The sequence below is a fragment of the Gossypium arboreum genome, chromosome 10, assembly GCF_025698485.1.
Source record: "Gossypium arboreum isolate Shixiya-1 chromosome 10, ASM2569848v2, whole genome shotgun sequence".
Classification (NCBI taxonomy): domain Eukaryota; kingdom Viridiplantae; phylum Streptophyta; class Magnoliopsida; order Malvales; family Malvaceae; genus Gossypium; species Gossypium arboreum.
The window spans coordinates 26,456,961-26,529,049 of NC_069079.1; the positions used below are offsets into that span (position 1 = coordinate 26,456,961).

The 72,089-nt window shown below is 33.7% G+C and overlaps 3 protein-coding genes across 6 annotated transcripts; 2 read left to right on the forward strand and 1 right to left on the reverse strand.

Moving 5' to 3' along the window:
• The first annotated feature begins 4,721 nt into the window (after positions 1–4,721).
• On the forward strand, positions 4,722–8,952 carry LOC108469807 (protein SUPPRESSOR OF GENE SILENCING 3). Of its 2 annotated transcripts, XM_017770856.2 has the most exons (7): positions 4,722–4,949; positions 5,112–5,149; positions 5,631–6,658; positions 6,789–7,083; positions 7,250–7,494; positions 8,185–8,342; positions 8,549–8,952. In XM_017770856.2, the coding sequence occupies exons 3-7, from the start codon at positions 5,645–5,647 to the stop codon at positions 8,772–8,774; spliced, it is 1,938 nt and encodes a 645-aa protein (XP_017626345.2). In that variant the 5' UTR covers positions 4,722–4,949; positions 5,112–5,149; positions 5,631–5,644; the 3' UTR covers positions 8,775–8,952. The 2 variants fall into 2 exon arrangements, with proteins under 2 accessions (XP_017626345.2, XP_052876372.1); XM_053020412.1 differs by lacking the exon at positions 5,112–5,149.
• An 8,547-nt stretch (positions 8,953–17,499) lies between these two features.
• On the forward strand, positions 17,500–23,225 carry LOC108452743 (putative pentatricopeptide repeat-containing protein At5g08490). Of its 3 annotated transcripts, XM_053020414.1 has the most exons (4): positions 17,500–20,972; positions 22,728–22,814; positions 22,951–23,089; positions 23,190–23,225. In XM_053020414.1, exon 1 carries the CDS (start codon positions 17,844–17,846, stop codon positions 20,493–20,495), a length of 2,652 nt encoding a protein of 883 aa, XP_052876374.1. In that variant the 5' UTR covers positions 17,500–17,843; the 3' UTR covers positions 20,496–20,972; positions 22,728–22,814; positions 22,951–23,089; positions 23,190–23,225. The 3 variants fall into 3 exon arrangements, with proteins under 3 accessions (XP_052876374.1, XP_017606028.1, XP_052876373.1); XM_017750539.2 differs by having other exon boundaries at positions 22,951–23,225; XM_053020413.1 differs by lacking the exon at positions 22,951–23,089.
• On the reverse strand, positions 22,679–23,620 carry LOC108452747 (VQ motif-containing protein 31). The gene has a single exon (XM_017750543.2). It carries the CDS (start codon positions 23,595–23,597, stop codon positions 23,007–23,009), a length of 591 nt encoding a protein of 196 aa, XP_017606032.1. The 5' UTR covers positions 23,598–23,620; the 3' UTR covers positions 22,679–23,006.
• Positions 23,621–72,089: the final 48,469 nt, after the last annotated feature.

A 72,089-nucleotide genomic window follows, 5' to 3' on the forward strand; every position in this document is an offset into this window, starting at 1 on the left:
TGCACCTCATATCCACCCCTCTCTTACTCAACCTTTTAGTTATTTGTGGTTCATCAGGTTCTTTCCTTCTCACCTTAGTAGGTCTGTCAGGTGGCCTTCTTAGTGTAGGAGGCAATATTGGTAGCATGTTTGACAAATAGACCTATTGTTTATGATCCCTTACTAGCCTTATAAAGTTGGAGTAAATTTGAATTTGGGTTTGCTTGATGTACCAAGTTTGTGCATAGGTCTCTGGGAACTTATCTTTTAGATGAATGACAGCCAATGCATGCATGCAAGGGATGCCAGTGAAATCCCAATTCTTGCAAGAGTAGGAATTCTCAACTAAGTCCACCACATACTGGCTTCCTGGACCACATTCAACATAATTCTTGTCCTCACCAGCATGTGATGGAACACACCTAAAAAACAGTCACCATGCTTAGTTAAAAAATCACTAAAATAACATTGTGAGCAGCCCTACCAACAATGATACACACACACACCCCTAAAAAACAGTGACTACATATATATTATTAAAAAAATACTCATTGCATGCATATTAAAAAATAGTCAACAACATGTATATTAAATAAACAGTTATACACACTAACAATCACTGCATGCATATTATTAAAAAATAGTCAACAACATGTATATTAAAAAAACAGTTATACACACCAACAATCACTGCATGCATATTAAAAAATAGTCAATAGCATGTATATTAAAAAACAGTCATACACACCAACAATCACTGCATGCATATTAAAAAATAGTCAACAACATGTATATTAAAAAACAGTCATACACAAAAATAGTCACTACATGCATATTAAAAAACACTAACTAAAATAGTATGTGACCAGCAACATAAAGTCAAAATAAAGGCATTAGGAAGATTAAAAATGGTAACTTTACCTCAATGAATCTTTTATATTTACATCCAGCTTTTTCTTGATCTTTGGACACAACATTCCTTTCCATTTGTCAGCTTCTTCTTTCTTCTTGACAATAAGTAACATAGTCTTGGTCCTTATTGTTTCCATCATGGTCAGAATAGGTTTCCCTCTTGCTTCCAGTATCATCTACCAGTACAAACATAAAGGATTAGTGAATTGTTAATAATTAGTAAGAAACATAAAACATGGGGGTTTACCTTGTTAAAGGATTTAGAAAGGTTATTCACCAACATGTCAGAATGGCTCCTAATTGAAAAGTGAGACCTTGACTAGTGAGTAGGGTTCTTTTTCTTCAACCAATCATAAGCATGTTGATTGGTTTTCTTCAATTCATCCATGACATCCTCAAAATCCCTTGTAGTGCTTGCTCTAGCAACTTTTTAAAGCAAATCTTTCAATTTTTTTTCGAAAACCAGCCTCTTAAAATTGATACGTAGGTGTCCAACACAATGTCTTATTTTTGCATTAGGAAACAACATACATGTTGCCTCTAAAAGTCCCCGTAATTAGAACAAATATAGTTTAATTCTTTGACAAACCCTAAACCCTAAATAGAAACAACATAAAAAAATAAATAAATGGAGTTTTACCTTTTGTTTGTTAGACATGAAAGATATTTGGTACGAGCTCACAATTTCCAAGTCTATTACAAGCAACTCCAAGAACCAAAGCCATGATGCTTGGTTTTCACTTTCGACAACAGCATATGCAAGAGGATAGATTTCATTATTTGCATCTATCCCAATAGCTACAAGTAAGTAGCCACCATAGTAGCCCTTCAAAAAACGTCCATCTAAACTTGTTATCTTCCTACAACCGGCCTTATAGCCATCTTTGCATGCCTGCAGATAGACATACATCCTTTGAAACAACCTGTTATCCAGATAACAGATTGTTGTTGTCCCCTCATTTTGGTACAAATACTCATAAATCTTCTCATATTGAGCCTTATGAGCTCCTTCAATTAATTTTAATGCCTTAAGTTTACCCTTCCTACATTTGGTTAGTGAGACTATGCAACACAAATCTCTTTTGACATCTTATTGTAATGATTTCAGAGAATAATTAGGATTAACAATGAATTTTCTTTGATAAAGTTCACCTATCCAAGCTGAGGTTACATTTTTATTTTTAGACTTTAGAAAAAGTATGGTTAGGGTTTGAACTCCTAATTTGCCAAGTCTGGTCAGTAGGGTCATTAGGATTTAGTCTAGAGGCCCATATAAACCAAGAACATTTTTCACTGTAGATTACCTTTAACCTTTTTAAGTCATTTTTGGGAAACTTAATAAAATATCTATTCAACCTACCATACTGCTTGGCAACTTCTTTTAGACTGTCTTTAGACTTAAATAAGATTCCAACCTTAAGTCTAGAATTACTCATGTCATTCTCTAGGTTGAATTCAGGCCAATTTTGGCCATCTGAGTCAGATTCATGTGCACTATCTAACCTTCTAAAATCATTACTATCACACACTTCACCTATTTCTATACCATCCATGTTTAAACCATCTAAATTAACTCTTATCCTATTAGACACATCACTTTCAAATGCATCACTACCAGACATTTCTTTTTTATTCTCATTAAAATTGTCATAAATTAAACCTGCCAAGCAAATTAGTCATCAATAAAGGCAGACAATATAGGCAAACACTTTAACCATTTCTGTCAGATAATAACCAATAGAAAATAAATTAATACAAACATAACCATTTTTGTCATGCACATGGCAGACAATAACCAATACAAAAATAATTTAATACAAACACAACCATTTTTTTCATGCACATGGCAGACAATAATAGACAATAACCAGTACAATATAGAAGGTAAATGACAAATTTGATATTGCTACATACAATATAGCAGCTTGGATACAAACAATGACAGATATAAACAACAAACATAATGCACATGGCATACAATACACATTATATGTCATTCACTTTAATAACCAAACCATAATCTATCATGCACATTAATAACAAATAAAACCAAAATCGAAATAACCCTAAATTAAAATCTAAATTAAAATTAAAATCGAAATAACCCAAAATAACCCTAAATCAAAATAACCTTAAATCCAAAAAATAAAAAACTAAATGCAACAACTTACCCGTTAAAGTGGATCTAACAACATTGGCAGCTTCTCTTCTATTGACCATTGTCGCTGAGAATCAAAAACACTGAATGGTTTCTAGTTTCGTCTTCTTTTCTCCCCAAACAAAAAAGTCCAATCGTTTTCTAACCTTATATCCTGTTAATTGTTAATCAATTATTGAATCGATTTCTAACCTTAAACCAACTTTCTTAATCGATTCTCAAATCAATTTCAAACCAAACCAACCCAAATCACAATCAAAATTTTTCCAAATCGATTTTTTTTTTTTCTCTAAATCCCCTTAATCAGAATCTTTTTCTAATTTTTTACCTTAAAACCCATAACCTTTCAATTTTTTCCCTAAACCTGCCCCAAACCAAGACCCATCAGTTGGTTAACTTGCCACATCAACGGTCCCGTTAACACACTAACAAAAACTGTTAATCAGTGACTATTTTGTCTTTTTTTATAACGTTAGTAACTGTTTTGTAACTTTTTAAAAGTTGAGTGACTAAAATGAAACTTAAATAACTGTTTTACCAGCTACCCCAAAGTTAGGTGATTGTTAACGTAATTTACCCTATTTTAAAACTCAATGCTTGTTTTTTAATAGAAAATATTGATTAGATTATTCAAGGTTAACGATATTGACCTCGTGATTCAATGTGGAAAAATTTAAATGATGTGACCAAAATAACTTCATTTTGGAACAATTAAACTATGACGTGGAAATTAAAAACAAAAAAAAATGATCGACATCTTATTTCTTACAAATAACAAGCGATATAAAAGCCAAATCTCTTCTCTTCCATTTATCGAATCGTAGCGTGGTTAGCCATTAATTTGAATCGAAGGTAATCATTTTTGCTTAAAGCATTGTTTTATTTTGGTTTAGACTTTCGAAAATTTGTTTGGGGTTTGATTTTCAAAACCCATATTAGCTTAAATTAATTTGGGGTTTATACCGTGAAAAGTGTATGTTTCCATAACTTATATAAAATTCTTGTTTTTTAATCTTGTAATTACCCAAACCAAGAAAATTGATATAACTCGTAAATTTTAAAAAAGAAATTATATAAAACAATATTGGTTAAGTTAATGTGACATTTATGATGTTTTCCTTACAATTTGAAGGGTTAATCACTCAAAATTTTCAATTATAAATTCAAGTGCGAAAATTCGTGTGAAATTTAAAAGAAAATATAAAATAAAAATGACTGGATTGTTAAAATTGATATTATATAGTTTTTTGTTCGCACTATCAATTGAAAGCTCTCTTCTCTTTTATTATTCAAATTTTAAATTAAACAGTTTTGGATATTACGAATTTACGAACCAATAATCTTTTTCTCCAACTTCCGACACTAATCATTAAATCAATTTCGATTTAAATAATATTCTTCTACTCATTAATAGGTACTAATTCACCATACCAATCGTCGAATTATAATTTAGAACTTGTTGGCAAAACACTTAAAAAAAAGATAATGGACTAAGGACTTAAATAAAAACTTTTAAGTAATTCAGTGACTTAAATAAAAATTTTCAAATAATTCAATGAATAAATTATAACTTTGTAATTAAGTAACCAAAACAAAAATTTAACCATAATTTAGTGACTAATTGCGTAATTTATCCAAACTTATATTTATTATTAATTCAACCTCCGCTACCCGTCGATGTTATTGGTGGTACAAATGAAATGACGCTTAAAATGCTTTCCAGCTATTAGCTAACCTAAAAACTTTCCTGCTCATTTCATTTTCCAAGCCGACGCTCACTCTCCACTCTCATACTGTTGCTACTCTGCTTTACTCCACAACCCTGTCTCGCCTTACCGGCCCCGCAGCTCCACACGCTCTATGCTTACACTGCGCCCCTGCGTCTACCCTATTATTAGAGGTAAATTTTTGGCTTTTCACCGTTTTTGTGAGGTAACCCTAGTTTTTTTTCTTAGATGTGGGGTAAATTATTTTCTGAGTTTCTTAATTATATTGCTTGGTTTTTATTTAACGGTTTCTCTGTCTCATTATGGCATTGTTGTCGTTATCGTTGCCGCTGCAGTTCGTGCCATCATTTTTGCTGCTGCTCTCATTTTACAGGTTAGCCATGTTGTTCGTGTTAATCTTGTCATGCCCTGCCATACCTAAGAATTCTAACTTCAAACATACTAGCGGTGTTAATGATGTATTGTCGCCTGTAGTTTGTCTTGTTTCTGTCTAAAATTTGACATGTTTAAAATTTCGTGCCATGTTCATGTTTTAGACTTTTAGTTATTTCAATCATGTTTGAGTTGAGATATAACACGGATGCACCGATTGCTAGCTCTATTTTGTGGCCAACCCAGTGCAATGCGTAAATGTTTCGATCTTTGCAAGTAATGGTTGACTGAAATATCCTTTGTAATTGAGTTTTGGGCAACAGCTTTGACAATTAGGGTATAGTGATCGTACAACCAATTTATAGCTTGAGATCTTGCTGACAACACCATCTACAGGCATTTTCGTAGTTAATTGTTGTCGATCTTGTTTATTTTTAAGACTATGTACTACTAAATGTCGATTTTATGACATCTAACTATAGGATTGCGTTAGAGGATGAGTTCAAGAAAAGGGAATGGGAATCCTTTTGTTTCTGGTGGTATTAACAACCCATCGTCCAAGGGGAAAGACATATCTGGATCCTCTAGCTCCAAGGTTGAGCAGCTAAGCCAGGGTGTATCGGACATGAACCTGGGTTTGCCTCAAGACGATGGTGAGTGGGAGGTTATTCAAAGGAAGCCTAAGAATAGAACTGGAAGCAGTGCTGCAAGACCTTGGGGTCCTCAAAATTCCAATGGTAAACCGCGGGGAGCGATGCGGACTAATGCTGTATCAGGAAGAGCCTCTGGCAATGATTGGGATACTCATAATACTGATTCCAGGATGGCAACTGGCAGAGGAAATGCAAGACCCCAAACATTCAACAAGACTATTGAGAACAACAATGTGCCACCACATCCTGTCATTCGCCCACCCCTTCAGTATGGATGGAATTGGCAATCTAGAACTGGTTCCAATCCATCCGGGGGGTTACAAGATGATCATGGAAAAAACAATGTCAGCACTGAGGTTGAAGAGGTCAATGATATTGATGATGTTGAGGATGACTCAGATGATAATGCTATTGATGATTCTGATGATGAACTTTTAACCGATGACTTTGATTCAGATTCAAGTCAAAAGAGCCACGAGACAAGAAAGAATAATAGATGGTTTAAGAAATTTTTCTCGAGTTTAGATGCATTGAGAATTGAGGAAATCAACGACCCAGCAAGGCAGTGGCACTGCCCAGCATGCCAGGGTGGTCCTGGTGCCATTGACTGGTATAGAGGCCTTCAGCCTCTGATGACACATGCCAAAACAAAAGGAGCAAAAAGGGTGAAACTCCATCGTGAACTTGCTGAACTCTTGGATGAGGAATTGTGTAGAAGGGGTACTTCAGTTATTCCTTCTGGTGAAGCTTTTGGCAAATGGAAGGGTTTAAAAGATGAAGAAAAAGATCATGAAATAGTCTGGCCACCTATGGTTATGATAATGAACACAAGGCTGGAACAAAATGAGAACGATAAGGTACTGCAATATCTTTTGCAATATTTATATACTAAAATAATGAAGCTAGTTGTTTCTATTTTCAGTGGAAATACTTGTTTCCTGTCTCCTGCTCTAACTTTAACTTTTTATTTATTGTATTATACTTCAGTGGATTGGTATGGGAAACCAAGAGCTTCTTGATTATTTCAGCTCATATGCTGCTGTGAAGGCTCGCCACTCGTATGGTCCACAGGGTCATCGTGGGATGAGTGTTCTGATTTTTGAGAGCACGGCTAGGGGTTATTTAGAAGCTGAACGGCTACATAAGCATTTTGCTGAGCAAGGAACGCATAGGGAGGCTTGGGAACGACGTAGGGTCTTATTTTATCCAGGCGGGAAGCGCCAACTTTATGGTTATATGGCTATGAAGGAAGACCTAGACAGCTTCAACCAGCATTCTCAAGGTTCTCTCTATTTAACTGAAGACAACGATTGTATTACATGCAGGGATAAAATGCAAGATAGCTATAAATGCATGAGATTTTTCTGTATTTTTTTCTTCACAAATAAGTAGCCCTGCAGATACTTAGGCAGTTGACTGACGTGCTGTATAACTGATCTGTTGATTAGGCAAATCTAGGCTGAAATTTGAGATGAGATCCTATCAAGAGATGGTTGTTAAGCAGATCAGGCAAATGAGTGAGGACAACCAGCAGCTTATTTTTTACAAGAACAAGGTTGCAAAAGAACAAAGGCAAAAAGTTGCTCTTGAAGAGTCTTTTGGTATTGTGAGTGAGAGGCTCCGGAAGACAATGGAGGAGAACAGGATTGTAAGACAAAGAACCAAAATGCAGCATGAACAGAACAAAGAAGAGGTAATTACTTCAAATCTTCACATGCCTGTTGCCGGACATTTGGTTCTGGTGTATTAGTTAGTAATTTTATACAGTAGTACATATTAGTAACCTACTGGTTTGTGATATCTTATAGGATTGATTAATAATGCATGTTTCCCATAATCAATATTGCTTGCTGTCTACCTTTCCTGGATCATGGTTTTTCGTTGACATGCTCAGTATCTGGATTTCAAAGTTGTGTACTACATGCCCTTGTAGCACAGCATGTCAGCATCACTGCCTTGGTTCAATCAGTTGTTATTTAGTGCACTATTTATGTATTTTGTCTGTTCGAATTTTATTCGGTACTTATGCCATGTTTCCGCCAATCACTAATTATTAGTACTAAAAGATGGTGGTGGTGATCATAAAAGTTGCCGCGTATCTAAAATGAAAGTTCCAATTGGCATTTGCATTTTATTATTACAACCAATGCTTACGGGGTAAATCTTGCTATTTGCTAGGCTTGCATTTAAGGTATTTAGCCAGACTATGAGCAACTTCAGCATGATGTAGATTCATGTGCTTAACCATCTGTTGCATGTTGGCTGATGTTCAAGTAGACGAAGAAGAGCATGCGATTGTCCTCCTTAGGAATTTTCTACTTGATAGAATAGTAATTCTTTTTCTGCTTCATGTTAACTGTGTTTCTTCTTTTGCCCTTTCCAGATGGATTTCCAAGAGCAATTCTTCAAGGAACGAATCAAATTTATCCATGAAGCCAGGGATGAGAAGGAAGAGAGTTTTGAGAAGCTGCAGCAGCAACAGCGGGAGAAGGTCAAGCAGTCTAACCCCAATCCTTCAAATACAGAGGAATACAGGCGCAGGTACATAATTTTGATACTTCTGTGAATTTCCTTGTGTAATTTGATTGATACTGGTAATCTTATAGTATATGACCCTTTCACATAAAAACAGGTGGATTAATCTCATAAGATGAAATGCTGCTAGATATCTCTTTTCTGTTTACCTGTTGAAGTTATGAGATAATCGTGTATTTTTCTTTTCATATCTTTTGAAAAATTATTTGTAGGGCGGATGAAATTGCAAAATTCATAAAGTTCCAGGATGAAGAGATGCAGGCTTTTGTGGCAGAGAGGGACAAGCTGATCAGAGCACATGAAGAGAAGATGGTTGGCATGAGAGAGAGGCATTGGCAGGAAGAAGTTGAGCTTGAAAAGGAGTTTGATGCTGAATTGAGCCACCTCATGGAGAAGTACACTCCGGATGGCTCAAAAGTCAACACCGGCAATACCTGATTGTGGAATTGTAGGGGAATACGATGGTATGTACACAAGTGGTAAAAAAGACTTTAATCTCTCTGTTCCCTGAGGAAACTTCTGTGATGACACTGAATATTTCTCCACCTTGAGTTACAACTCTTAAAATGTTATGCTAAAAGATTTGAATATATGGGTAAAAAAAGTTAAATCTAAAGTTGCATCTATGGTTGCCTTATTATGCTTGTGTTGTTTGCTTAGACATGGTTCAAATAAGAACTTGGAATGAATCTACGATTTCTTTCCCATTATGTTGCAATGTTTTGGTTAAATGACATTGCTCTTTCTAGATTATGGGCTGCATATTTCATGCAACTTGAAACCGAAGCTAATCACATGTTTTGTAAAGAAGGAAATAGAAATAATGTTATTTTGGCTCGGTACGAAGGTTGAAAATTTTTGAGGGTGTAGCTAACTGTCAAATTAATAGTAGTTTCGAAAAATATTGTTTTTTTCATGAGCACTTTTGAGAACAACTTTGTTGGGAACAATTTGTTTGTGCATTGGCATTGGATCTAGTCTCTGGTTTAGACGAGAAAGAATTCTTGCTTCGAGCTATATTTACTCAAAAGGCAGATTCGGCCTTGACTAACCCTTTCCCAAAATAACGATTGCTTATTTTTTATTTCATATTGGCAGCCTTTTATAGACTTTAATAACAACGATGGAACGAGTCCTAATGGAATTCTTAACTTAGAGTATGCGAAGGAAAGAAAAACCTAATATAATAGAGAAAATAAGTAAAACTAAAACTTTTAATGAAACTTGATACAATAAATAAATAAAACTAAAACTATTATTGCAATAAAAGTGTCCATATCATTAATCCCCTCCTCAGAGTTGAGCTCAAGCTCAAAATCAGAATAAACTTCGAAACTTATTCAAAATCATCTACCTCATCATCATCTTGCTTGCCTTTAATATTTGGTGCTTCTATCCAAAATAACATTTTACATTTGTGTCCCATGGAATAGGACTCGTCACAATTATAACATAGTCTTTTTGTCATTCTTTCTGCCATTTCTTTTCCTGTCAATCTCTTAATAAATGGTCTAGAAGAACCTATTTTGTTGTTGTTCCCTGTTGGTTCTGTTGTTTGTCCCCCTCCCTTTGCAATGCTCTTAGTTATTGAAATGATTGAATTGTTGTCGTTGTTTTGCATATTTGGTTTAATTCAGAATTTTCTTCATTTAGGTCATTTCTTTTATTTTTCCTCCTCCTCCTTTTGTTTGGTAATCAATAATTTCAATTCCTTTAAATTAAATTTATTCCCTTCAGGTTTATCGTCCTTGTTCTATTCTTATTCATTAATTTTACCCTTCCTATCATATTGAACCATTTAAAATCCCATCCTCCATAAATTTAATTTAGATGAAATCAGTCCATTTTATTTAAACTACCCATTTGTTCAAACTGGTTAAAAAAATTTTAGATTTTTTCTTAATTTCTTTTTCTAATTTAAAAGGATCCAAGGACCAAATTACATCTTTTTGTTCCTACAACTTAAACTCATATTTCTTTGAACTCTTTTGATTAATTTTACCAAACCATTCTTTAATTTAAGTTGCACATTATTCTAAATTATACTTTTTTAAAAAGGGAAATAAATGACTTTAACCAATTCATGCAAAAAAGAAAAAAGCAAGACCTTTCTAAAAACCAACCACGAACAGGAAAATAATAAACGAAACCAAAACCAAAAATATAAATCTTAAACAAAAAAGAACAAATCAAAAAAAAACAATTCAAATAAAATTTCTTAACAAAGACATAAACTAAAAAAGTTAACATAAAAATTAAACAAACAAATCCTAAAGAAAAAAAAAACTATAAAAAGTAACAGAAAAGTAAAACAAATTAAATATAAGCATTTAGTTTGCAAAGAACAATGAAAAACATGAAATAAAATATTAAAACAATTTAAATCAAGAAATATACATTACCTATTTAAATAAATCATAATTATTACCAATTTAAAATATAATTTCAACATAAAAACATTAACACCATATTTTTAAAAAGGAAAGCCCTAAAAAAACAAATAGGCAAACAACCTTTCCTTTTAATAAACCTTAAAATTAAAGAAATTAAAAAGGGAATCAATCAGTAGAAACATTTAAACCAAATTTTATTACCAATTAAAATAACCTAATGCAAAATTAAAAAAAGTTTAAAGAATTAGATCCTTAAAAAATGATAATTTTAAATAATCCTAAGAAAAATAAAGATTTAAATAAACCATTAAATGAATTTTAAGGAATATAAGCAACTTTATTAAAATAAATTAAATTATTAAAAATTGGAAATTATGACAATAAATCAGATTTCAAACTAATAAATAAAATTTTATTTGCAAAATAAGAAAATGAAACACAAGAAAGACAACAATACAAATTCAAAACCTAAAAATAATTTGGAAATTTGAAAATATCATAAAAAGGAAATAATTAAATTTAAGTAAAATATAAAAAATACAAATAATTAAAACATGAAAAAAAAGGTAAATAACAATATAATTAAAAATAATAATATTGAAAAATCATTCAAACAAAACAAACAATAAATTTAAATCCAAAAGGTTCTATAAAATAATAAAATTATTAACAATTTTGAAAAATTAAAAAGGAAATAAAAAATCCAAAGGAAAAATTTAAAATATTAACTTAAATAAAAGTTAAATAAAAATTATTTTGAAATTTAAGTTTAGCAATTAAAAAAAAAATTGTAAAAATGTAAAAAAATTTAAAATTTATAAACAATTAAAATAAAAATATGTTAAAAAATACATAATTTGCCATAAAATTTTGAATAAATATTAAAATATAAATTTAATGATAACCTAAATAAAAGAATTAATATCATCAACAATTATAACAAAAATCCCAAAAAAATAAAACTTTTTATCAATAAAATTACATAAAAAATTTTAAAAATATTTATATTATTAAATAGAGATTAATAAAAAAATTAAAATCCAAAAAATTTATAAATTTTAAATAAATTAAATGATATTTTTAAAGATTTAAAAAATAATTAATAATAATTTTAATTTATATAATAAATAATAAATAAGTTTTTAAAAATTTGAAAAATAATTACAATTTTAAAAGATTAAAATAAATAAACTATTAATTAAAAAAAGAATCATAAAGGATTATAATAATTTTTTGATAATTAATTGAAAATAAAATAATAAATTTGAAAAAAAATGAATCAAAATAAATTATAAAAGAAATTTTAAAAGAGTTTCAAAAAACAAAAATATAATGAAATGCATAATAATAAAATTAAAAAATTTATTGGAAATTAAAATTAAATAAAAATTTCCAAGAGAATAAATAAAATAATAAAGGTTTTAAACAAATAAGAAAAAAAAATTCAAAAATTTACATTTAAAATAAGTAACAATTTAAAGGAATTAAAAACGTTTAAAAAAAAAATTAAGTAAACAATTTAAAATTAACAATTATACAAATTTCGAAATTTAAAAAAAGTAAATATAAATTGTGTTCAAAGAGGAAACACAAAAATTTTTTCTAAATAATTAGGAAATTATAATTTGTTAATTAAAGTTGAAACCTTAAGATCTTTTTAAGTTATTAAACCTAGAAAAATAAATTTATTTTTTACTTTAAAAAAGATAATAAAAAATTTATAAACGGAAATTTATTAATATACAAATATTATAAAATAATGTCCTTCCCATTAATTTTATCTTAAAAGACCCAAACCAGTCAATTATATTGGTTTTTCCTTTTTGGGAAATTAAGGTTCTTTTTTTGTAACCAAAAAATTTAATATAATTTGGTTAATATTAATTATGATATTTGTCTTTTTGGGTTAATTTTTGCATTTGTTGATTATCATAATTTAATTAATATATAAATAACTTATTGAAATTTGGTTTATCATTAAGAAACAAATATATTTCTGGTTCAAATTAAACAATATTTTAAAAGTTGTGGTACCTTAAAAAAACCAATTTAAGTAACTAAAAATGGGATTTAAAGCTAAAATAAGGAAACTAATTTTGAATAGTATTGATTTCATATTAATAATTAAGATTATAATTATAAAGTTTAACAATTTTATAAAATCATTGGAATTCTTTAAATTAAAAATTAGGTAAAATGTTTTAATAAAGCTTAATTAAAAATTTCTAAAATGTTTTTTAAGAAATTAAAAAAAACTTTATTTTAAGAAATTATGGAAATGTTTTAATTTTAAACAAAATTGGTTTAAGAATAAAATAACTAAAAAAGGCCTTTAAAAATATTAGAGGAAAAATACAAACTAAAAACTCAATTTTGAACTTAAAACCTTTAGTAATTTTTTTTACAATTATAAATGTATTGTTTATTTTCCATAATGTCGAATTTCCTTAAGTAGGAAAAAAATAAATTCAATGAATAATGTAGATCACTGTTCTTTAAAGAATTTAAAATTTAAGGAAAATTAAAAAAGATATAGGTTATTTATTAACACATTGAGTATTAAAGCTAATTTCCATACATCTCCAATTTGGCCCTTAAACTCAAATCTTTATTAAAACGGGCACCTATTATTGGGTTAACCAATTTTATTTGAGGACACTTAATTTATTAAAACCGATGAATTAAATATTTTAAATTTTAAAACCCAAAATAATAAAAAATCTAAACAATTTAAAAAGTTATTAAAAATTTAAAAAAATGGGAATTATTTAAAACCATCACTTTAAATACCACCATCCAACCATCCTATAAACCTTGTTCATTGCATATAAACTAATTTTTTCTTTTTCCGCAATATAAAGTTATGACAAAACCAAATTATGTAACTTTTAGTTTAAACATAAGGATTTGGTCCTCCTTGGTCCATTTTTGAAAAGTCCAACGTTTATTTTCCATCATGGTCATTTCCCTTTTCCCTATCTCCTTAAAATAGGTTAATTTAATTTAATAAAATGGCTTCCTGAAAATTAGAAATTTCACCAAATTGAATGCCCTTTATAAATACCTTAATAGGTTATTTTTTCAACAAAAAATGTTGAGGTTTCCTATCATAATAACACCCTAAAAGGTCTTATATTATAAATAAAAAATAACTTTTCATTTTATTACCAACCTTTAAAATTATTGTAAAATATTTTCAACTAACAACATTCAATTTTAAAATCGTTTAAAAATTATTAATTAAAACTAAATAAATACACCAAATAAATTGGCCATTTACTTTGTTTTAAATTAAATTACACCCAATTCATATTTCCCAAAAGCCATTGTTTTTACTTACCAAAATTTAAATGTTCATATAACCTATAAATGTATGTAAACCAAAAACTAAATTGTTAATAATTAAAAGAATTTCTCAATGAAAATTTTAAAATAATTACCCATTTTTTGCTTTGGACAAATCCATTTTCTATCTAATTTTAATAATTTTCCTTTTTTTCATTGGTAATGGTTAAAACCCCATTGGGTATTTAGAAATAAAAATATGAATTTTGATAATAAAACAAAGGTACCATGGTTATTTTAATTCAATACTTAATTGGAAACATAATTTTAACATCAAACATTAGATAGCTCTTAAAAAACACCAATTATTCAAATTAGATTTGAATAAAAATAACTAATCCAATTTTTTCAAAAACTCAATTTAAATTAAAAATTACCAAATTGAATTGCAAGGAATACAAAAATTTCCAAAGTTCTAATTACTTATTCCTAAACTTTCAACCTTTTAACCTATACCAATTTAAAATTTAAAATTATTAATGTTAACAAAATTTTTACCATTCATCAATTTCCAAACAATATACAAACTGAAAGATTTTCCTTAAACATTCAATTTTTTTTTTAAAACCCTTTTTTAAAGGGCCCCAAAAAATATTAAACCCCTTTTTACCGGGTTTGCCCTTTAATTGAAAAAACTTTTGAAAACAAAAGGTTTTTTCCTAATTTTAAAAAAACCAAAATTCAAAAACTTAAAATTTAATTTTTTTTTACCCTTTAAAAAACAAAAAAATTTTTTCCCTTTTTAAAAAGAAAAAAATTTAAATAATTTTTTTTATTTAAAAAAACCCGGGTATTTTAAACCTTTTAAGTTGGGTTTGTTTTTTTTCCCCCAAAAAAAGTTTTTCCTTTTCCTTAATTTTAACAATTTTGGGAAATTTTATAAAAAAGTTAAATCTAAAGTTGCATCTATGGTTGCCTTATGGTTCAAATAAGAACTTGGAATGAATCTACGATTTCTTTCCCATTATGTTGCAACGTTTTGGTTAAATGACATTGCTCTTTCTATATTATGGGCTACATCTTTCATGCAACTTGAAACCGAAGCTAATCATATATTTTGTAAAGAAGGAAATAGAAATATTGTTATTTTTGGCTCGGTACGAGGGCTGAAAACTTTTGAGGGTGTAGCTAACTGTCAAATTAATAGTAGTTTCGAAAAATATTGTTTTTTTTGCATGAGCACTTTTGAGAACTTTTGAGAATAACTTTGTTGCGAACACTTCCACATACGATTGTTTGGGATTAACCTTGGAAGGAACACTTCCACATGCGATTGTTTGGGATTAACCTTGGAAGGTTGACGGGATTTCTACATTTGAGATGTCTTGAAGAGCATGACTTGAAGGTTGAAGTACCGAAATTATTAAGAATTTCTTATTTAACCATTATTTTTTGTTAAAATATTTTAACTGGGTGCAACTTTTATTAATAACTATTATACTCGTTATCTATTTAAGTTACCTTCCATTTTTCATGTTCAAGTTATCCCTTTCAATTCTATTACTTTTCATTTTAGCATGTTAATTCTCACTTTCTTTTCATAATTTTCTATTTCAAGGCTTATAAATAAAAGTTTTTTTTTTTGATAAAATTATAAATAGAAGTTGAGTCTCATTTTAGGGGATTTTTATCTTCTGACAAACTTAGCGCTCTAAATTTCTTTCTATGACTTTCTTTTAAAATTATAACAACAATTGTAGTTATGATCTTTCTCATTTCTTTATTGTGTCCGTCACCATCACCTACCACTGTACTTGTTTTTTAGAGTCTATTCCGATATTTCTCTTCGTCATCTCTTCACGACATTTTGTTTTACTAGATTATGATGTATTCTCACCTTACAAAAAGAACCCTCTACATAGGGTTAATATAATTTGACCCTTTTTTTAATTTAAATATAATATGACTCTCCAATTTGATAAATAGGTGTGTGTGTTTTTTTTTCATTTTGATATTTGATTTTGGCAACTTGGTCCATTTTATCTCTAAATTTGAATTTTTGTTAAGATTTAATGATATGATACTAAAGTTGTATCACATTATCAAATTTTATAATTTTCAAATTGATCAAAATAGACCTAATTGTCAAGTTCAAATATTAACGTGAACTAAGAGAAATATGGGTACCAAAATTTATTTATATAAAAATAAAAATCATAAAAATCATAAAATTACACAATCAATTTTTGGCATTATAATTTTTACACTTCTTTTTACAATTTTAAAAAAATTACAAAGTATTTGATTACAAAATTGGGTTTTAAAGAGGAATTTTAGTATTTGTACATGTACACACAATTACAAAATATTTGATTACAAAATTGGGTATACTAAGGTCAACATGTCATGTCACTAGTTCCAAAATCTATTTATATAATATATAACATGATATCTATTTACATAACAATCTTTTTATGACAACTACCAAAATCTATAATATATAGTAACTTATCTAATATCTTCCACTAAAAATTAATAATAATTAGAAATTGTGGAAGTTTATAAGAATAATAGATTAAAAATTGTCTTTTATGAAAAACACTTAAGAGTTTCCATCATTTCAATCTTCTTATCTAGACCTAATCATAGGTCAGGTCACCTACCTAAGCCCGAAGGCTTGTTTATAAAATGAGAGAGTTTGAGCAAAAATATAGATTTAAAAAATAAGTTTGGATAAAAAAATAAGATCTGTTTAGAAAATGGGCTGAGCCTCGGGCAATACTTTTTTGGCCCAGGCTTGACCAAAATTTGACGCAAAAAAAAAAAAACTACTGTTTGTTGTTGTTTATTGTTGTTATGTTGTTGTTTTGTTATCATTCTGTTATTATATTGCTACTATTTTGTTGTTATTGTTCGAATATTGTATAATTATTATTTTATTATTAATTTTGCTACTACTTTAGAGACATTTGCTTATTAAGTTGCAACTATGTTAGTGTTATTTAACTTTAAAGACTTTTTATATGCATTTTCAATTTGTTGAAAAGCATTTATTTTAATGTTTTTAGTCTATTTGATTTATTATATTTTTAATTTATTTTATAAAAATAATTAAAAAATTAATCTGAGCGAGTTGGAACGGGCTTAGATTTAACATTTTTTATTTAGATCAGGCTTAAACAAGACTTTAGGCCCATTATCGAGCCATGCCAGATTAAAAAATGGGCCTCATTTTTTGCACTAACCTGGCCCAAAAATGTTGAAGTTTTTTTCTTTATTATCTTTTTCTTGATCTCATTTCAAATCCTCTTAGTTTTGGACCCAAAAGCTTGTTCATGTTGCTGCATCTTTACATGGCTGCTAATCTCCATCTAGATCTATGTTGTGGCTGATGAAAGATAGATGGTGGACTTGAGTTAAAAAAAAAAAAATACATATATATATATATCAGATTTTGGTGCAAACTAAAAAAGGATTTGGGTTGGGCTAAGAAAAATTTGGCCCAAAAATAGAAAAATCTGTTCAGTTCATCTGACTCATGTTTAAAACCCGACTATAAATTCTATTTCGAAACGAGTTAACTTGGAAAAATCGATTCAAAATATTCTACAACACATTTTTTATTGGACTTTCTTTGACTTCTTTTTCGGTAAAAAGGAATTAATTTTATAGCACTGTATCTGTATGACAGTAAACCCAACGGTTTGCATTATGGTTTCTTTTTACTTATAAAACGTGCCAACTCAAAGTTCACTACTCCTATCTTATTATTATCAGTGCAACCGGGGCGTTTGTTTTTCTGTTCCCTGCGCAAAAGCTGTTTGAGGGAATGCTTCAGCGAGATGCAGAACACAAATGGATTAGTACGCTTAATGACTACACCAAATATGGTAGCCATTCTGAAGCCTTATCCCTTTTCATTCAGAAGCTCAGCTGTTCATCCAGTTTTGGACTTCATCACCAAGTTTTTGCGGCCGTTCTTAAATCTTGCGCTGCCCTTCGGACCACCGGTTTGGGAAGGGCTTTCCACAGTTGTATACTGAAACTGGGGCATATCTATTGCCACTCCGTCTCCAAATCACTGCTTAACATGTATGCTAAGTCTGGAGCTCTCCCTGATTGTCAGAAATTATTCAGACAAATGCCAACGTCCGATCCTGTGGTTTGGAACATTGTCTTATCCGGGTTGTCAGGTTATCGGGAATATGATGATCAAGTGCTCCATTTGTTTAATTCAATGCGCGTTTCCAATGAAGTAAAGCCAAATCCTGTTACATTTGCCATTGCTTTTCCTGTGTATGCTCGGTTAGGAGATATAAATAGTGGGAAGATTCTGCATTCGCACGCGATAAAGTCTGGATTGGTGGCCCATACACTTGTTGGGAATGCATTAATAACGATGTACGCAAAATGTGGACTAGTAAAACAAGATGCTTTTGCCGCTTTCTGTGGCATTTATGACAAAGATGTTGTCTCGTGGAATGCAATCATTGCAGGTTTTTCTGAGAATAATTTCTTCGATGACGCGTTTAGATTGTTCAGGGAGATGCTGAAAGGGCCCATAGCACCTAATGATTCAACAATTGTGAATATTCTACCTGTTTGCTCTTCTTTCACTAAGAATGTTGCCTGCTATTTGGGGAAGGAAATTCATTGTTTTTTACTGAGAAGGACCGAGATTGGAGGAGATGTTTCTGTCTGCAATGCCTTGGCGAGCTTCTATTTGAGAGTTGGGCACGTAGATAAAGCTGAATCCGTGTTCCAAAAGATGGAATCAAGAGATTTGGTTTCCTGGAATGCTATTATTGCCGGTTATGTGGCAAATGGTTATTGGTTGAGAGCTTTGGATTTGTTTCAAGAATTACTCTCTGCAAGGATGTTTGAGCCAAATTCTGCTACCCTTGTCAGTGTTCTTTCTGCCTGTGCACACTTAAAGAATCTCCAGGTTGGAAAAGTGATCCACGGGTATATTCTTCGGCATTCTAGCTTATATGCAAATACACCAGTGTCAAATGCCCTTGTTAGTTTCTATGCAAAATGTAATGACATAGGAGCTGCATATCAGACATTTTTGATGATTCCTTGGAGAGACTTGGTTTCATGGAATTCTATTCTTGATGCCTTTGCAGAGTGTGCATCTGATGCTCAGTTTCAAGGGCATTTAAACTGCATGCTGGGAGAAGGATTTAGGCCAGACTTCATCACTATCTTAGCCATAATACGGTTTTGCATCCATGTTTCAAGTCTAGTAAAAGTTAAAGAAATTCATAGCTATTGCCTCAAGGCTGGTATGTTACTAGGTGATAATGAACCTACTGTTGTAAATGCCATAATTGACGCATATGCCAAATGTGGTAAAATTGGATATGCTTCCAGGATTTTTCAGAATTTATCAAGAAAAAATTTGGTTACATTCAATTCGATGATCTCAGGTTACGTGATTTCTGGATCATATGATGATGCATTTATGATATTCAATGAGATGACTATAAGGGATCTCACCTCATGGAATTTGATGGTACAAGCATTTGCTGAAAATGATTGTCACAGTCAAGCTCTCAGCCTTTTCCATGAGTTACAAGCTCAGAGAATGAGGCCTAATGCAATGACTGTTATGAGTATCCTTCCAGTATGTGCTGAAATGGCCTCTGTTTACTTGTTGAGGCAGTGTCATGGTTATGCTATAAGAGCTTGTTATCAAGATGCTCGATTAACTGGAGCTCTTATAGATGTATATGCAAAATGTGGTAGCATAAGGAGTGCTCATAAGCTTTTCCATTTAGCTCCTGTTAAGGATCTGGTTATGTTCACTTCAATGATTGGTGGGTATGCAATGCATGGTATGGGAAGAGAAGCACTTTGCCTTTTCTCTTGTATGCCTGAGTTGGGGTTGAAGCCTGATCATGTTATCATTACTGCAATTCTGTCATCTTGCAGTCATGCTGGCCTGGTAAATGAAGGGTTGATAATATTTGATTCACTAGAGACTGCTTATGGGATGAAACCAAGCATTGAACAATATTCTTGCATTGTTGATCTTCTAGCTCGAGGAGGACGTATCAATGATGCATATTCTTTGGTTGCTGGAATGTCTGTTGAAGCTAATGCTAATGTGTGGGGTGCATTGTTGGGTGCCTGTAGGACTCATCACGAGGTGGGATTAGGTTGTGTCGTTGCCGACCATCTCTTTCAAGTTGAAGCTCGTAATGTTGGGAACTATGTGGTAATTTCAAACCTATATGCAGCAGATGCTAGATGGGATAGTGTCATGGAGGTGAGAAAATTGATGAGAACAAGAGATTTGAAAAAATCTGCAGGATGCAGCTGGATTGAGGTGGAGAAGAGAAATAGCGTCTTCATAGCTGGAGACTGTTTTCATCCTAAGAGAGAAATAATCTATAGTACTATAAGTACCTTGGATCAACAAATGAAGGAGACATTTCTGTTTGATGAGATTAATATGTTCATGTATAGCATTTAGAGTCTCATAACTGAAGGATAATGTCACTAAAATGTCAATAACCTTCAATGTTATTGGTCAAGATCTTGACCGACTGAGCGCTTTTGTTGTTTTTGTGGTAAGGGCATTCTACTTCAGTGGATGAGATCCATTGGAGCCTCAACTGAATCTTGTCTTAGTGGTTCAAATTGTTATTCCTCCTTCAACAAATGAATTGGACAGAAGCAGCCCAGGGCTGAAGATTTCAGTTGACTATTGGAATTGATATTTTTGCATCTACTGTGATTTAGATAACTTGTAATGAATTAGTTGACTTTCTATATACAGTTGTTGACTTATTGTATTTTTCTTTTTTGAAGGTGATTTTCCAATGAGAAGGACCAAGACAGTTTGGACTACTTATTCATTTTTGTTTCTGAAGTTGAATGAGTCCATAAGCTACTAACATGCTATGCCTTCTTAAGGAGAAGGGATCTTCTTTGTTCAATGTGTGAAATAGTAAGTTGAATGCTTCAAGTTAGATATCTTATTGATGTTCAATATCTGAAAATTGTGTATCGTTTCTGCATAAGCTCAATATATATGAAAGTTAAAATTTCTAACAATGTTCAGTGTGCTAAAGTGGTCTCACTCACTAGTTTGTAACTTCAGAAATATCAGGTTCATCATACACCCAATTTTCTTCTCTCATGTCACTGTATATCTGAAGTATTCTTTTTCCTCTTCATCTGTATCATGACCTTAGAATTTTCTAATTTCCTTGGTCATCACGTCCAGATTAATAATCATAACTGCATCTTATATATGAGTAGTGTCAAATTCAGTCAGTGTTAAGTGACTCAAGTTTTACTTGAAGAAATCTTGAAAGTGTGCGAATCAGAAAAAGATGCTAAATATAAATTCAAGATTAAGTTTAAGAAAACCAGAAAATATGGTATCCCTCAAATGCCGGGCTGATTTATTAAGCTATCATGCTAATATAGTTACCATCAAGTTCTATTTTATGTTTCCTTAAGATAGGAAGCTTTGGTATTATTAGTTTTTTATTTTCTTCTAGTGTCGACTTTTTTAATCTATTTTAGATATTATCAAGTTGTCGTTTAAGGTAAGAAGTTTTTGGCATTATTTTAATGTTATATTCCTGGGGTCAAAATGACTCCTGCTATTCAGGTGATTCTAGATTTGCTAGGAACTATTTGTTTGAGTCTAATGGACTCACTTTAGCCTTTAGTTTTAGTTGAGGAGTAATTTTGCAATTTGAATCTCAGCCTGAACCTGCTTCATCAACTAGGGCTTAAGATTTAGCAATTAGGACTAAACCATTTAAACCCAAATCTTAAATCTTAAATCCTAAACCAGGCCATTTAAGTTGAAAACTCCTATTTGAGAGGGTACTTAAACATGCTTTTTTCTTCATATATTTAATGTTTAAATGATAAATGGGGATTTTTAAAAATGAAAACCAAGAAGATAGGTTAGTAAATTCTTAAGTGGTTCTTTTTCCTCTTTTTTCAGCTCTCAAGTTATGCAATAGTGACTAAAATGCATTATTATACTGAAATGCTCAATATGAAAAGATTTCAATTGCCAAACCTTAAACCCCGAGTCTCATTAGCAGGATACAAAATCTCTACATTTCAATCACCAAAAGTTAGTTAACCTTAAAACCAAGTATTTGTAGCTGACTCCCTAAAATCTAACCTCAATAAGAAATACCAATTATGAATCTAATTATTTCAATAATTCGTGGGTCCATATAAAATTTAAGTAGATTGAAAAATTCATGGTTGTATTGGGACCCGGGATTCAATAATTGTACAATGTTGGAGAAAGAATTGTAGTCGATACGAGAAGCTAAAAAATGACAATTAAATGCGTAAAAATGTTCAAAGTAATTAAACAAATCTATAAATAATTAATTAGTCAAGAACCATGATCTTGTTCCACACCATCAGTAGTCATTTTCTCTATCATAACTAGAATTTGTAGTACGGTTCTCATCCTTTTAAGCTCTAATAGTTACTAATTCTTCAAAAAGAAAAAAAAAAAAAAGAGAGGAAAAAAACTGATTCTTGTTCATCATATAACCAGTCTTTTGTTAAATTTATCATATATGTAGGGTTTTTTTCTTTAGAAGTCTGAACATAATGCAGGATTCTAGAGAAAGAAACAGTTTTTCAAGAAAAAAAAATGGTACATAAAAGTTTATAATGCAAATAATAAGGCATATTGATTACATATTTCTGATGGCAGGCAGAAGAGAAACATGGTGTGAATGAAAACAAATTACAACTTGCTTTGTTGAAGGGAGTATAGCTTTCTTGACCCTTCCATGACTCAGTTAATGCTTCGATTCTGCACTCCAATTTTATTGTTATTGAACATGTAGATCTTATGATCCTTCCATGAATGGATGCATCATTTAGAAGTTTTAGACATGACATGAAGTCAATTGATGAGGCAAATCGATTTACAGGTTTCATTGGTACCAACAGAGAAGGATAATTAGTTATTGAAAAACAAAATGTCGAATCATGCATTATCGTTTGTTCTCGGAGATGTTAGAGGAAACAAAACAAGTAATTCTGGATCTGTTTTCCCTGCTCTTGACCGCGGTGATGGATGCAGATAGAAGCGTCTCTCTTTGATAGCTTTTTCTTCTTCTACTGTGTTCAGTTCGGTTTTTGTTAATTCTTCTATGTATTCGTCTTCTAGAAAGGTTAGCTTGGAGAAAATTGTTGATGGAGTGCCCACTGGACTTGCGAGAAGACTCGAGCTTCCCGATCTTGATGGTGATGTAGCAGGTTTAAAGCTCAATGGGGGTTTAACTATCTCAAGTTTTGGCCTCATGCTTTGCCTTCTTTCGTGGAGTTTTGAAATTGGCCTTTTTAAGCCTGGACCCTTCGTAGCTGCTCCTTGTGCCGGATCACTCTCTGATGGACCTGTTAACCGCTGCACAATCTCTTGGAAAGTGTTTGAGTCCGTCTGCACAAATGTTGTCAAGGGTTTACAAGGGGTCGCAGTCTGGCTTGCAGGTTTTTCCATTGGAACTCTCTTTATACAAGCTTTTATTGTCTCGTCAATGACCTGCAATAAGTTACCATTTGCAAATTTATTCGTCATTTGTAGGGCATGCTATTAGATAGAATCAATTTTACCTCGTTTCTGTGACACATCGTCGAATTACATGGTTGGACACAATATTTCCAAAGGTACGGGTCGTACCAGATATAATATCGTGACTCACGTTTAATCTTATCTTTTTCAGATTGCAATAAGTTAGAAGAGACTATACCGTAGCTAGGTAATTCACTGTCTCGCATACCAAGGAAAAATCGTTTGAGTAGCAAGCGAGCTCATCCGGAAAATCGTCTTTAAGTGGTGTTACATCATTCGAGGGAGGAATTCGCTCAGATGGTACCACCACCAAGGCCCTTTTTATCCTTTATTTCGAGATTGAACTCTTGCAAGAGTAGTATTCACGTTATAAGTCTCGACTTTTTCCTTCTTCTCGATCAGATATTTAAGAGCTGCATGATCAGAAAAAATAAAAATCTTAGTTCCTAATAAATATGAACGAAATTTTCTAAGGCAAAGACTACGCTTAAGAACTATTTTTAGTGGTCAATAATTGCTTTGGGTAGCATCCAAAGTTTTTGAAGCATAGGAGATGACGTGCGGTTCTTTCGATTCTTTATCCAAGGACTGCTCCTACACTATGGTCACTGGCGTCGCACACTATTTTGAACGGATAATTCCAATTTGGTGGTTGAATTATAGTGTTGAAACGAGCTTATGTTTGACCGTATGAAACACATCTCTGTATGATTGGTCGAACTCAATTCCTTGTCCTTCTATAAGAGATTGCAAAGTGGTTGCGTAATTTTGAAAAGTCCTTAATGAACCTATAGAAACATGTATGACTAAGGAAAGAACAGATCTCCCTCAGTTGTGGGGTATGGTAGTGAGTTAATAGTGTTAATTTTTGCTTTATCGACAGAGATTCCTCGCAGAGATGATATGACCTAGAGCTAATCCTTTATCTACCATAAAATGACATTTCTCATAATTTAGAACAAGATTAAATTCTAAGCATCTTTCCAAAATTTTCGCAAGATTTTCAAACATACCTCGAAGGACTCACCATACACAAGAAAGTTGTCCATGAATACCTCAATTATTTTCTCTATAGTAAAAAATATACTTACCATGCACCTCTAAAATGTAGCTGGTGCATTGCAAAGTCCGAACGACATCTGTTTGTAATTGAACGTGCCAAATGGGCACGTAAATGTCATCTTTTCTTGATCTTCCGGTGCCACTAGGATTTGAAAAAAACCTGAGTAACCATCCAAACAACAATAATGTGACTTTTCAGCTAAACGTTCTAACATCTGGTCAATAAAAGAAAGTGGAAAATGATCTTTCTGAGTTAAGGAATTCAACTTCCTGTAATCGATGCAGACTCTCCACTTGTTTTGGATTCGAGTGGGAACTATCTCACCTGCCGAATTCTCAATTACGGTTACGCAGGTCTTTTTCGATACTACTTGGACTGGGCTAACCCAATTATTGTCAGATATGGGATAGATCATCCCAGAATCAAGTAGCTTTTAGACCTCTTTTCTCACCACTTCCATCATAGGTGGATTAAGTCACCTTTGAGCCTCCCTTTTGGGAATAGCATTATCAACAACCTGAATTTTGTGTATGCAAGTCAAGGGCTCAACCCTTAATGTCAGCTATCATCCGTCAATTACTCTTTATAGTCCCAAAGAACTCACACCAAGTTTTCTCTTCTATCCTCGAGTTTATTCAAGATTATTATGGTAGGTATTTTTACCGAGAAAAGCATATTTCAAGTGGCTCAAGGGGTTTGAGTTCCAACTTTGGGGCCTGCAAAATGGATGGTACGAGCTTAATCTGTGAATGAGTTAATTCAAGAAATTTACTTGGGTTTCTCCATTGTTGTGGCACCTCCATATGAGCCACTATTTCGTGAAACGAATCTTCAAAGTCTATCCATTCCTCCGGCCATAATGGCATCAAAGTCTAGACTTCTACATAGAATGACTCATAATTCATCCTCGTCATGATATTCTAAACATAATTCAGTTAAGGGATCAATTATATCAATGTTAGAAACGAAATCAGGCTAGAATGGTTCATGGCCTCATAGACATTGAATTTCACCACCTCCCCATCGAACTCCATAGTGAGTATACCACTTGCGCGTCAATCTTTGTTTGAGCAAGACTCAAAATGGCCTGAGAAGTATGTCGATGAATTGGCTGAATTGTCATCCTCCATGTCGATAATGTAAAAGTTCGCAAGAAATATTAGCTCGTTACCTTGACAAGAACGCCCTCTAATACTCCCTCCGGATTCACCACAGATCTATATGCAAGCTGGATAATCACACCTATTTCCTTTAAAGGACCCGCGTTAAGTAGTTTATAAATTGACAAAGGCATAACATTAATTGATGCACCTAAGTCATACATTGCTTTTTATATACACTACCTATTTTATAAGATATGGAAAACATACCTTGGTCATTGCATTTGGGCGGTATTTTCCTTTGCAGATGTCGTGAGACATTTTCTCGACACTTACCTTTTATTACCCGAAGCCTTTTACTCGTGCATAACTCCTTTAGGAATTTTACGTATCGTGGGATCTGCTTAATTGCATCTAGAAGAGGTTGATTTTCACTTTTCAAAAGGTGTCGAGGATATCCTTCTCATCTCGACCTTCGCGCATTGAACAAGTCTTCCGGGAAAGAGGTGGTGTATCGAAATGAATTTTATGGTGTCGACTCTATTGGAGCCTCTGCGCAAGCTTCTCCCTATCTTGACTAGTGTCATAGGTACGACTAATGTCGTGGCTGTAACTCGTTTTAGGGCTAACCTTCCCACTCCTTAGTGTCATAGCTTTGCATTGTGTCGAGGATTTGGCCCGATTTGGGATGGCACTACCTTGGGACTCCAAATGGCTAAATGAGTGCGAGTTTGTTTATTGTTTGTCCAACTCCTACAAATGCATGCCAGTTTTTGTTGGAATTTCACTGTCATTATCCTTTCTACTATGGCTTCCAAAGATGACTTTGGGGTGGTATCTATGATTCTGCGGCCTTTGTTGAAACGGTTGATTGAACCACCGATTGTCCATAATTGAGATTTGGATGATCTTTCCATCCTGTATTATATGAGTTTGAGTAGGGTCATACCATATTGGGGCGATCATGGAAAGTTCCCCAAAGATTCGCTTGTTTCGTCGAATCCTCATGTAAAATGGGACAAGAGTTCGCCGGGTGGTTTGCCTTAGCACAAATTTCGCACAACCATGCTGGGCTCGTCTTATCTGTAAGCAAAGTTTGAACAACGTTAGTCAACTTGTCAAGTTTATCTTCTAGAGATAGAGAACTTAAACCATGAACCTGTCTAGTAGGTTCTGTGGTAGGTCGGAATAGTTGAGAGTTAGCAGCCATGGTTGAAATCAACTCTCTTGTTCTTTTGAGGCCATATTAACGAGTGCCCCCACTTGCAGCATTTATCATCTTCATTTCCTTGAGAGTAATCCTTCATAGAAATATCGCAAGAGTGATTCATCATCCATGTTGTGGGCACTTATGACAACTTTTGCATCGCCCCAATAATCATAGAGCAATTCAGCTTTTGACGGATTCCCACAACCTCCTTAGTTTGGCTGCTCGGGCTACTGTGGAAGAACTCACAAGAAACAAATGAGACATGTGACCATGTGTTGATGATCCAGAGGTAAATAAAATAGCCACTCTCTAGTAGAGTCGGCTAGTGAGAAAGAAAAGAACGAAGTTTGATTTGGTCTTTGGTTACCCCGAGGCTTCATGCTTGTGCAAACCATATGGAATTCTTTGTGGGTGCGGGTTTTCATTCTATAATCCACGAAAGTGAGTATTAGATGAATCAAACCGATTTTAACTCGAACCACGTTCTTCCTGCTGGATAAGTTATACATAAAGTTTGTTGTTCTTCCGGTGCTGCAGCGAGTTGGCGTATCGTCTGTTCAGCCATCTCGTTTGGTTCGTCAAACGAAAAAATTTCTTCAGTATACGATATAGTTTTGAATTCAGGATTTGGCTGTTTACCGCGTCGAATGGCTTCTTTCTGCAGTTGTTGGGCAATTTCTCAATTTCTGGTTCAAATTCTAAAGTTCCCGGTTCTGATCTGGTCATAAGGAAAACGAACAGAAATTAGAAGAATATCTCCAATCCTCGCAATGACGCCAAAGTTTGACAAGCCAAACCACCAAATATAATTCCTACAAAATTATAATTCCTACAAAATAACTCTTATTAGTAGTAAGAGTGGTAGTAGGGTCGTCACAAGGATTGGATGTTATAATCTACTTCCATGTATAGCTTATGATCAAATTTTTAGTTGTGTCGCAGGTCGTGGCAATAGTCACTACTTATCCAATCGCATCGCAAAAATTAGAAGTAAAAGTAAATCGTAGATTTTAAAATGTTTAGGAATTAGGTAATTGAAACAACATAAATTAAATAAATTAGAAAATAAATTTAGAATTTTGAAATAGAAACCTTAGCCTTAGACTCAAGAAATTTCATATCAAGAATCAATCTTTGAAAAATAGATTCTTTCCACCATAATTCTTCCTAGCGGTTCAGACAACCCGCAAACCAACCTTACCGATTATCTAACTGAGATACGTGTTCTCGATTCAATTTTCCAGCATTCTATGTTTGAAGAACCGAACTCAAATTAACGGCTCAAGCGTAGGTCGCTTAAACCCACCACTTCTTCCTTGATTTGTTCTTGAAAATTTGAATAAAGACTGCTGATTCAATCTCCAATCAGAAGCAAACACGACTCCAACCCAATGTGCACTTTGAATTGAAATCGAATTTAACTTTAAGGGATGATTGGTCTATCCCGATACTTAGGAAAAAATGAATGCCGATGGGATGGATTTTAACACAATTGTATCTCACGATTCCCGATCGAAAAGAACACCGCCTAAAGCTAAGATGAAATTTAGTGAAGCATGAATTTATTCATGCTTGAAAGTTTGTAGAAGATGAAAGAATATATATGAAAGGTGATTGAAATTGGAAATGAAAAGCACTTGGAAGGCAACTAGCCCAATTGTATAAAAGAAACAAAACCAAATGAAAAATGGCGTAATGCTTCACGCCAATTTGAAAGAGGAAAAAGGGTATTTCAATTCCAAATAGAAGTAGGAATACAAAATAATGGATGATTTTCAAAAAAATACCCTATTTATATATATGGGGTTTACTAAAATAGCCTAACTAATTTAATAAATTAAAATAAAATAAAATAAGAATAAATAAAACATAAATATATAAAACCAAAATAATATCTTCTTATTTTAGGCTTTTACAAATTCAATAAAATCTGATAACTCCTTGCTTTCTCCATCTTTTGACTTGACCCTAATTTAATGATTGTCTTTCAATTTGGCCCTTTTGCCTTGTTTTCACTGCATCCCTAACAAGATTATATAAAAAAGCACTTAATTAGCAGGTTCAATTCAACAATAATCCGAATTAAACACAAAAATATGCAAATTAACAAGTTTATCAATATGCCATGGTTAGAAAGAGGGTAAGCTTAAACAAGCTTAGTGAATGTTAGAAACCACAAAGTGTACACAATATCAAAGGTTAAAAACCACACTACAACACATTCATAACCATATATTAATCAAGGCACAATAACAAATTCATGCTTCATTAAATCATAAAACTATCATATACTTTTACATGCAATTACACTCAACTCATATATATATAATTCATTTAACGATAATTCATCAAGACAAAATAACGTATTCATGCTTTAATGACCCACAAGTCTAGCTTATATATATTCTCATGCATTTACACACAACATTTTCTTGTACTAATCAATTAATGATAATTTGGGAACTTGGAAACATGAAACATAAAAGTGGGCTCTATCACAACACATTATATATATGGATCTCCATCTCACCAAGGACTCAAAGAGTTTAATGATCCCGTAAGTGTAGCATAAAGCTTAACACTCTCCAACGCACCAATATATCTCGGTGAATGGAGCTTAGCTTACATTCTCTTATCTCCAAACTGTCCCAGGGCCTCATTGCCCAAATCACAAGACACAAAGGTGAGTACTCACAATCCTATGGCATGCCAACTATATCCAACGGTTTCAAGAGATAACAAGGCCAAAGTAGCCAATAATTCACATATTTAATTACTGTTATTATGCACTTAATCTCTATTCATAAACATTAATTCATATTACAATTTGTACACATAGACACCTATTGGATTCACATTTAATTGCACTTTAAGTGCCACAACTATGCTCATTGAGCCATCACATATCTGTTCACATATGATTGCATTAAAATCAGATTATCACATACCATATAACAATATTCACTTACTTTACCTGTCACATCAACATCACATTCCACAATTCAAGACATATGTGCTACTGTTTTCTCGCATGCTTTCACTACACATTTATATTGCTAACACAATATCATCAAAACTAACACATTCACAAGAGCTATCACAATATATATCACATGTTACATTATCAAAACTTAATACTCAATCCACTTTACACAATCACATACTTTGCAAATTAAGCGAGGGTATAAGAAAGCTTACACTGAACTTAGAGTAGGGTTTAGGAAACTCCTAAACTCCTAATTAACACTATGAATCGTGTCTACTAGCAATGATTCCAAACACTCACCATTCACGCTTACTTACAAGTCGAAAGCTTAAACTAGCTTTTTCTTGCCTTTTGCCTTACTCGAAGAAGGTCCTAACGACTGCTTCAGCATAATAACCACATAATATACACAATCGATTAGCCATAGCACAACTTAAACAAACAAAAACACATTTCTAAGGCTAGTTCCTATTGGAATTGAAAATTTCAACTAACAAACTTGAAACTCAAATATCTTAATCTTTACTCATTCCATTGCCTATAATCGATTCCAATCATCTAATTATACATTTAAGAATAATTGCCAACCCTCAAACTACATGATTCATGGTTCCAAAATTTCGATATAACATAACCATTTTTCATGAAAGCTTATTAAAACCTTAGAATTCTTTAACTAAACGTTAGGGAAAATTTAGGCTTCTTTGTTTGCCAAAAATATTTTTTGGAAAATGATTTGAAAATGATTTACTTTTCTAGAAATGATTTACTTTTCGTGTTGGATGAATCTAAGATATTTTCTGTTATTTGCGATTTCTTAAAAATATTTTCCTAAAAATTTGTTTTACATATATTAATAAATTTTTATATATATATTAATAAATTTATATTTTAAATTGTTTTTACATATATTGCAATGATTTATTTATAAATAAATAAATCAAATTAAATATATAATAATACTCAATTAATTGTAATAAGTCAAATAAATTATTTATAATTGTGTTATAAAAAATAAAAAACAAGGATTAAATAATTATAAATTAGCTTCCAAACCACAATTAATAGAAATTATACGCTTGATGAACCATGTCTCATTAAGAAAAGATGAAACCAAAATATGAAACTTGAAATAGGATTCGTATTTGACATTAAGGTGAACCAGGTCTCATAAATATCCATAAAACAAAATTTTGGGTATATATGTAGTCAGATTCAGATCTAAATGTCAAAGACATATAAATTGTTATATATTGCATTTATATAATATCAAGATCTGCTATACAAGCGTATACACAATTGAAGAGGGTAGTTATGTTAAAAATGCCTACAAAAATTCCTACAAAAATCAACTCAGAAGAACCCCGGGCACTATGCCCTGCAACACCGAAGTAATTCTTGGATAACGAGCAACATTTACACCTCATGACGTTTAACAAAATGAAAAGCAATTAATGAAACATGAAGAATGCATAATAATCGCTAAAAGAGAGATAAGTTTGTTCATAAATGGTTTTGATTTGTTAAACTACAAACTTTGGAGTACGACTTGATGACGTTGATATTTAACTTCCATTGTTAAGAATTGAGAATTTTTGGACATTATTCAAGATAACTCGTCTTCCTTGATTATTAAAGGCAAAAGTCCTGTTGGATTGAAGGGTCCAACTGTTGGAACCAAGCTAAACACTAGGGCAACATTTCTTACTCACAACATCGACATTATCTCGAACCAACTGTTCTCTACTAAGTGCATCAATGCCCTTCACAACCGCTTAGCAAACCCGAAACATTAGTTCAATATTTAAGCAACCTCACACCAAAATGTCATAAAGAATTGATGTTCAAAAAGTAAAGCAATTATATAATGAAGACTAAAAGAGAAACAAGAAGGAACTAGGTAAAGTAACACAAGTGTGCAACTTTCAAAGAAAATGATTATAACTAAACATTTTTTTTTCCTTCTTAGATCGAAATTACCTCATCAAGAAGAAATTCTCGAAAAAGATTTCCTTTTAAGCAAGAGAAATCCTAAGGCTGCTCTTGTTTGAACAGGTTGCTTTGATTGAGATTCACTTGGTAGAAATCTAGGGAAGGAATATCTCTTGCCTTTGTAGAAGACCTAGTTCAGCCATATCCCTATTCAAATTCTCCTACCTCTACTTTTTGCTGCAGTTATGAAAATTCTCAAAGGCTTGTATCACATCAATGGATCTTTCATAAAAAACACTTGATTTCCCGTATATTGTATAACGCAAAGCATACCTTAGTCGCAGGGATTCATCAGTGAGAAATCTATGATAATAGAAAATAATACAAGGAAATGGTACACGTTATGATAAAAAAACATTGACCATTTAGGAAGACAAAGCACAACAGCAATGACACACATGTTTGTGTACTCTTTCATCTTGTTCCTATACTTTGGAAATTGGTTGGCCACATGGATCCTTATACAACCTTAAGAATTGTACTTAAGACAATAACATTGATTTTTTACATCAAAAGAAACATGGTATCCTAGAAGCACTCTTCGACTATCATAATTTAATAAAATAAAACTAATGAATCAAGCAATTAACTATTTAGTCATCAGAAATTCAAAATAACAATAGTCAGTGTATATTTCACATTATCCTTACACTTATAAATCAAATTATTTTCAAAATAGAATTAGAAAAATAGAATATTCATACTGTGCAATATAAGGATAGGCCTCATCCACGATAGTAAAATCAGGATTCCCCACTAAAGCTATTCCTTCCAACACCCCAATTGCCCTAATTATAAGAGCAAAATAAGGAGATATCCTAAATGGATAATCAAATGTTATTTGTGCCAAATCTGATGCCAGGTCTTGAAAGTTGATATTTTTTGCACCCCACCCTCAAGTGCTTGATCAAAAACCTTTGCTAAAACGGGCAAAATTGGCATAAAAAGGGAGAAGAATAATAAGATTTGCTCATGTATATTACACACTATAACCATTTCGGAGATATGCTTATATCAAAACACTCACACAGAGTAACATGGAAGAAGATTACTTGACATAAAAAGAATGTCCTAAAAACCCTCTGATTGCTGCAAACTTACCTCTTTTCAACTTTTAAGCTATTGACACTAGATTTATGAAAATTTCCCTTGACAGACGATTTGATTTCAATTTCAACATATTCCAAGCCAATACAAGCTAAAATAAGTTATCATACAATTTCATTTCATATCAATGTTATAAATAAATACCTTATCCTTAAGAATGACAAAGCATCTTGTGAAAAAATTGAAAGAAATAAAATCTGGGTCATCCAAAAGTAACTTAAAAATCAAAGAAATAAAAAGGAATTTACCTATTTGACTAAGAAGTGGATTTGTAGGAGTTGAGAGGAAGAAGCCGAGAAAAGGAAATATATAAATAAAAATTATTATTATTGATACTAACAATAAAAAGGAAAAGAAGAATATGAGTAGGAGAGAAAAGAAGGAAAGAAAAGGAAATGTATGAAAGAAACTAAAATGAGAGGAATTGCTGCGGAAAGGCGTAAAGGAAGAAGGCGCTTATGAAGGAGGGTCAATGAGAAAACGTAAGGGAAAATTATGTGAGGATTAAATAAAAAGATCATTCTAAAATTACTATTGACAATTTATATATAAAAGAGCCAAAATCTATAAGTTGAATCACTAGTTGATATAAGGAAGAAAATGAAAGTACCTAGAAAAGAAAGCACTAACATAAATCCCAAAAAGGAACAAAAATTAAAACGAAAAGAAAGGGTCAATAATTTGAAACAAACCAGAATGAATTGAAACATGTTAGAATTAAGTGACCCAAATTCTTATTTAAATAAAATACGATGGAAAATAAAATAAAAGTAAAATCCATATAGAACTAGACTTTTATTTTATTTTAGAATAAGGTTTTAAACCTTATTAAAACATCTATTTTATATTGATTAGGATAAGGTGTTTCAATCCTACTAGAATATGGCTTTGCAAGCCTATAAATAGACATAGTCTATTCCTCTTGTATTTGAAAAAAATTTTTGACATACGATGGAAAATAAAATAAAAGTAAAATCCATATAGAACTAGACTTCTTTTATTTTATTTTAGAATAAGGTTTTAAACCTTATTAAACTCCATCTATTTTATATTGATTAGGATAAGGTGTTTCAATCTTACTAGAATATGGCTTTGCAAGCCTATAAATAGACATAGTCTATTCCTCTTGTATTTGAGTAAAAATTTTCGACATAGTGAATTTTCTTCCTCCTACCGTGGTTTTTTTCCAAAGGGTTTCCACGTAAAATTTATGTGTTCTTTATTTTATTTATTTTATTCTATTTTATTTTTCACAAATTGGTATCGAGCTTCCGGTTATTCATCTCGATCACGGTAATGGCGCCTTTGAAGTATGAAATTCACTGTTGATTGGATCGAACACCGATTTATGCTAGGCAAATTAAGATGCAAGGCTCTTGCACAGATGGATCTAGAGGATGCCCCTAGGATAGATAAGATGCTTCGACATTAACAGATGAAGAGAAGAAGCGTAAGGATCGAAAGGCATTAACACAATTACATCTGCATTTGTCCAACGAAATTTTGCGGATGTGATGAAAGAGAAACCGCCACGATTATGGAAGAGGCTAGAACAAATATGTATGTCGAAAACTCTAACAAGCAAGTTGCATATGAAGCAGCGTCTTTATGCTCATCGTTTGGAGGAAGGTGCTCAGACACTAACACTTAATAAGGTTTAAAGAAATTCTCTAAAACTTGGAGGCCATGGAGGTTCAAGATGATAAGGAAGATCTAGGGTTGATTCTACTTTGTTCGTTGCTCGCCTTATTCAACCTTTAGAGACACGATTTTATATAGCCGCTGAGTCTCTCAAGTTGATGAGGTTTATGATTCTTTAACCTCGTATGATAAGATGAAGCATCTTGTGGTTAAACCCAACTCTCGTGGAGAGGGTCTCATTGTTCGTGGGAGACAAGACCGAATGTTGATGATGATCGTAGAACACAAGAACGGAATCCTCGTGGTAAATCTAAGGGTAGATCAAATCTTCAAAGAGGTAAAACTTGCAACTTCGCAAGAAGAAAGGGCACATTAAATCTGAGTGCTATAAGCTACAAAATAAGATTAAAAGGGAGGTCATGAATCAAAGGAAAATGCCAAAAATTCTAAGCTGATGTTGTAGAAGACTACAACATGGTGAACTTCTAGTTGCTTCGCAATGATTCTAAAGTGCGAGGAGTGGATACTTGATTCAGCTGCACCTTCCACATGAGTCCCAATCAGATTGGTTTACAACTTATGAAATAGTATCTGAAGGTGTTGTTTTGATGGGAAATAATGCTTCATGTAAAATCGCAGTGTTGGAACAATTAAAGTTAAGATGTTTGATGGAGTTGTCGAACACTTAGTGACGCGGCATGTTCCGAATTGAAAAGAAATTTAATTTCGTTGAGTACTCTTGATTCAAAAGGGCACAGATACACAAAGTGGGGTTTTAAAGATTTCAAAGGGTCCCTTGTTGTGATGAAAGGGCAAAGAAAGATTGCCAAGTTATATGTTTCTGTGGTTTCATCTTATGGTGATGCAATTGTCGCTTCCTCTTCCTTGTCGATGATGATATTACTAAACTTTGGCATATGCCCTGGGCATATGAGTGAGAATGGCATGGCGTATTAAGCAAAAGAGGACTTCTTAATGGGCAAGGAATTTGCAACCGAATTTCGTGAGCACTGTGTTTTTGGGAAGCAAAAGAGTTCGATTCACTAGAGGAATCCACGAAGGAAACGTTGGAGTATATCCATTCGATGCAGGGGCCGTCCAGAGTGCCTTCGAGAGGTGGAGCTAATTATATGCTAACCTTTATTGATGATTTTCGTAAAAGTTTGCGTGCTTCTTCCGGCGTAAAAGCGATGTGTTTTCCACATTTAAGTCTTGGAAAATTATGATTGAAAACAGACGGAAAACAGATAAAATACTCCGTGCAGACAATGGCTTAGAGTTCTGTTTGATGAGTTTAATAGATTGTGCAAGTCGGGATCATGAGACACTTGATCGTCATACCACAAAGAAAACAGCTGCGTAATCGAATGAATGTAACGATCATGGAGAAGGTTCGATGTATGTTGTCAAATGCCAACTTACAAGTCATTTTGGGCGTATGTTTCATCGTGATGTTTTTGATCAACCGATCTCCATCCGTTGCCATTGAGAAAAGACTCCACAAGAGGTATGGTCGGTAATCCTGCTAATTATTCTCGATTTAAAGATTTTTGGGTGTCCTGGTATGCTCATGTTGATAATGGAAAATTGGAATCGAGATCCATTAAATGCGTTTTCTTGGTTATAAAGCTGGTGTAAAAGGCTATAAGTTATGGTGTCCTGAAAATAGAAAAGTTGTGATTAGCAGAGATGTTGTTTTTGATGAAACGCTATGCTACCTAACTTATCTCTTAAAGACTCTTCCAATAAAGAAAACCAAAAGCGGTGGAGCATCGACACATGTAATCAACTCCTCAAGCCAGTACAAAATTGAGAATAGAGTTGCTTCACCGCAATACTCTATCGCCAAAAACAGACAAGAAGAGAAATTAAACCTCCAAAGAAGTATGCCGAGGTTGATCTAGTTGCTTATGCTTTAAATGTGGCTGAAGATATAGATGCGAATCAAGAGCCATTTAATTATTCTGAGGCGATTAGCTGTGAAGACTCAGAAAAGTGGATGTTTGCTATGCAAGAGGAGATGGAATCACTCCACAAAAGAACATGGGATCTTGTAAAACTTCCTAAAGGTAAAAAGGCTGTTCGTTGTAAATGGGTGTTTAAAAAGAAAGAAGGGACTCCAGGAGTTGAAGAACCCAGATATAAAGCAAGGCTTGTTGCAAAGGGTTACAGTCAAATTCCGTGTGGACTTACAGATGTTCTCCAGTTGTTAAGCATAGTTCGATTCGAGCTTTGCTTGGTATTGTTGCCATGCATGATTTGGAGCTTGAGCAGTTAGATGTAAAACCTGCATTTTTGCATGGAGAACTTGAGGAAGATATTTACATGCAACAACCAGAGGGTTTTATAGTCTCGTAAAAGAGGACTATGTTTGCTTGCTGAAAAGTCCCTTTACGGTTTGAAATACCACCAAGACAAAGGTACAAGAGGTTTGATTCCTTTATGACTTTTCATGATTTCAAAGAAGTAGTTTTGAAGCTTGTGTCTACTTTAAGAAAAATGTGATGGTTCTTTGTGTATCTACTTCTTTATGTTGATGACATGTTGATAGCAGAAAAGATAAAAGAGAGATAAGAAAGGTTAAAGCCCAACTAAGTGAAGAATTTGAGATGAAAGATTTAGGACCAGAAAGAGGATACTTGGTATGGAGATTCTCAGAGATAGAAAAGCAAGTAAATTAACCTAAGTCAAGGGTACATTGAGAAAGTTCTTTGCGTGTTCAATATGCAGAGTGCTAAGCCTGTTAGTACTTTAGCGCCCATTTCAGACTTTCATCGGCCTTATCTCCTCAATCGATAGATGAGTACATGTCACATGTTCCATACTCTAGTGCAAGAGGATCTCTCATGTATGCTATGGTTTGTTCACGCCCGATTTATCATATGCGCCGTCGGTTAGCGATACATGGCGAATCCTCGTAAAGAACACCGGAAAGCGTTCAAGGATTTTAAGATACTTACGAGGCACTACTAATGTTTGCTTACAGTTTGGAAGAACTAAAGATGGAGTTATAGGGTGTTGATGCTGATTTTGGAGACCTTGATAGAAGAAGATCTCTCAAAGTTACGTCTTTACAATCGGAGGTTGTGCAATTAGTTGGAAAGCCACTTTGCAAACTACATCGCTTGTCTACCAGTTGAGTACATGGCGATTCGAGGCTTGTAAAGAAGCTATTTGGTTGAAGGACTATTTAGTGAACTCAATGAAGACCTTCAAATCAAGACAAGATTTTGTGACGCCAGAAAGTGCCATCTTTCTTACAAAAGATCAAATGTTTCATGAGAGAACAAAACACATTGATATTCGGTATCATTTTGTTCGTGATATTATTGCTCGTGGTGATATTGTTGTGAGCAAAATTAACACTCATGAAAATCCTACAGATATGATGACTAAGTCACTCCTATAACCAAGTTTGAGCATTGCTTAGACTTGGTTGGTGTTCATTGTTGAAGTTAAACCCTTAAGGGTTTTTGGAAGAGGTGAAGAACTTGTTTATTGAAAGTTCGCGATGAAGAACTTGTTCATTGAGAATTTGTGTCAAGGTGGAGATTGTTAGAATTAAGTGACCCAAATTTTATTTAAATAAAATATGATGGAAAATAAAATAAAAGTAAAATCCATATAGAACTAGACTTCTTTATTTTATTTTAGAATAAGGTTTTTAAACCTTATTAAACTCCATCTATTTTATATTGATTAGATAAGGTGTTTCAATCCTACTAGAATATGGCTTTGCAAGCCTATAAATAGACATAGTCTATTCCTCTTGTATTTGAGTAAAAATTTTTCGACATAGTGAATTTTCTTCCTCTCGCCTGCGGGTTTTTTTTTTCCAAAGGGTTTCACGTAAAATTTATGTGTTCTTTATTTTTATTTATTTTATTCTATTTTATTTTTCACAAAACAAAACTTAACCAATTAAAGGGTGTGATCTTTACAATTAAAAGCATCTTACGTAGTACTGGAAGAAGAAGACAGTTAATGGTCTTTTATAAGCTATTCAGTACGCCCATAGTGCATCGTTAAGTCACAAACTCTAATCTTTTCTATTGGGTTTAACGGTTTTCTCCAAAATCAACTTGATTTCTCGATTCGACACCTCTATTTGACCGTTTGACTGAGGGTGATAAGCCGTAACGACCCTTTGCACTACCCTGTATTTCTTCAAGAGCGTGTCGATTACCTTATTGCAGAAGTGCATTCCACGATCGCTAATCAATGCTCGTGATGTGCCAAACCTAGAAAAAAATATAGCTCTTTAGGAAATCGACTACTGTTTTGGCATCAGCATGACAAGTGGCTTTTGCTTCCACCCACTTCGGCACATAATCAACTGCAAGAAGAATATAGATGTTACCGAAAGATGAGACAAAAGGTCCCATAAAATCTATGCCCTATATATCAAATATTTCAGAAACATGTACCGAGGTTAGTGGCATTTCATTTTTTCGGCTCAGGTTTCCTACCTTTTGGCACTTTTCACATGTTTTGCAAAACAAATATGCATAGTGAAAAATATGTGGCCAATATAGTCCACATTCAAGCGCTTTATGTGCAGTTCATTTAGGGCTAAAATGTCCACCACATGCATAAGAATGACAAAAAGATAGAATCAATTTTACCTCAGTTTCTGCGACACATCGTCGAATTACCTGGTTGGACACAATATTTCCAAAGGTACGGGTCGTACCAGATATAATATCGTGACTCACGTTTAATCTTATCTTTTTCAGATTGCAATAAGTTAGAAGAGACTATACCTGTAGCTAGGTAATTCACTATGTCTGCATACCAAGGAAAAATCGTTTGAGTAGCAAGCGAGCTTTCATCCGAAAATCGTCTTTAAGTGGTGTTACATCATTCGAGGGAGGAATTCGGCTCAGATGGTTAGCTACCAATTTTCGCGTCCTTTTTTATCCTTTATTTCGAGATTGAACTCTTGCAAGAGTAGTATTCACGTTATAAGTCTCGACTTTTTCCTTCTTCTCGATCAGATATTTAAGAGCTGCATGATCAGAAAAAATAAAAATCTTAGTTCCTAATAAATATGAACGAAATTTTTCTAAGGCAAAGACTACAGTTAAGAACTATTTTTTAGTGGTCGAATAATTGCTTTGGGTAGCATCCAAAGTTTTTGAAGCATAGGAGATGACGTGCGGTTCTTTCTCGATTCTTTATCCAAGGACTGCTCCTACACTATGGTCACTGGCGTCGCACACTATTTTGAACGGATAATTCCAATTTGGTGGTTGAATTATAGTGTTGAAACGAGCTTATGTTTGACCGTATGAAACACATCTCTGTATGATTGGTCGAACTCGAATTCCTTGTCCTTCTATAAGAGATTGCAAAGTGGTTGCGTAATTTTTGAAAAGTCCTTAATGAACCGCCTATAGAAACATGTATGACTAAGGAAAGAACAGATCTCCCTCACAGTTGTGGGGTATGGTAGTGAGTTAATAGTGTTAATTTTTGCTTTATCGACAGAGATTCCCTCAGCAGAGATGATATGACCTAGAGCTAATCCTTTATCTACCATAAAATGACATTTCTCATAATTTAGAACAAGATTAAATTCTAAGCATCTTTCCAAAATTTTCGCAAGATTTTTCAAACATACCTCGAAGGACTCACCATACACAGTAAAGTTGTCCATGAATACCTCAATTATTTTCTCGACATAGTAAAAAAATATACTTACCATGCACCTCTAAAATGTAGCTGGTGCATTGCAAAGTCCGAACGACATCTGTTTGTAATTGAACGTGCCAAATGGGCACGTAAATGTCATCTTTTCTTGATCTTATGGTGCCACTAGGATTTGAAAAAAACCTGAGTAACCATCCAAACAACAATAATGTGACTTTTCAGCTAAACGTTCTAACATCTGGTCAATAAAAGAAAGTTGAAAATGATCTTTCTAAGTTAAGGAATTCAACTTCCTGTAATCGATGCAGACTCTCCACTTGTTTTGGATTCGAGTGGGAACTATCTCACCTGCCGAATTCTCAATTACGGTTACGCAGGTCTTTTTCGATACTACTTGGACTGGGCTAACCCAATTATTGTCAGATATGGGATAGATCATCCCAGAATCAAGTAGCTTTTAGACCTCTTTTCTCACCACTTCCATCATAGGTGGATTAAGTCACCTTTGAGCCTCCCTTTTGGGAATAGCATTATCAACAACTTGAATTTTGTGTATGCAAGTCAAGGGGCTCAACCCCTTAATGTCGGCTATCATCCGTCCAATTACTCTTTATAGTCCCAAAGAACTCACACCAAGTTTTCCTCTTCTATCCTCGAGAGTTTATTCAAGATTATTACTGGTAGGGTATTTCCTTTACCGAGAAAAGCATATTTCAAGTGGCCTGGAAGGGGTTTGAGTTCCAACTTTGGGGCCTGCAAAATGGATGGTACGAGCTTAATCTGTGAATGAGTTAATTCAAGAAATTTACTTGGGTTTCTCCATTGTTGTGGCACCTCCATATGAGCCACTATTTCATGAAACGAATCTTCAAAGTCTATCCATTCCTCCAGTTCCATAATGGCATCAAAGTCTAGACTTCTACATAGAATGACTCATAATTCATCCTCGTCATGATATTCTAAACATAATTCAGTTAAGGGATCAATTATATCAATGTTAGAAACGTTAGAAATCAGGCTAGAATGGTTCATGGCCTCATAGACATTGAATTTCACCACCTCCCCATCGAACTCCATAGTGAGTATACCACTTCGTGCGTCAATCTTTGTTTGAGCAGTACTCAAAAATGGCCTCCCGAGAAGTATGTCAGATGAATTGGCTGAATTGTCATCCTCCATGTCGATAATGTAAAAGTCTGCAAGAAATATTAGCTCGTTTACCTTGACAAGAACGTCCTCTAATACTCCCTCTGGATTCACCACAGATCTATATGCAAGCTGGATAATCACACCTATTTCCTTTAAAGGACCCGCGTTAAGTAGTTTATAAATTGACAAAGGCATAACATTAATTGATGCACCTAAGTCATACATTGCTTTTTTAATATCGACACTACCTATTTTATAAGATATGGAAAACATACCTTGGTCATTGCATTTGGGTGGTATTTTCCTTTGCAGCATGTCAGAGACATTTTCTTCGACACTTACCTTTTTATTACCCAGAAGTTTCCTTTTACTCGTGCATAACTCCTTTAGGAATTTTACGTATCGTGGGATCTGCTTAATTGCATCTAGAAGAGGTATGTTGATTTTCACTTTTCAAAAGGTGTCGAGGATATCCTTCTCATCTCGCACCTTCGTGCATTGAACAAGTCTTCCGGGAAACAGAGGTGGTACTGCAAATGAATTTTATGGTGTCGACTCTATTGGAGCCTCTGCGTCAAGCTTCTCCCTATCTTGACTAGTGTCATAGGCACGACTAATGTCGTGGCTGTAACTCGTTTTAGGTGTGGGCTCCAAAACCTTCCCACTCCTTAGTGTCATAGCGTTTGCATTGTGTCGAGGATTTGGCCCAGTTTGGGATGGCAGCTTACCTTGGGACTCCAAATGGCTAAATGTGAGTGCGAGTTTGCTCAGTTGCTTGTCCAACTCCTACAAATGCATGCCAATTTTTTGTTGGAATTTCTCAGTACTGTTGGCTATCCTTTCTACTATGGCTTCCAAAGATGACTTTGGGGGTGGTATCTGTTGATTCTAAAGCGGCCTTTGTTGAAACGGTTGATTGAACCGCTGATTCGTCCCATAATTGAGATTTGGATGATCTTTCCATCCTGCATTATATGAGTTTGAGTAGGGGTCATACCATATTTGGGGCGATCATGGAAAGTTCCCGACAGCATTCGCTTGTTCTGTCGAATCCTCATGTAAAATGGGACAAGAGTTCGTCGGGTGGTTTGCCTTAGCACAAATTTCGCACAACCATGCTGGGCTCGTCTTATCTGTAAGCAAAGTTTGAACAACGTTAGTCAACTTGTCAAGTTTATCTTCTAGAGATAGAGAACTTAAACCATGAACCTGTCTAGTAGGTTCTGTGGTAGGTCGGAATAGTTGAGAGTTAGCAGCCATGGTTGAAATCAACTCTCTTGTTCTTTGAGGCGTCATATTAACGAGTGCCCCCCACTTGCAGCATTTATCATCTTCATTTCCCTTGAGAGTAATCCTTCATAGAAATACTGCAAGAGTGACTATTCAGTCAGTCCATGTTGTGGGCAGCTTGCGTACAACTTTTTGCATCGCTCCCAATAATCATAGAGCAATTCAGCGTCTTTTTGACGGATTCCCACAATGTCCCTCCTTAGTTTGGCTGCTCGGGCTACAGGGAAGAACCTGTCAAGAAACAAATGAGACATGTCAGACCATGTGTTGACAGATCCCAGAGGTAAATAAAATAGCCACTCTCTAGTAGAGTCGGCTAGTGAGAAAGAAAAAGAACGAAGTTTGATTTGGTCTTTGGTTACTCCCTGAGGCTTCATGCTTGTGCAAACCATATGGAATTCTTTAAGGTGGGTGTGCGGGTTTTCATTCTATAATCCACGGAAAGTGAGTATTAGATGAATCAAACCAGATTTTAACTCGAACCACGTTCTTCCTGCTGGATAAGTTATACATAAAGTTTGTTGTTCTTCCGGTGCTGCAGCGAGTTGGCGTATCGTCTGTTCACCATCTCGTTTGGTTAAATCAAACGAAAAAATTTCTTCAAGATAATGATATAGTTTTGAATTCAGGATTTGGCTGTTTACCGCGTCGAATGGCTTCTTTCTGCAGTTGTTGGGCAATTTCTCAATTTCTGGTTCAAATTCTAAAGTTCCCGGTTCTGATCTGGTCATAAGGAAAACGAACAGAAATTAGAAGAATATCTCCAATCCTCGCAATGACGCCAAAGTTTGACGGGCGTCGAAACCACCAAATATAATTCCTACAAAATTATAATTCCTACAAAATAACTCTTATTAGTAGTAAGAGTGGTAGTAGGGTCGTGTCCACAAGGATTGGATGTTATAATCTACTTCCATGTATAGCTTATGATCAAATTTTTAGTTGTGTTGCAGGTCGTGGCAATAGTCGTGCCTACGACTCCAATCGTACCTGCAAAAATTAGAAGTAAAAGTAAATCAGAGATTTTTAAAATGTTTAGGAATTAGGTAATTGAAACAACATAAATTAAATAAATTAGAAAATAAATTTAGAATTTTGAAATAGAAACCTTAGCCTTAGACTCAGTAAATTTCGTATCAAGAATCAATCCTTGAAAATTAATCTTCTCCTCCAATCGATAAGCTGGTTATAGCGGTTAAGAATGTCTTAACCACCAATTCTTCCTCTAGTAGCTGGTTCCGGTACAACCTGCAAACCAACCCTTACCGATTATCTAACTGAGATACACGTGTTCTCGATTCAATTTTCCAGCAGCCTTGCATTTTGAAGAACCGAACTCAAATTAACGGCCTCAACGCGTAGGTCGTTTAAACCCGACCACTTCTTCCTTGATTTGTTCTTGAAAATTTGAATACAGCACGGCTGATTCGAATCTCCAACTGTAAGCAAACACGACTCCAACCCAATGTGCACTTTGAATTGAAATCGAATTTAACTTTAAGGGATGATTGGTCTATCCCGATACTTAGGAAAAAATGAATGCCGATGGGATGGATTTTTAACACGAATTCGTATCTCACGATTCCTGATCGGAAAGAACACCGGCCTAAAGCTAAGATGAAATTTAGTGAAGCATGAATTTATTCATGCTTGAAAGTTTGTAGAAGATGAAAGAATATATATGAAAGGTGATTGAAATTGGAAAGGAAAAGCACTTGGAAGGCAACTAGCCCAATTGTATAAAAGAAACAAAACCAAATGAAAAATGGCAGAATGCTTCACGCCAATTTGAAAGAGGAAAAAAAGGGTATTTCAATTCCAAATAGAAGTAGGAATACAAAATAATGGATGATTTTCAAAGAAAAAAATACCCCTATTTATATATATGGGGTTTACTAAAAATAGCCTAACTAATTTAATAAATTAAAATAAAATAAAATAAGAATAAATAAAAACATAAATATATAAAACCAAAAATAATATCTTCTTATTTTAGGCTTTTTACAAATTCAATAAAATCTGATAACTCCTTGCTTTCTCCATCTTTTTGACTTGACCCTAATTTAATGATTGTCTTTCAATTTGGCCCTTTTTGCCTTGTTTTCTACCGATTGCATCCCTAACAAGATTATATAAAAAAAGCACTTAATTAGCAGGGTTCAATTCAACAATAATCCGAATTAAACACAAAAAATATGCAAATTAACAAGTTTATCAATATGCCATGGTTAGAAAGAGTGGGTAAGCTTAAACAAGCTTAGTGAATGTTAGAGTAACCACAAAGTGTACACAATATCAAAGGTTAAAAAAACCACACTACAACACATTCATAACCATATATTAATCAAGGCACAATAACAAATTCATGCTTCATTAAATCATAAAACTATCATATACTTTTACATGCAATTACACTCAACTCATATATATATAATTCATTTAACGATAATTCATCAAGACAAAATAACGTATTCATGCTTTAATGACCCACAAGTCTAGCTTATATATATTCTCATGCATTTACACACAACATTTTCTTGTACTAATCAATTAATGATAATTTGGGAACTTGGAAACATGAAACATAAAAGTGGGCTCTATCACAACACATTATATATATGGATCTCCATCTCACCAAGGACTCAAAGAGTTTAACAGATCCCGTAAGTGTAGCATAAAGCTTAACACTCTCCAACACACCAATATATCTCGGTGAATGGAGCTTAGCTTACATTCTCTTATCTCTCCAAACTGTCCCAGGGCCTCATTGCCCAAATCACAAGACACAAAGGTGAGTACTCACAATCCTATGGCATGCCAACTATATCCAACGGTTTCAAGAGATAACAAGGCCAAAGTAGCCACGAATTCACATATTTAATTACTGTTATTATGCACTTAATCTCTATTCATAAACATTAATTCATATTACAATTTGTACACATAGACACCTATTGGATTCACATTTAATTGCACTTTAAGTGCCACAACTATGCTCATTGAGCCATCACATATCTGTTCACATATGATTGCATTAAAAATCAGATTATCACATACCATATAACAATATTCACTTACTTTACCTATCACATCAACATCACATTCCACAATTCAAGACATATGTGCTTACCGTTTTCTGCATGCTTTCACTACACATTTATATTGCTAACACAATATCATCAAAACTAACACATTCACAAGAGCTATCACAATATATATCACATGTTACATTATCAAAACTTAATACTCAATCCACTTTACACAATCACATACTTTGCAAATTAAGCGAGGGGTATAAGAAAGCTTACACTCGGAACTTAGAGTAGGGTTTTAGGAAACTCCTAAACTCCGAATTAACACTATGAATCGTGTCTACTAGCAATGATTCCAAACACTCACCATTCACGCTTCCACTTACAAGTCGAAAGCTTAAACTAGCTTTTTCTTGCCTTTTGCCTTACTCGAAGAAGGTCCTAACGACTCTGAAGCTTCACACATAATAACCACATAATATACACAATCGATTAGCAGCCATAGCACAACTTAAACAAACAAAAACACATTTCTAAGGCTAGTTCCTATTGGAATTGAAAATTTCAACTAACAAACTTGAAACTCAAATATCTTAATCTTTACTCATTCCCATTGCCTATAATCGATTCCAATCATCTAATTATACATTTAAGAATAATTGCCAACCCTCAAACTACACAGATTCATGGTTCCAAAATTTCGATATAACATAACCATTTTTCATGAAAGCTTATTAAAACCTTAGAATTCTTTAACGAAACGTTAGGGAAAATTTAGGCTTCGTTTGTTTGCCAGTAAAATATTTTTTGAAAAATGATTTCTGGAAAATGATTTACTTTTCTAGAAATGATTTACTTTTCTGGTGTTTGGATGAATCTGTGTAAGATATTTTCTGTTATTTGGCAGATTTCTTAAAAATATTTTCCGAAAAATTTGTTTTTACATATATTAATAAATTTTTATATATATATATTAATAAATTTATATTTTAAATTGTTTTTACATATATTGCAATGATTTATTTATAAATAAATAAATCAAATTAAATATATAATAATACTCAATTAATTGTAATAAGTCAAATAAATTATTTATAATTGTGTTATAAAAAAACAAAAAAACAAGGATTAAATAATTATAAATTAGCTTCCAAACCACAATTAATAGAAATTATACAGTTGATGAACCATGTCTCATTAAGAAAAGATGAAACCAAAAATATGAAACTTGAAATAGGATTCGTATTTGACATTAAGGTGAACCAGGGTCTCGTACAAATATCCATAAAACAAAATTTTGGGTATATATGTAGCTGTATTCCGTATCTAAATGTCAAAGACATATAAATTGTTATATATTGCATTTTATATAATATCAAGATCTGCTATACAAGCATATACACAATTGAAGAGGGTAGTTATGTTAAAAATGCCTACAAAAATTCCTACAAAAATCAACTCAGGAAGAACCCTGGCAGATATGCCTGGCAACACTGGAAGTAATTCTTGGATAACCTGAGCAACATTTACACCCTGTTGACGTTTAACAAAATGAAAAGCAATTAATGAAACATGAAGAATGCATAATAATCGCTAAAAGAGAGATAAGTTTGTTCATAAATGGTTTCGATTTGTTAAACTACAAACTTTGGAGTACCTGACTTGATGACGTTGATATTTAACTTCCAGCTGTTAAGAATTCGAGAATTTTTTGGACATTATTCAGTATAACTCTGTCTTCCTTGATTATTAAAGGCAAAAGTCCTGCTGGATTGAAGGGTCCAACTGTTGGAACCAAGCTAAACACTAGGGCAACATTTCTTACTCACAACACTGACATTATTTGAACCAACTGTTCCCTACTAAGTGCATCAATGCCCTTCACAATCTGCTTAGCAAACCCAGAAACATTAGTTCAATATTTAAGCAACCTCACACCAAAATGTCATAAAGAATTGATGTTCAAAAAGTAAAGCAATTATATAACAGAAGACTAAAAGAGAAACAAGAAGGAACTAGGTAAAGTAACACAAGTGTGCAACTTTCTCAAAGAAAATGATTATAACTAAACATTTTTTTTCCCTTCTGAATATTAGATCAGAAATTACCTCATCAAGAAGAAATTCTCGAAAAAGATTTCCCTTTTTAGACAGTAGAAATCCTAAGGCTGCTCTTGTTTGAACAGGTTGCTTTGATTGAGATTCACTTGGTAGAAATCTAGGGAAGGAAATATCTGCTTGCCTTTGTAGAAGACCTAGTTCAGCCATATCCCTATTCAAATTCTCCCTACCTCTACTTTTTGCTGCAGTTATGAAAATTCTCAAAGGCTTGTATCACATCAATGGATCTTTCAGCATAAAAAACACTTGATTTCCCGTATATTGTATAACGCAAAGCATACCTTAGTCGCAGGGATTCATCAGTGAGAAATCTATGATAATAGAAAATAATACAAGGAAATGGTACACGTTATGATAAAAAAATATTGACCATTTAGGAAGACAAAGCACAACAGCAATGACACACATGTTTGTGTACTCTTTCATCTTGTTCCTATACTTTGGAAATTGGTTGGCCACATGGATCCTTATACAACCTTAAGAATTGTACTTAAGACAATAACATTGATTTGTTACATCAAAAGAAACATGGTATCCTAGAAGCACTCTTCGACTATCATAATTTAATAAAATAAAACTAATGAATCAAGCAATTAACTATTTAGTCATCAGAAATTCAAAATAACAATAGTCAGTGCATATTTCACATTATCCTTACACTTATAAATCAAATTATTTTCAAAATAGAATTAGCAAAAATAGAATATTCATACCTGTGCAATATAAGGATAGGCCTCATCCACGATAGTAAAATCAGGATTCCCCATTAAAGCTATTCCTTCCAACACCTCAATTGCCCTAATTATAAGAGCAAAATAAGGAGATATCCTAAATGGATAATCAAATGTTATTTGTGCCAAATCTGATGCCAGGTCTTGAAAGTTGATATTTTTTGCACCCCACCCTCAAGTGCTTGATCAAAAACCTTTGCTAAAACGGGCAAAATTGGCATAAAAAGGGAGAAGAATAATAAGATTTGCTCATGTATATTACACACTATAACCATTTCGGAGATATGCTTATATCAAAACACTCACACAGAGTAACATGGAAGAAGATTACTTAACATAAAAAGAATGTCCTAAAAACCCTCTGATTGCTGCAAACTTACCTCTTTTCAACTTTTAAGCTATTACACTAGATTTATGAAAATTTCCCTTGACAGACGATTTGATTTTAATTTCAACATATTCCAAGCCAAGACAAGCTAAAATAAGTTATCATACAATTTCATTTCTTATCAATGTTATAAATAAATACCTTATCCTTAAGAATGACAAAGCATCTTGTGAAAAAATTGAAAGAAATAAAATCTGGGTCATCCAAAAGTAACTTAAAAATCAAAGAAATAAAAAGGGAATTTACCTATTTGACTAAGAAGTGTGGATTTGTAGGAGTTGAGAGGAAGAAGCCGAGAAAAAGGAAATATATAAATAAAAAATTATTATTATTGATACTAACAATAAAACAGGAAAAGAAGAATATGAGAGTAGGAGAGAAAAGAAGGGAAAGAAAAGGAAATGTATGAAAGAAACTAAAATGAGAGGAATTGCTGCAGTGGAAAGGCAGAAAGGAAGAAGGCGTTTGGCTGAAGGAGGGTCAATGAGAAAACAGAAGTGGAAAATTATGTGAGGATTAAATCGAAAAAGATCATTCTAAAATTGCTATTGACAATTTATATATAAAAGAGCCAAAATCACCTATAAGTTGAATCACTAGTTGATATAAGGAAGAAAATGAAAGTACCTAGAAAAGAAAGCACTAACATAAATCCCAAAAAGGAACAAAAATTAAAACGAAAAGAAAGGGTCAATAATTTAGAAACAAACCAGTAATGAATTGAAACATGTTAGAATTAAGTGACCCAAATTCTTATTTAAATAAAATACGATGGAAAATAAAATAAAAGTAAAATCCATATAGAACTAGACTTCTTTTATTTTATTTTAGAATAAGGTTTTTAAACCTTATTAAAACATCTATTTTATATTGATTAGGATAAGGTGTTTCAATCCTACTAGAATATGGCTTTGCAAGCCTATAAATAGACATAGTCTATTCCTCTTGTATTTGAAAAAAATTTTTGACATACGATGGAAAATAAAATAAAAGTAAAATCCATATAGAACTAGACTTCTTTTATTTTATTTTAGAATAAGGTTTTAAACCTTATTAAACTCCATCTATTTTATATTGATTAGGATAAGGTGTTTCAATCCTACTAGAATATGGCTTTGCAAGCCTATAAATAGACATAGTCTATTCCTCTTGTATTTGAGTAAAAATTTTTCGACATAGTGAATTTTCTTCTCCTCTGCCGTGGTTTTTTTCGAAAGGGTTTCCACGTAAAATTTATGTGTTCTTTATTTTATTTATTTTATTCTATTTTATTTTTCACAAATTGGTATCGAGCTTCCGGTTATTCATCTCGATCACGGTAATGGCGTCTTTGAAGTATGAAATTCATTGTTGGATCGCAACACCGATTTGCGTTGTGGCAAATTAAGATGCAAGCGCTTCTTGCAGATGGATCTAGAGGATGCCCTGCTAGGATAGATAAGATGCCTTCGACATTAACAGATGAAGAGAAGAAGCGTAAGGATCGAAAGGCATTAACACAATTACATCTCGCATTTGTCCAACGAAATTTTGCGAGGATGTGATGAAAGAGAAAACCGCATTGCATTATGGAAGAGGCTAGAACAAATATGTATGTCGAAAACTCTAACAAGCAAGTTGCATATGAAGCGGCGTCTTTATGCTCATCGTTTGGAGGAAGGTGCGTCAGACACGAACACTTAACAAAGGTGTTTAAAGAAATTCTCTAAAACTTGGAGGCCATGGAGGTTCAAGATGATAAGGAAGATCTAGGGTTGATTCTACTTTGTTCGTTGCCCGTCTTATTCAACCTTTAGAGACACGATTTTATATAGCGAGTCTCTCACAGTTGATGAGGTTTATGATTCTTTAACCTCGTATGATAAGATGAAGCATCTTGTGGTTAAACCCAACTCTCGTGGAGAGGGTCTCATTGTTCGTGGGAGACAAGACCGAATGTTGATGATGATCGTGGTAGAACACAAGAACGGAATCCTCGTGGTAAATCTAAGGGTAGATCGAAATCTTCAAACAGAGGTAAAACTTGCAACTTCGCAAGAAGAAAGGGCACATTAAATCTGAAAGTGCTATAAGCTACAAAATAAGATTAAAAGGAGGTGCGAATCAAAAGGAAAACAACCAAAAAATTCGGTGAAGCTGATGTTGTAGAAGACTACAATATGGTGAACTTCTAGTTGCTTCATCAATGATTCTAAAGTAAGCGAGGAGTGGATACTTGATTCAGCTGCACCTTCCACATGAGTCCCAATCGAGATTGGTTTACAACTTATGAAATAGTATCCGAAGGTGTTGTTTTGATGGGAAATAATGCTTCATGTAAAATCGCAGTGTTGGAACAATTAAAGTTAAGATGTTTGATGGAGTTGTCGAACACTTAGTGACGTGCGGCATGTTCCGAATTGAAAAGAAATTTAATTTCGTTGAGTACTCTTGATTCAAAAGGGCATGCAGATACACGGTGAAAGTGGGGTTTTAAAGATTTCAAAGGGTCCCTTGTTGTGATGAAAGGGCAAAGAAAGATTGCCAAGTTATATGTTTTACAGGTTCTATCATATCGGTGATGCAAATTGCCGCTTCCTCTTCCTTGTCGATGATGATATTACTAAACTTTGGCATATGCGCCTGTGGCATATGAGTGAGAATGGCATGGCGAATTAAGCAAAAGAGGACTTCTTAATGGGCAAGGAATTTGCAAACCGAATTTCGTGAGCACCGTGTTTTGGGAAGCAAAAGAGAGTTCGATTCACTAGAGGAATCCATAACACGAAGGAAACGTTGGAGTATATCCATTCGATGCTGGGGCCGTCCAGAGTGCCTTCGAGAGGTGGAGCTAATTATATGCTAACCTTTATTGATGATTTTCCGAGAAAAGTTTGGGCGTTCTTCCGAAGCGAAAAGCGATGTGTTTTCCACATTTAAGTCTTGGAAAATTATGATTGAAAAAGACGGAAAACAGATAAAATACCTCCGCATGCATAATGGCTTAGAGTTCTGCTTTTGATGAGTTTAATAGATTGTGCAAGTCGAAGGATCATGAGACACTTGACGTTCGTCATACTCCACAAAGAAAGCGGCGTTGCGAACGAATGAACGAACGATCATGGAGAAGGTTCGATGTATGTTGTCAAATGCCAACTTACCAAGTCATTTTGGGCGATGACCTCTCATCGCATGTTTTTGATCAACCGATCTCCATCCGTTGCCATTGAGAAAAAGACTCCACAAGAGGTATGGTCTGGTAATCCTGCTAATTATTCTGATTTAAAGATTTTTGGGTGTCCTGCGTATGCTCATGTTGATAATGGAAAATTGGAATCGAGATCCATTAAATGCGTTTTTCTTGGTTATAAAGCTGGTGTAAAAGGCTATAAGTTATGGTGTCCTGAAAATAGAAAAGTTGTGATTAGCAGAGATGTTGTTTTTGATGAAACTGCTATGCTACCTAACTTATCTCTTAAAGACTCTTCCAATAAAGAAAACCAAAAGCGGTGGAGCATCGACAATACGTAATCAACTCCTCAAGCCAGTACAAAAATTGAGAATAGAGTTGCTTCTTCACCGCAATACTCTATCGCCAAAAACAGGACAAGAAGAGAAATTAAACCTCCAAAGAAGTATGCCGAGGTTGATCTAGTTGCTTATGCTTTAAATGTGGCTGAAGATATAGATGCGAATCAAGAGCCATTTAATTATTCCGAGGCGATTAGTGTGAAGACTCGAGAAAAGTGGATGTTTGCTATGCAAGAGGAGATGGAATCACTCCACAAAAAGCAGAACATGGGATCTTGTAAAACTTCCTAAAGGTAAAAAGGTCATTCGTTGTAAATGGGTGTTTAAAAGAAAGAAGGACTCCAGAGTTGAAGAACCCAGATATAAAGCAAGGCTTGTTGCAAAGGGTTACAGATCAAATTCCGAGTGGACTTCACAGATGTGTTCTCTCCAGTTGTTAAGCATAGTTCGATTCGAGCTTTGCTTGGTATTGTTGCCATGCATGATTTGGAGCTTGAGCGGTTAGATGTAAAAGCGCATTTTTGCATGGAGAACTTGAGGAAGATATTTACATGCAACAACCAGAGGGTTTTATAGTCTCGAAAAAGAGGACTATGTTTGCTTGCTGAAAAAGTCCCTTTACGGTTTGAAACAATCACCAAGACAAAGGGTACAAGAGGTTTGATTCCTTTATGACTTTTCATGATTTCAAAAGAAGTAGTTTTGACAGTTGTGTCTACTTTAAGAAAAATGTGATGGTTCTTTTGTGTATCTACTTCTTTATGTTGATGACATGTTGATAGCAAGAAAAGATAAAAGAGAGATAAGAAAGGTTAAAGCCCAACTAAGTGAAGAATTTGAGATGAAAGATTTAGGACCAGCAAAGAGGATACTTGGTATGGAGATTCTCGAGATAGAAAAGCAAGTAAATTGTACCTAAGTCGGAAGGGGTACATTGAGAAAGTTCTTTGCGGTGTTCAATATGCAGAGTGCTAAGCCTGTTAGTACTCCTTTAGCGACCATTTCAGACTTTCATCGGCCTTATCTCCTCAATCGATAATGAGATTGAGTACATGTCACATGTTCCATACTCTAGTGCAAGAGGATCTCTCATGTATGCTATGGTTTGTTCACGCCCGATTTATCATATGCGATCGGTTCGGTTAGCGATACATGGCGAATCTCGGTAAAGAACACCGGAAAGCGATTCATGGATTTTAAGATACTTACGAGGCACTACTAATGTTTGCTTACAGTTTGGAAGAACTAAAGATGGAGTTATAGGGTATGTTGATGCTGATTTTGCTGGAGACCTTGATAGAAGAAGATCTCTCACGAGTTACGTCTTTACAATCGGAGGTTGTGCAATTAGTTGGAAAGCCACTTTGCAAACTACATCGCTTTGTCTACCAATCAAGGTGAGTACATGGCGATTCGAGGCTTGTAAAGAAGCTATTTGGTTGAAGGACTATTTAGTGAACTCAATGAAGACCTTCAAATCAAGACAAGATTTTGTGACAATCAGTGCCATCTTTCTTACAAAAGATCAAATGTTTCATGAGAGAACAAAAGGTTTTAAACCTTATTAAACTTAACCAATTAAAGGCTTTGTGATCTTTACAATTAAAAGCATCTTTTTATTTTTCACAAAACAAAACTTAACCAATTAAAGGGTGTGATCTTTACAATTAAAAGCATCTTACAGAGTACTGGGAAGAAGAAGACGGTTAAAAATAAAGAAATAAAGAAAAGACATAAAATCGGTCAAAATGTGGACAAGTAAAGAACAAGAAGAAAATCAAAAGCTTTACTTGAGAAAGAGAGGAAGAGAGGAAACGAAACAACAACGTGTAATTTTCCTGAGAGGAGAAGATATGGGATGGACTAAGGAAAAAGAGAAGAGATAATAAGAAGATGAAGAATGGAAGAAGGAGAGGAGTTTTACCTAGATGACGAAGGAGATGAAAAATGTCTTACGAAAAAAAAAACTGTAAGAAATTTTCCCTATAATGAATAAGATTTTACCCGTGTCTTGGAAAACATTTTCCAAATGTAAAATGTTTTCATGCTTCCAAACACCATAAAATCAGGAAAATATCTTTCGAAAAATGTTTTTTGGTAAACAAACGGAGCCTTAGAAACCTTTTAATCTCATCAAAATGAATTGAAAAATAATTGAAACATTGATTTTATGCAAAATCTTGAATTTCAACATTAATGACCCAAATTTCGACATTTATTCAAAGCATTTGATTCAATAGATAAAACTCAATTGAAAAGGCTAGATATCATTAAAAACTAATAAGAAAATGAAACATAACCTTAGGTAAAGGAAAAATGAACATTTGATTAAAAACCCATAAAAACTCACTTGAAGAAAAATCAATGGATTTAATGGTGTTTTTGGTGTCTTTATTTGAATTAAAATGGGGGTTTTTATGTTTGAAGAATAATAGAAAACAATAGGTTGGTGTAATAGACACAAAAAATTGAAGGATGAATGTAACACCCCATACCGAGACCATTACCGGAGTCGGACACGAGGGGTTCACAGACTAAATTCACTTATTTTCACAGGCCATTTAAAAATTTCCAGACAAGCTGGTTACTACGTCACTGTCGCCTTAAAAATCATATCTTGAGTTTCAAAACTCGAAAACCAGTTTCGTAAATTTTTCCTGAAACTAGACTCATATATCCATCTACAATTTTTTTTTCTAGAATTTTTGGTCTAGCCAATTAGTACAGTTTATTAGTTAAAGTCTCCCCTGTTTCAGGGTTCGACTACTCTGACCTTCACGCACTACGACTTGGATATCTCCCTGTACAGGGCTTCAATACTGATGCCGTTTGTTTCTATAGAAACTAGACTCGAAAAGGAATCTATACATATATGGAATGACTTCTAATTATCTCTGGTTAATTTATAATGAATTTCCAAATTCGGAACAGGGAATCCATAAATAGCTCTGGCCCTGTCCCACGAAAACTTGAATATCTCTTAAAATACGACTCATATGACCGTTTTGTTTCTTTCATATGGAAGTAGATTCATCAAGGTTAGATTAAATAATTTACTCACTATTTAATTCCATTCCTACTATTTTTAGTGATTTTTCAAATTCCTACCACTGCTGCTGTCAGCATCTGCCTTTAAGGTAGACTTTACCTATTACACAGTTTCCATGATTCAACTAACCCTTTAGCATATATAGCACAGAGTATGATCGTGATTAACCATTCCAATGGCCAATCATTTCCAAGCATATCCACACCTCTCAATAACCATATACATACAAAATGATTATAACATTATGCTCACAAATATATATAAGCCATTTTCGCATGGCTATCCAAATTTATACAAAACCAAAGGGTACATGACCCACAACAAAAAGGGTAGTCCTATACATGCCATTTCAAAGTTCAACCAAAAGTGTACCAAAAGGGGCTTTGATAGTGTGGATGACTTCGACTTCGACAATCCCGAGTCCGATAGCTGACGAACCAAAATCTATAAAACAGAGATTCAAAGAAACAGAGTAAGCATTTAATGCTTAGTAAGTTTTGAGCCATGAAATTAGACACAACTAAAGTATAGCATTCATATGGCTAAACGGATAATTTCATATGCACAAATTCTCAATATCATACTTACTTCACATTACCAACCCTTATAATCATACACAAAAGATCAACTTAGCCAAAAGCCGGTAGCTCATTTATCGACTGAGCGAATACTATTTGTAAGGGATCAACTAAATCAATGCATATACGAGACATACCTCATTGCTGGGATTTTACGAGCATATTAATTGAAACTATTACAGCAAGGTCGCTCATTCCCAAGCCAAGTACCTTCGATTTAACCGGATATAGCTACTCGCTCAATGCCTTGGGACATAGCCGGATATAGTAACTCGCACCAATGCCTTCGGACTTAGCTCGGATATAGTAGCTCGCACAAATGCCTTCGGACTTAGCCCGGATGTAATAACTCGCACAAATGCCTTTGGGACTTAGCCGGATGTAATAACTCGCACAAATGCCTTCGGACTTAGCCCGGAACTAGTCACTAAGCATAAATGCCTTCCGGACTTAGCCGGTTATCATCCAAATATTCATGCACATATCAATAAATCATGACACGTTTATATCTCATTTTCATAATTAGAGTTCAAACACAAGTCACGTATAAGCAGTCCCATTTTCGGCTCACTAGCCACATACAAACAAAGATGGTTTAGTTTGCTTTATGACACGATCTCTATGCACATACGGCTACCAGTCATACGTATAGACTAATTAACTCATCATATAATTCAAGCGAAATCATCATATCACCGTATATTTGTTATGCTCATACATCATGACTTAATCAAATCATAAACTAAGTCTCATTGCTCGAAAACTTACCTCGGATGTTGTCGAACGATTTCGATGGCTATTCGACCACTTTTTCCTTCCCTTTATCGAATTTAGTTCCCCTTTGCTCTTGAGCTTAATTTAACAAATAAATTGATTTAATCATTTGAGCATCGAAAAGAGGAACTCAAGGTACTTAGCCCATATATATATACATTAGACATTAAAGTCACATACATATGAAATCATGAATCAACTCAACATATTAACCCACACTTCCTTTTAGCGATTGTCTAAGCCAAGATAAAAGCATCAATATGCTTGCCTCTAACCGAATACATGCAACACTAATCTTCTTTCTAGGGCCGAATATGCATGTCTATGTTGAGGCCGATTGCAACACTTAATACATTCTACAATTATGGTTACTTGTATTGACTAAATACCAATTCGTTTTAAGTTTAAAACTCAGCTAATACACATATATACTCTAGATATCAAATACTAACATTTTGCACTTCACCTTCCTACCATTTCACATCTACTTTCTACCATGGCCGAATGCATCAAGACACCATTTACCCTTACAAGGCATAAATTTCACCATCAAAACTAACAAGCTTATAATCCCATGACCGAAACCTCTAACAACACCAATTGAGAATACTTCATGGGTTTGAGGTAAAACCAAGAAAGAAACTCATAAATATCGAGATATAAGCACTAACATTGTTCATCTAGATTTAGCATGAAATAACATCCATCACCCTTATAATTACCATAGCCGAAAACCTTACTCATTCCAAAATCCAAATCTCAACTTGGGTCACAAAAATAACTTGATATCTCATCAACACAACATCAACACCAAGCAAGAATGATACATCCATGGCTGAGTGTCATCTCCATCACATAGCAAGATTTAGACCATGGGCTAGGTAGAACTCAAGCTAACAACTAAAACATGCATGCATCTCATGGAACATCATCAAACATACCTTAGTCTAGCAAACCACCATAGCCGATTTCCTCAAAGCTCTTTTTCCTTCTTTTCTTTCTTCTATTCGCCAAGAACAACATGAGAGCTTTTTTTTTTCTTCTTTTTCTTTCTTCTATTCATGAGAGCTTTTTTTTCTTTTCCTTTTTCATCATCATTTACCTTCCCATTATTATTTTATTGCCCATACTCCTTATTTTATTTTTTCTAACATAAACCATTATCACAACATGTTTTATGACATGTTTTGCCCATCACCCTTTGTCATGGCCGGCCACTAGTAATTAAATGGGGGAAATTGACATGCAAGTCCACCCCTTTGATTACATGCACTAATAGATCCTTATAGATTAACCTATCACATTTCAAAAGTGTCACACATAAGTCCTATTGACTAAATTCACATGCAATTTACTAAATCGAAGCTTAAAACTTTCACACATTCATAATCACATATTTTAGACAATAAATATCATATTCAAATAATTTGGTGACTCGGTTTAGCGGTCCCGAAACCGCTTTCCGACTAGGGTCACTTTAGGGCTGTCACAATGAAATTTTGGGGTTTTCTTCTTTAATGGACGAAAAAAAAGAGAGGATGAAGGATGCTTTCTCTCTTTCTCTCTTTTTTTTAACATAAAAAAAGGTTAAAAAAGGGGGAAAATAGGCTGATTTTAAAACTTGGTATATTTTCTTTAGAACTACTCTTAAATTAACCTTTTACAAAACAATCCTCTTTTTAAAATTAGAAGTCTTTTCTACAATATTTTCATAAATTGACTTAATTTCCAAAAACCATAGTCTCAAACAATTTTAAGTTACCACAATTCCAAATTTTTGAACCCACTTCGAGCCAAAATTCTTAATTTACCCCAAAAACTTCTAGGCCCAATTTTGGGGTGTGAGAGACAAAATTCTTAATTTACCCTAAAAACTTCTAGGCCTAAAAACTTCAAACATACTTGAATATGATCTTGTATTCGATTTGTAGTAATAAAGTTCAAGAAGAAAGGTCATTCTATTGCATATCCACCTTTGATGATTAGAACATCAAATTTAAATAATGATAATGATGTTCCTTCCAACCTATAAGATGGCTTATCTAGATGATAAAGAAGATGGAAGTGCTTTTGAAAATGAATGACTCATTATGGAAAGAAGTTGCCATCCTCAAAGGAGAAAAAGAAAGATTTGAAATTGTTCATGATGAATATGTAAAAAACATATATCTCTTATGAATTTTGTTAAATCTAAAAGCATAATTGCTACTGCTTCCTTTGAGACAAGTTAAAAGAAGAATAAAGAATATGTTTTCTACCATTGTAGAAAGGGTGGACACATTAGATCTCATTGCTACAAGTTGATGAAAGATAAAAGGTGGAGGAAAACAAGGTCTGTTCAATCTAATATTGCAACATTGAACAGAACATCTCTTAAACAGTATCATGTTTGCAACAAGATAAAAAGGGAAGAACAAAACAAGGAGAATGATTTTCCATTATTGTGGTAAGGCTAGTAATATCGGGCTTTATTGTTAGAAGATCTAAAATTACTTGTGGAAAGTTAAAGTTGGTGTAACAGTTTCTCAAAACTATTTAGACAAACAAAAAAAACAAGTCAGTTTGGTGTGAAACAAGTTTAGGTGAGAAAGGATCGATTATATTAAATATCTAAAGATGCTTGTGTGAAACATGAGGTTGCAACTCATGATGATATTGAAGATATTTCAAACATCAAACATACGCCATTTAGGTTGAATTGCATGAATATGTATTTTTATGAGAAAAGGACTAAATTGTAAAAATGTTGAAATATTAAGGGAAAAAGTGTAAAGTTGCCTTATTGTGTATTTTGGACTAAATTGAATAGAGTGATAATTAAATAATTTAACTCTGATCACATTTAGATCAAGAAAAGTGAAATACAAATTTAGATTAAGGAAAGAACAAGGTTTTGGACTAATTAACTCGTTTCATCGTTTTTGCATTCAAGGTATGTTCGTATGTAATAAGCATCATTTTATTTATGTTTAAAATGATTTGATATTGCATAAATTGTGAAAATGATCTTGCGGATATGTTCAATGACGATTCGACTACGAGAAATTTTGGTTGAACCTTAGGAATAGATTCGGATACGAATGACATGTCATTAGGGGTTATGTGATTTGGGTGCTGGTCCGTACGTCCTACCAGTGGCTGAGTTATCCGGCATGTGTTACAGGTACTCATCAGCTTGTGTGAGCAGCACCATGTAGTTTTGTCATGACCGTTAGCTTGTGTGAGTAGACCCATTGATAGCTCGAGAGTGAGCATTATATGTGATACGAGATTGAGATAGCTTTGGCTATGTTTGTGGCCTTTAGGGTGCGAGCTTCCCGTGTCTCTGATAGTATTCAAAATGGTTCAACTGGTATGTCAAAGACATGGATAAGCATGAGACTAGTAAGAGATGGTACATGTATGTACAAAAACAGTATAAGTATTGAATCGATGAAACTTGTGAATTTCACAACTAATCTTGTGATTGATTATGTGGAAGGTTTGTTAGCTAATATGAGTTATGTAATGATATATTCAATTGTTTGAATTATGTGTTTATGATTAATTGAGTTTATTTCATATGAGCTTACTAAGCTTTATAGCTTACACTATTTATTTTTTCGTGTTTTATAGTGATATCAAAGCTAGCTTGGATTAAAAATTGTCGGATACTTCATCACACTATCCAACTACCACTTTCGTACTTTTGAATCTATGTTTTTGGATATATGGCATGTATAGGATTATAGCCATTTCGAATATATATTTTGGTAATGAATTTGGTTATTTGAAATGGCTTGTAAATTTTAGTTATTTGGTTTTGTGCATAGCCATGATAGTTGGCTTATTTTGGTTGATTTGGTTGTGTATATATATGTAAATGGCCTTTGTCTTGTATTGATAATTGCTATGCTAATGCTTGTGGTAAATTGTTGATTTTTGAGAAGTTATATGCTTGTAAGTGTAGACATAATGATGCATGTTTGAAAGTGTCCATTTAGTTGAAATATGAATGTGAATTTGGTATAAATGGAATGGTCTATTTTATTATTTATGTGAATTGTGGATGATGGTATAGAACTAGCATGAATTAGGCTTGATTTAGTTGGTTTGATTGCCTATTTATGCCATGTTTTAGTGCCATTTAGTTTGGGGTAGGTGTATACAAATTTGGGTGGAAAAATGGCCTTGTAAATAGCCTATTTTTGTCCACACGGGTAGAGACATGGCCTTGTGTCTCAGCCGTATGTGACACATGGTTATGTTACACGATCGTATGTCCCTTAGTGTTGAATTAAAAATCAAGTTAGTAAGCTTCACACGGCCCAACACACGGGCGCGTGACCTGGCCGTGTGGCATAAGTCAGTATACCTTAAAGGTTTGGCACGGCCTAGCACACGGCTTAGCACACAGGCATGTATGGTAATTTCGAAGGGCACACGACTGGTCGCACGGGCATGTGGTTGGTCGTGTGACTCAAGTTAGAGAGTTACATGGAGTAGGACACGGCTGGGACATGGCCATGTGATTCCATTTCGAATGTCTGCATGGCCTGTGAGACGGGTGTGTCTTTGGCCGTGTGAGACACACGGTCAGGCCACAAGGGCTTTTGTCCCTGTATTTTGTAAAAATATTCTAAGTTTTGTAAAATTTTCTTGAGTTATTGGTTTAGTCTTTAACCAGCCCTAATGCATGTTTAGGGCCCCGTAGGCTTGTATTAGGGACAATGTGATTGTTTATGAATAATATTTGTATGGAAATGGAAAATGTTTATGAAATGTATGTTTAATTGTACAATAAGTTTGGTGATGCTTCGTAACCCTATTCCGGTGTTGAATGCGAGTGAGGGGTGTTATATTTATTGGTATCAGAGCTACGGTTTAGTCGATTCAAGGACTAAAGTAGCACATGTGAGAGTCTAGCTATACATGCCATTTATAACCCGTGATAGTGTGATATCTTTTGATAATTTAAAATCTGTTTTTATTTGGTAAATGGATCCCAATCAAGTTGTAACTGATGATGTTGAAAGTAATGCGCCAGCCTCCGTACATGGAGTAGCACAATATGATCGAGACCCGTATCGAATAGTGAGGAAGGAGAGGCCAAAGAAGCATTCTTCTAGATGATGAACGAGTGGTTTACGGAGCTTATTCGAACAAATCCGGCTGCTCAGCAACCTCCACCCTGCCTTATCCCCAACAGGTTTTTGTAGCTCCTCAAGGTGTAGAGCTTTTACAATTGAAGAAGCATCTAGTTGATAAAATTCAAAAATGTAGGGCTGAAGAGTTTAGAGCTACTGTTGATGACGATCCCGAGAGAGCTAAGTTTTGGCTTGAAAATACAATTCGGGTATTTGATGAACTTTCTTGCACACCAGCTGAATGTGTAAAATATGCTGTATCACTTTTGAGGGACACTGCATATCAGTGGTGGAACAATTTGGTATCCATAGTATCGAGAGAATGAGTCACTTGGGAATTTTTCCAAACTGAGTTCAGGTATAAATACATTAGCCAACGGCTTATCGATCAGAAGCGCAAAGAGTTTCTGCAGCTAAAACAGGGTCGAATGTTTGTGACTGAGTATGAAAGAGAGTTTGTAAGACTTAGTAAATATGCTCGAGAATGTGTTTCAACTGAGGAAATTATGTATAAAAGATTTGAAGATAGCTTGAACGAAGATATCAAGTTACTAGTTAGGATTCTAGAGTTGAAAGAATTTGTGGTACTAGTTGACTAAGCTTGCAAACCCAAGGAACTTGGCAAAGAAAAGAGAAATACTGACTTTGAGGCTAGAGATTTGAGAAAGAGATTGACGATTAAACCATATCAGTCTCAATCGAAGAAATCATGAGTTCATATAGTCGTCTGAATGCTTTAGTGGGATATCCAAATAGAGATCGTGGGAAGCAATATACAAGTCCTAAAGCTCAATCTACTTTGGTGTTGAGTGTAAGTAGTGTGAGAAACAATAAACCCGAGTGTCAACAGTGTGGATGACGACATTTTAGAGATTGTTGGATGAATAATAAAGCTTGTTTCAAATGTGCTTCGTTAGATCACTTTATCCGAGATTGTCCTGATTTAGCTGAGAAAGATAAATTCCAGAATGGAAGATCAAGTAACACAGCTGCTGAGGAAGATTACCAAGAAATGCGGGTAATGTGACTAGTAGAAAAGGAACCAAAAAAGGAGTCCACTGTGAGATCCGAGGCTGGAGCACCTGCCAGAGCTTATGCTATTCGTGCTCACGAAGATGCATCATCACCAGATGGTATTACCGATACATTTTCTCTATATGACACTGATGTAATTGCTTTGATTTATCTTTGATCAACTCATTCATATGTTTGTGAAAATTTAGTGTCTAGTAAGAGTTTGCTTGTTGAGTCTACCAAGTTTGTGATTAAAGTATCGAACCCCTTAGGCAAATATGTCCTAGTTGATAAAGTTTGCAAGAACTTTCCTTTAATGACTCGGAGTTACTGTTTTTCAGAAAATTTGATGCTTTTACCGTTTGATAAATTTGATAGGATTCTGGGTATGGATTGGTTGATGCTGCATGATGCTGTTTTGAATTGTAGAAGAAATATTATTTAATTGAAATGTCTAAATAGTAAAATTCTTCGAATTGAATCAGATGAGTCGAGTAGATAGCCTGTTGTGATTTCGTCGATGTCAGCTCAGAAATATGTAAGTAAGGGTTGTGATGCTTACCTTGCAAATGTACTGGATACAAAAGTGTCTAAGTTGAAGATTGAATCAATACCAGTGGTGTGTGAATATCCGAATGTGTTCTCAAAAGAGTTATGAGATTGTCACCGATTGGATAGGTTGAGTTTGCTATTGAATTAGTATCGGAGACATCACCGATATCGATAGCTCTGTACAGAATGGCTCCGACAGAATTGAAAGAATTGAAAGCTCAATTGCAAGAGTTAACAGATAGAGGTTTTACACAGCCTAGTTTTTTGCCCTGGTGTGCACCAGTGTTGTTTGTAAAGAAGAAAGACGGATCAATGAGAATGTGTATTGACTATCGACAACTCAACAAGGTTACGATTAAGAATAAGTATCCTTTGCCAAGAATTGATGATTTGTTTGATCAGTTGAAAGGAGCAATAGTGTTTTCGTTTGATTTGAGATTTGGCTATTATCAGTTGCGAGTTAAAGATTCAGATGTGCCAAAAACTGTGTTCAGAACAAGGTACAGGCATTATTAATTTCTTGTTATGCCTTTCAGATTAACTAATGCTCTTACAGGTTTTATGGATTTGATGAACCGAATCTTTAAACCGTATTTAGACAAACATTTTGATCTATTCACGAGATGAGTCTGAGCATGTTGAACATTTGAGAATTGTACTACAAACCTTGAGAGATAAACAACTATTCGCTAAATTCAACGAATGCGAGTTTTGGCTTTGAGAGGTTGAACTTCTAGGACATTTTTTCGGCAAAAGGCATATGAGTTGATCCGAGCAAGATTTTGTCGTTGTTGATTGGAAACCACCAAGAAATGTATCCAAAGTCAGAAGCTTTCTGGGATTAGCTGGCTAATATCGGCATTTTGAAAAAGGATTCTCGATGATTGCTACACTGATGACTAGATTGCTACAAAAAGATGTGAAATTGGAGTGGTCAGAGAAATGTCAACAGAGTTTTGAACAGCTGAAAGTATTGTTAACTGAGGCACCAGTTTTGGTTCAACCTAAGTCAAGTAAAGAGTTTGTGATTTTTAGTGACGTGTCATTGAATGGTTTGGGTTGTGTTTTGATGCAAGAGGGTAAAGTGATAGCTTATGCTTCTAGATAGTTGAAACTGCATGGAAAGAATTATCCGACGCATGATTTAGAGTTAGCTGCTATTGTTTTTGCATTGAAGATTTGGTGATATTATTTATACAGTGAAAAGTGTCATATCTTTACCAATCATAAAAGCTTGAAGTATATAATGACTCAGAAAGATCTGAATTTGCATCAATGAAGATGGCTTGAGCTGCTGAAAGACTATGAGTTAGTGATTGATTATCATCTGGAAAGCAAATGTAGTCGCGGATGCTTTGTGTAGAAAATCATTATTTGCTTTGCTAGCGATGAGCACACAACTAACCTTATCTGATAATGGTTCGATTTTGGCTGAATTAAAAGCTAAACCATTATTTCTTCGACAATTGGAATCGATTACTGATTCAAACTATCGAATTGGATCTGATGATTGTTTAATGTTCCAAGGTAGAATTTTGTGTACCAAAGAATTCTGAGCTCATTCAGAAGATTTTACATGAAGCACACAGTGGTTTTTTGTCCGTACATCCGGGGAGTACAAAAATGTACAATGATTTGAAATAGTTGTACTGGTGGATGGGTATAAAATGAGACATTTCAGAGTTTGTGTCAAGATGATTAGTTTGTCAGCAAGTTAAAGCCGAACATCAAGTGTCTTCAGGATTATTACAACCTGTGATGATACTAGAGTGGAAATGGGATAAAGTTACAATGGATTTCGTATCGAGATTACCCCTATCTTCGAAAAAGAAAGATGCTATTTGGGTTGTCATTGATCGACTGACGAAGTCTACACATTTCATTTCGGTACGTACAGACTTTTCACTTGATAGATTAGCTAAGTTATACATCTCTGAGATTGTTAGATTGCAAAGGGTGCTAGTTTCTATTATTTCAGATCGAGGCCCGAGGTTTACATCGCAATTTTGAAAGAAATTGCAAGAAGCTTTAGGTACGCAGTTGCATTTTAGTACCGCTTTTCATCATCCACAAACCGACGGTCAGTATGAGAGAATAATTCAAATTCTTGATGATATGCTTCATTGCTGTGTTTTAGGTTTGAAGGCAACTGGGAGAAATATTTACCGCTAGTTGAATTCGTTTATAACAATAGTTTTCAATCAAGCATAAATGTGGCACCATATGAAGCATTGTATGGTCGTAAAATTGTAAGAGTATGCCCAAAGATTAATCACGAGATGGTTGTAATAACATACTTGATTTATCATGTTTATTGATATAAGGCATTGCCATTATTATTTCAGTTTCTTTTCTGTGTACATAAATAAACTATTTTATAATAATCTCCTGAGAATAATATGATTATTCTTAAAAGATCCTTAGTCAAGTATTATTGTTGGCTAGGACCACAATAATGCATTAAGACTAACATGTAGTTGATTGATGATAAAGAGTTGTCATTGATATGGAGTGTCAAAATCAATGCATGAATATGTGTGTTAGAGAACAACATATTGGACTAACTGCTATGAGTATGTTTCTTGGATTATTATGTAATTGTCACAACATTACTCATAGTGATTAATATGTATATGATCCTCATACTTGAGAACATCATTATCCCAACATCGTGAGTTGTATATTTTGATATAGTCAAACGAACATCGTAATTGGTTATTCTATAAAGACTAATGTTGGATATACCACAATCTATGTAGAGGGATATGGTTGATCAATATAGGATAAGTCCCTCCTACATAATGGGAGTAATATCTTAGGCCACTTGATTGAGTGAGACTAGAAATGCATGGCCATGCTCAAATAAGTTGATATGAGATGTCATACTTATTTGTGTATCATAGTTCACTTAAGGTATCAAGAAACATGGGATGGACTATGCAAGTGTGACTATTCCATGACTTGTGTCCATTCCAAAGATATAGGACTTAAGGATTAATGCATGAAAGGTTAATCACAAAAGGTTATGTCGAATCATGACTTCTCGTAACTTAGGTAGCGATGATGCATTGCTAGATGCCACTCATTATTTGTAACATTAGAATCGTTCTAATATTACTGCTAACGTTACAAGAACCTATAGGGTTACACCCTATGGTTGAAATGAACGGAGTAAAACATAGTTGGTATTGTATTCTGATTGTCAGATGAATTAAATTAATTATAGAATTAATTTAATTGGGCAATCAAATTGTTGAACATACTATACGTACAAGGATGTTGTACACATAATCAGAACGTAATTTCATTAGTATATGAATTTGGTTCGTATATAAGTTTAAATAAATATAGTTTATCAAATCTTTATTATAATTAATGTAATTATAATTTTGGTTAAACATTATTATATTTATTTTAATGATGACTATTATGTTCAGATTAATTTTAATGAATTAATATTCATTAAAAAGATATACCGATTAAAAGGGTGTTATATATGGCAAGGGTAAAAACCTTAAAGAGATAATATCTAAATAAGCCCGAAACTATGCTAAAGGGTCTAGTAGCCGTCAAGCATAAAAATCACTGAAATAGTTTCTGAGATTTTTCTACCGTTCATTGTCAACTGGGTGGACTACGTAGAGGCCGACACCGGAAAGGTTACGGCTTGGTTCGATAGTGGTTTAGGATTCCCATTGCCTAGGCGTCGCTGTCAACTCAAATTGAAGTTTTGGTAATTTCGAAACCTTTTATCACCCCGATTTGTTCCTTACACATGGATCCATGGTTTGGATCGTCGGAATGTTTTTAATTATTTTATTTTTTCGCTGTGCCTTGGAGACACCGACGTTCCAACATGCTAAACTCCATTATGCTGGACCAAGCTTAGTGAGAAAAAGATTCACGGGGTTGATTTGGTTAGAGAGATAGAAGAGAAAGTGAAAGTAATTCGGGACAGTTTAAAGGCAGCTTCAGATCTATAGAAATCTTATGCGGATTTGAAACGTAAAGATATTGAATTTCAAATCGGCGGAGTATTTTTGAATGTATCTCTATGGAAGAAGATTCTTCTATTTGATCGCAAAGGTAAATTGAGTCTGCGATTTATCGGGCCGTATGAGATTATTGAAAGAATAGGGCTAGTGGCATATCATCTAGCTTTACCGTCAGGGTTAGAAAAGATCCACAATGTATTTCATGTTTCGATGTTGCATCGATATAGATCAGATCCATCACGCGTAATTTCTCCGACAGAGATTGAAATTCAACTTGATATGACATATAACGAAGAACTGATCAAAATTTTAGCTCGAGAGGTTAAAAAACTGAGAAATAAGAGCATAGCTTTGGTGAAAGTTTTGTGGCAATGTCAAGGGCTCAAAGAAGCTACGTGGAAACTTGAGGAAGCTATGAGAAAATAATACCCTAACCTCTTTTCTGGTAAGATTTTTGGGGACAAAAATTTCTAAGGGGGAGAGTTGTAACAGCCCATTTTTAGTCAAATCGGGACAGTGGTTTTGGGACCACAAGTTCCATGTTGAAATAATTATTTTATTATTATTGTAGTGATTACATCATGATACTATGTTTATGTGACATTTTCATTAAGAAATTTTATCGTTTAAATGTTTAATTTGATAAAAAAGACTAAATTGCGTAAAGTGTAAAAGTGATGGTCTAATAGTTTAAAGTATTAAATGGCTATGAAATTAAATAATGAAAGTCCTTATGTGGTAAATATACCATTGTTAATATGAGTGGACATTTATGGGCATACATTAAGTGATTTTAAAGGTTTATCATTAGGGTTAAATTTGTAATTTGGTTATTAAAGATTAATTAAATAAAACAAAACCATTTTATCATCTTTTATCATCTTTCTCAACTGAAATTTTGAAGAGAAGAAAAGCCATAGCTAGGTTTTCATTCGGCCATGCTATCTATGCTCAATTAGGTACGATTTTTGTTCCATTTTTAATGATTTCTATGTTTTTGAGATCGTTGCAGCTTAATCTAGCTAGCCCAGGGACTAATTTGCAAAACTGTTAAAGGTTTAGCATTTTGCCATTGATGAATAAGCATGTGTTTTGATGTTTAATAGTAGAAATGCATGCTTGTTGATAGATAAACAACATTTGTTAAGTGATTTTTAGTAAAATGTCCAAAGAGGGATTAAATTGTGAAATATGTAAAATTCAGGGTTAATTTGTGAAATAAATGAATAATGTGGGCTGCTAAGGACCTAATTGAAATTCGGCTAGCATGAGTTTAGGTTGAATTGCATGAATTTGTATTTTTATAAGAAAAGGAATAAATTGTAAAAATGTTGAAATATTAGGGGCAAAAGTGTAAAGTTTCCTTAATGTGTATTTTGGACTCAATTGAATAGAGTGATAATTAAATAAGTTAATTTTGATTACATTTAGATCAAAAAAAGTGAAATAGAAATTTAGATCTGGGAAAGAACAAGGTTTTGGACTAATCGACTCGTTTCATCGTTTTTAGATTCGAAGTAAGTTCGTATGAAATAAGCATTGTTATATTTATGTATAAACTACTTTGATATTACAGAAATTGTGAAAATGACCTAGCAAAATGTTCAACGATGATTCGACTATTAGAAATTTCGGTTGTACCTTAGGAATAGATTAGGATACGAATGACATGTCATTAGGGGTTATGTGATTTGGGTGCTGGTCTGTACGTCCTACTGGTGGCTGAGTTATCCGGCATGTGTTGTAGATACTCATTAGCTTGTGTGAGTAGCACCGTGTAGTATCGTCATGACCGTTAACTTGTGTGAGCAGACTCGTTGATAGCTCGAGAGTGAGCATTATATGTGATACAAGATTAAGATAGCTTCGGCTATGTATGCGGCACTTAGGGTGTGAGTTTCCCGTGAATCTGATAGTATTTCAAATGGTTCAACTGGTATGTCAAAGACATGGATAAGCATGAGACTAGTAAGAGATGGTACAAGTATGTACAAAAACCGTATAAGTATTGAATCAATGAAACTTGTGAATTTCACAGCTAATCTTGTGATTGATTATGTGGAAGGTTTGTTAGGTAATATGAGTTATGTGATGATATATTCAATTGTTTGAATTGTGTATTTATGATTAATTGAGTTTATTTCATTTGAGCTTACTAAGCTTTATAGCTTATACTGTTTATTTTTCCATGTTTTATAGTGATATCAAAGGTAGCTCAGACTCGAAAATCGTCGAAGACTTCATCACACTATCCAACTATCACTTTGGTACTTTTGAATCTATGGTACTTTTGAATCTATGTTTTTGGATATATGGCATATATAGGATTATGGTCATTTTGATATATAGTTTGGTAATGAATTTGGTCATTTGAAATGACTTATAAATGTTAATTATTTGATTTTGTGCATAGCCATGATAGTTGTCTTATTTTGGTTGATTTAGTTGTGTATATATATATAAATGGCCTTTGTCTTGTGTTGAGAATTACTATGCTAATGCTTGTGGTGAATGGTTGATATTTGAGAAGTTATATGCTTGTGAGTTTAGGCATAATGATGCATGTTTGAAAGTGTCCATTTAGTTGAAATGTGAATGTGAATTTGGTATAAATGGAATGGTTTATTTTGTTATTTATATGTATTGTGTATTGTGTATTGTGTATTGTGACACGGGCATGTCTTTGGCTGTATGAGACACACGGCCGGGCCACATGGGGGTGTGTCCCTTTATTTTGTAAAAATTTTCTATGTTTTGTAAAATTTTCCTGAGTTATTGGTTTAGTCCTGAACCAGCTCGAATGCATGTTTAGGGCCTCATAGGCTTGTATTAGGGACAATATTTTTGTTTGTGAATAATATTTGTTTGGAAATGGAAAATGTATATGAAATGTATGTTTAATTGTACAATAAGGTCGGTGATGCTCTGTAACCCTATTTCAGCATTGAATACGAGTGAGGGGTGTTACAATGAGAGCTTGATTTAGCTAGCCCATGTACTAATTTGTAAAATTTTTAAAGTTTTGAAAAGCTTCCATGGTTGAGAATTGAATGATTTAGGTGTCAAATTGTTAGAAATTAACCTTAGTATGTGGAAAGGACTAAATTGTAAAGCTTAATTGTTAATTTTGTACATTATGGAACAACTTGAATAAAATGAAAAACTTTCAAGAATTGTTGGTAGGGACAGAAAATAGAGGGTCCCTAATAAGTTTTGGTGAAATAAAATCTTAATTTGAGCCTTAAATTGGAAGTTATAGTTGTTCTAGTTTTAGGGACTAAATTGAATAATTTGTAAAATGTGAAAGATTTAGTATTTAATTTTGATTTGGCTGGAATTTGATACTATATTATTATTTAATTGTTATTAATAGCTAAAAAGGATGAAAGATCGTTGAGAGGAAAAGATAATGTGAGAGTCGACAATGAGTGATACGAGCTTTCAATTTGTATCTCTATGACCCGAGATCAATCTAATTATTGCATATTCATGAAATTTTTCTTTATATAATGTTGAGGTGAGTTGTTAATAATTATTGTGTAATGCCCCAAAAATCTAATGTTCGATTAGTTAAATTCTGTCATCAATAAGTATATGTTTCAGTGATTAAGTGTCTGAGTTGTGTCTTTAAGGTCTTGTGTTTGAGTCCCTGCATGAGCGGATTGTCAATATTTTTATTCATTCTGCGTGGGTCGGGTAGGTGATTGAGTTTGAGTCAATTTCGAACTCTGGAAAAGGTGGTTAGTTATTTGAAATAGGATTCGTGGTTAGTGGGTTTGGATTTAGTTTGTTTTAAAACTTATTAATTAATTGTTAAAAAATTTAAATTTAAATTTAAATTTGTCTTCCCCTAATTTTTGGCTCCCACGTCTCTACTCCTACCATTCTTTTCTTTTGTTTTTATTTTTCCTTTATTTTACCTCTTTCTTTTCTTTTTCTGCTATCTTTCAAATCACGTTGATTTTGTTTCTATTTTCTTTTGAGTATTTCCTCTTCTTTCCTTTACACCCCTTTACAATCGGGTCTTAGTTCTTTAATTATCTTCTCTTTGTTGGCGTTGCTCATCGATAAGCTGGTTAGTTTCCATTTTTATGTGTTTTTACGTGGATAGTAAGAGGGATGTGTTAATTTTATGATTATAGAACTAATCATCTTAAATTGATTCCTTTTAGGGGAAGAAAGTGTATTACTTGATGATTCTCCACCAAGTTGAGTCGTGTGCTGCTGTTACGTGATAAGGTAAGCGATTAATTCTGATTTGGAGCTGTATGGTTGTGTGGATTTTCCATGTGAGTTTGTTTGGTATTTTGGGATAAATCAAGAACTTTGTTCTCTAAATTGTTTTTGCTAACATTGTTAATTTGGTGAACTAATTGACGGTTTTAGGTTCTGGACGGCTTGTGAGAAGTTTGGCATTAGAATCGGGTCAGGTGTGTAAT

Bases quoted from the DNA above. Each gene is read 5' to 3' on its own strand.
- LOC108469807 (XM_017770856.2), top strand. From the start codon at position 5,645: ATGAGTTCAAGAAAAGGGAATGGGAATCCTTTTGTTTCTGGTGGTATT. The intron at 6,659-6,788 runs GTACTGCAATAT...ATTATACTTCAG, and splicing joins AACAAAATGAGAACGATAAG to TGGATTGGTATGGGAAACCA. The intron at 8,343-8,548 runs GTACATAATTTT...AATTATTTGTAG, and splicing joins ACAGAGGAATACAGGCGCAG to GGCGGATGAAATTGCAAAAT.
- LOC108452743 (XM_017750539.2), top strand. From the start codon at position 17,844: ATGCTTCAGCGAGATGCAGAACACAAATGGATTAGTACGCTTAATGAC.
- LOC108452747 (XM_017750543.2), bottom strand. From the start codon at position 23,597: ATGACGAATAAATTTGCAAATGGTAACTTATTGCAGGTCATTGACGAG.